At 56.5% G+C, this 71,524-nt stretch overlaps 3 protein-coding genes across 19 annotated transcripts in view; 1 reads left to right on the top strand and 2 right to left on the bottom strand.

Annotated features, from left to right (window-relative positions):
* Positions 1-8,134, bottom strand: part of EIF4G3 (eukaryotic translation initiation factor 4 gamma 3) — a 105,822-nt gene extending 97,688 nt beyond the window's left edge. For 8 of the 15 annotated variants that reach the window (XM_040326735.1, XM_040326736.1, XM_040326748.1 and 5 more), the window contains exon 1: positions 7,812-8,133. In XM_040326735.1, the coding sequence (XP_040182669.1) occupies positions 7,812-7,960 (149 nt within the window). In that variant the 5' untranslated portion in view covers positions 7,961-8,133. Of the gene's footprint in view, positions 1-7,192; positions 7,212-7,811 lie in introns of those variants that run through there. The other 7 variants (XM_040326731.1, XM_040326733.1, XM_040326734.1 and 4 more) reach the window with 2 other exon arrangements.
* A 4,187-nt stretch (positions 8,135-12,321) lies between these two features.
* Positions 12,322-15,485, top strand: LOC120916142 (mucin-2-like). The gene is made up of 2 exons (XM_040326960.1): positions 12,322-12,570; positions 14,295-15,485. Exons 1-2 carry the CDS (start codon positions 12,322-12,324, stop codon positions 15,483-15,485), a joined length of 1,440 nt encoding a protein of 479 aa, XP_040182894.1.
* A 920-nt stretch (positions 15,486-16,405) lies between these two features.
* Positions 16,406-58,593, bottom strand: ECE1 (endothelin converting enzyme 1). 3 transcript variants are annotated; one of them, XM_040326762.1, is made up of 19 exons: positions 58,497-58,593; positions 50,313-50,399; positions 40,627-40,768; positions 39,059-39,268; positions 31,373-31,497; positions 29,436-29,582; positions 29,246-29,311; positions 28,960-29,148; positions 26,883-27,025; positions 26,240-26,354; positions 24,177-24,287; positions 22,842-22,940; positions 22,669-22,746; positions 22,349-22,452; positions 22,008-22,118; positions 21,794-21,861; positions 21,284-21,474; positions 18,424-18,519; positions 16,406-17,475 (listed from the first exon to the last, which is right to left on the bottom strand). In XM_040326762.1, exons 2-19 carry the CDS (start codon positions 50,397-50,399, stop codon positions 17,299-17,301), a joined length of 2,259 nt encoding a protein of 752 aa, XP_040182696.1. In that variant the 5' UTR covers positions 58,497-58,593; the 3' UTR covers positions 16,406-17,298. The 3 variants fall into 3 exon arrangements, with proteins under 3 accessions (XP_040182696.1, XP_040182697.1, XP_040182694.1); XM_040326763.1 differs by lacking the exon at positions 58,497-58,593 and adding an exon at positions 58,364-58,446; XM_040326760.1 differs by lacking the exon at positions 58,497-58,593 and having other exon boundaries at positions 50,313-50,717.
* Between the last annotated feature and the right edge of the window lie 12,931 nt (positions 58,594-71,524).

The following is a 71,524-nucleotide window of genomic DNA, read 5'->3' as shown; positions in this document are numbered from 1 at the left end:
GGAGGTGCAGGAACTGGGGTGACCCGAGGAGAGGGGGGGGGAGGTGCAGGAACTGGGGTGACCCGAGGAGAGGGGGGGATGGTGCAGGAACTGGGGGGACCTGAGGAGAGGGGGGGTTCAGGAACTGGGGTGACCCGAGAGGGGAGGTTCAGGAACTGGGGTGACCCGAGGAGAGGGGGGGAGGTGCAGGAACTGGGGTGACCGAGGAGAGGGGGGGAGGTGCAGGAACTGGGGTGACCGAGGAGAGGGGGGGGGGAGGTGCAGGAACTGGGGTGACCGAGGAGAGGGGGGGGGAGGTGCAGGAACTGGGGTGACCCGAGGAGAGGGGGGGAGGTGCAGGAACCCCGGACTAAGTTCTGTGTGTGGGGACACCGGTATGTGCCCAGGCCCCCCCCCCCCGGTAGGTAAGTAGACACAGGAGGGAGGCGGATGGGGGAACACAGACTGAGAAGATAAACTTCCTGCTGCTCGGGGGGAAAGGTCAGGCAGAGGAAAAGAAAACAGAAAGTAACCGGCGGCGTGACTCAGGGATTGGGTGAGGAGAGCGCCAGAGGAAAACATGAGTGTCTGCCCTATATATAGACATTGCACAACAACAACACGCCACCCACATGAGGCTCCCGAGCCACTGGAGGACAACACTGCGCTCTACATACAGGTGATCGGCAATACAACTCCATGGAAGGATCGACCCCTCGCAGGACAACCGCTGTCACCTCCAACTCCGCCCCCGCAACCGCTGTCACCTCCAACTCCGCCCCCGCAACCGCTGTCACCTCCAACTCCGCCCCCGCAACCGCTGTCACCTCCAACTCCGCCCCCGCAACCACTGTCACCTCCAACTCCGCCCCCCCCAACCGCTGTCACCTCCAACTCCGCCCCCGCAACCGCTGTCACCTCCAACTCCCCCCCCCCCCCCCAACCGCTGTCACCTCCATCAACTCCACCCCCCCAACCATCAACCCCGCCCCCCCCAACCATCAACTCCGCCCCCCCCAACCGCTGTCACCTCCATCAACTCCCCCCCCCCCCAACCGCCGCCACCTCCATCAACTCCGCCCCCCCAACCGCCGCCACCTCCATCAACTCCGCCCCCCCAACCGCTGTCACCTCCAACTCCGCCCCCCCCAACCGCTGTCACCTCCATCAACTCCGCCCCCCCAACCGCTGTCACCTCCAACTCCGCCCCCGCAACCGCTGTCACCTCCAACTCCGCCCCCCCCCCCCAACCGCCGTCACCTCCATCAACTCCACCCCCCCCAACCATCAACCCCGCCCCCCCAACCATCAACTCCGCCCCCCAACCGCTGTCACCTCCATCAACTCCGCCCCCCCCCCAACCGCCGCCACCTCCATCAACTCCGCCCCCCCAACCGCCGCCACCTCCATCAACTCCGCCCCCCAACCGCTGTCACCTCCAACTCCGCCCCCCCCAACCGCTGTCACCTCCATCAACTCCGCCCCCCCAACCGCTGTCACCTCCATCAACTCCCCCCCCCCAACCATCAACTCCGCCCCCCCCCAACCGCTGTCACCTCCATCAACTCCGCCCCCCCCCCAACCGCTGTCACCTCCATCAACTCCGCCCCCCCAACCGCTGTCACCTCCATCAACTCCACCCCCCCAACCATCAACTCCGCCCCCCCAACCGCTGTCACCTCCATCAACTCCGCCCCCCCCCCAACCGCTGTCACCTCCATCAACTCCGCCCCCCCCCAACCGCTGTCACCTCCATCAACTCCGCCCCCCCAACCGCTGTCACCTCCTTCATCTCCGCCCCCCCAACCGCTGTCACCTCCATCAACTCCGCCCCCTCAACCGCCGTCACCTCCATCAACTCCGCCCCCCCAACCGCCGTCACCTCCATCAACTCCGCCCCCCAACCGCTGTCACCTCCAACTCCGCCCCCCCAACTGCTGTCACCTCCATCAGCTCCGCCCCCCCAACCGCTGTCACCTCCATCAACTCCGCCCCCCCAACCGCTGTCACCTCCATCAACTCCGCCCCCCCAACCGCTGTCACCTCCATCAACTCCGCCCCCCCCAACCGCTGTCACCTCCATCAACTCCGCCCCCCAACCGCTGTCACCTCCATCAACTCCGCCCCCCAACCGCCGTCACCTCCATCAACTCCGCCCCCCAACCGCTGTCACCTCCATCAACTCCGCCCCCCCCAACCGCTGTCACCTCCTTCATCGCCCCCCCCCCCAACCATCAACTCCGCCCCCCCAAACCGCTGTCACCTCCATCAACTCCGCCCCCTCAACCGCCGTCACCTCCATCAACTCCGCCCCCCCAACCGCCGTCACCTCCATCAACTCCGCCCCCCCAACCGCTGTCACCTCCATCAGCTCCGCCCCCCCAACCGCCGTCACCTCCATCAACTCCGCCCCCCAATCGCTGTCACCTCCATCAGCTCCGCCCCCCCAAGCGCTGTCACCTCCATCAACTCCGCCCCCCAACCGCTGTCACCTCCATCAACTCCGCCCCCCCAACCGCTGTCACCGCCATCAACTCCGCCCCCCCAACCGCTGTCACCTCAATGAACTCCGCCCCTCAACCGCTGTCACCTCAATGAACTCCGCCCCCCCAACCGCCGTCACCTCCATCAACTCCGCCCCCCCAACCGCCGTCACCTCCATCAACTCCGCCCCCCCAACCGCTGTCACCTCCATCAGCTCCGCCCCCCCAAGCGCTGTCACCTCCATCAACTCCGCCCCCCCAAGCGCTGTCACCTCCATCAACTCCGCCCCCCCAACCGCTGTCACCTCCATCAACTCCGCCCCCCCAACCGCTGTCACCTCCATCAGCTCCGCCCCCCAATCGCTGTCACCTCCATCAGCTCCGCCCCCCCAACCGCTGTCACCTCCATCAACTCCGCCCCCCAACCGCTGTCACCTCCATCAACTCCGCCCCCCCAACCGCTGTCACCTCCATCAACTCCGCCCCCCCCAACCGCTGTCACCTCCATCAACTCCGCCCCCCCAACCGCTGTCACCTCCATCAGCTCCGCCCCCCCAAGCGCTGTCACCTCCATCAACTCCCCCCCCCCCCAACCGCTGTCACCTCCATCAACTCCGCCCCCCCAACCGCTGTCACCGCCATCAACTCCGCCCCCCCCAACTGCTGTCACCTCCATCATCTCCGCCCCCCCAACCACTGTCACCGCCATAAACTCCGCCCCCCCAACCACTGTCACCGCCATCAACTCCGCCCCCTCATCCTCCAGGACACCTCCCCCTTCCTGCAGAATACCCCGCTCTCTATGTGGTGTGATCAGGGGTCCCACACACGGGGAGGGCGGAGCCTGCATGGAGAGAAGCACAGCCCCACCCACATGGGGCGGAGCACATTGTGTACACGGAATCTAAAGATTAAAAGGAACGCAGAAATACATTGTAACAAAACATTGCCCCGCCCCCAAAACATTCCGTGACCCGCCTCTTCCTGTACATTGTAACTTTGTAGAAGGGGGAGGAGTCATTTCCTCAGTCTCCCCTCCCCCAGTGATCAGACTGTACATTGTAACTTTGTAGAAGGAGGAGGAGTCATTTCCTCAGTCTCCCCTCCCCCAGGGGGCTGATCTGTGTCAGACATTTGCACCGCGGGGCCCCGTGTGGTCACATGACACGGATGCCACAATGGGCCTGGAGCTCCTCCCACACAACACAGAGAGACGATCACTTTCATTCATTGGATTCACTCCTCCAATCACGGAAGGCTCAGAACAAGTGGGCGTTACCGATGCAAATACAGCCCCCGCCTAGGAACGTCCCCTCCTCCAGACTGACACCCGCCCATAACTCCTCCCTCTGCTTACATCAGGGCCCTGGAGAGGAGAAATGGGGCGGGATGTTCTCAAGAAGCCCCTCCCACCAGCCATAGAGAAGCACAGAGACCCAGTGATGACATCACAGTCCATAATAAGGGTAGGGGATCAGTGCCCCGCCCCCCCCGGCAGATCCTCATACTGGACCCCATGACATGTTACCTTATCCTTAAGCTCCACCCACAATCACTCCAGGTGAGATCTCAGCACACCACACAGGGACACTTACCTGCTTCTGCGCTGGAGATCTTCTCATTGTCCCGGAAGGATCAGCGACCCGCCGCCATCAGACGGGACCCCCCAGATCCGGGGAGGCAATTCCAGGGTACCGTTGCCATGGTTGCCGGAGGACTCCCACACACAAACCTTACTGGAGGTGTCCTCTGACGACAGAACAACCGGGGAGGCGGGACCCGTTCCAACACTCAGCCAATCACAGAGCTACAATGCATGAAGGGGGGGAGGGGTCAACATGGAAACAACTCCTCCCACTGCAGCCTGGAGAATGAAAGGGGAGGAGCCAGCAACAAAAACACTTTGTACAGCGGGCCCCCTGAGTGAGGTAGGTACACGGGGTGTGTATACAGAGTGAGGTAGGTACACGGGGTGTGCATAGAGTGAGGTAGGTACACGGGGTGTGCATAGAGTGAGGTAGGTACACGGGGTGTGCATAGGGTGAGGTAGGTACATGGGGTGTGCATAGAGTGAGGTAGGTACATGGGGTGTGCATAGAGTGAGGTAGGTACATGGGGTGTGCATAGAGTGAGGTAGGTACACGGGGTGTGCATAGAGTGAGGTAGGTACATGGGGTGTGCAGGTATGTGTATAATGTATATGAAGGTAGGTGGGCGAGTCCCTGGTTCCCTATAGATTTCTGGATATGTCCATGTAGGTAGGTGTCTGTAGAGGCAAGTCCCCCTGGTAGATGATGGGCCGGATAGGTAGGTATCCCTGGTAGATGATAGGAGGAAGGGCACGGAAAGGTAGGTGTCTGCAGAGGTAAGTCCCCCTGGTAGATGATAGGAGGGGCCCGGATAGGTAGGTGTTTGTAGAGGTAGGTCCCCCTGGTAGATGATAGGAGAAAGGGCCCGTATTGGTAGGTGTCTGTAGAGGTAGGTGCCCCTGGTAGATGGGAGGAGGGGCCCGGATAGGTAGGTGTCTGTAGACCTGGTAGATAATGGGAGGAGCTGAATTCCAGACCTGGCGAGGTTCTCCAGTGGGAATCGGATTCTAGGATGACAGAAGTGGCCCCCGGTGGGGTCTTCTGCTGCTGTAGCCCATCTGCCTCAAGGTTGGCTGCATTGTGTGATCCACCCCTCCGGAACCAACAAGGCATTTTCCTCCACACAACTGCCGCTCACTGGATATTTTCTCCTTTTCCCGCCATCCTCTGTAATCCTGAGAGACGGTTGTGAGTGACAATCTCCAGAAATCCTCGGAGCGGCTCGTCTGCCCCCAACAACCAATCCCCATCCAGAGTCACGAGACCCCCTCCCTGATGCAGCAAGTCGTCTTCACCGCGTCTAGAGGAATCAAGGCACCGAGTGTCTGCCGTGTGATTGGCTGACTCAACAGGCCGGTGAGTCCTCGACCCCACCCCCATCAGGTAGGTACCCCCCCAATCATCTACACAGGTACCCCCCATCTACACAGGTAGGTACCCTCCTCCCCCAATCATCTACACAGGTAAGTACCCTCCCCCATCATCTACACAAGTAGGTACCCTCCCATCTACACAGGTAGGTACCCTCCCATCTACACAGGTAGGTACCCCCCAATCATCTACACAGGTAGGTACCCCCAATCATCTACACAGGTAGGTACCCCCACCATCTACACAGGTAGGTACCCCCCAATCATCTACACAGGTAGGTACCCCCCAATCATCTACACAGGTAGGTACCCCCCAATCATCTACACAGGTAGGTACCCCCCAATCATCTACACAGGTAGGTACCCTCCCAATCATCTATACAGGTAAGTACCCTCTACCAGCAGCAGGGGGCAGATATGTGAGGTAGGTCCCCTGGTGGTCAGGTTATATATATGGAGGCAGGTAGGTGTAGATTAGATATATGGAGGTAGGTGTCCGTTGTATATAGAGGTAAGTCCCCCCCCTCTGATCATAGGACACCCAGTGGTCGTTGTATATAGAGGGGGGAGGGGTAGGTGGGTGTATATTCTATGTATGAAAGTAGATGCAGGTTAATACCCCCCATTCTATAGGTAGGTGTTCAGTGTACATATAGAGGTAGGTACCCTCCCCCTGGTAGATGATAGAAGGAAGGGCCTGGATATGTAGGTAGGTGTCTCATATATATGGAGGTAGGTACGGGTCTGTAGTGGTATATGATGTGTCTATGGAGAGAGGTAGGTGTATAGAGGTAAGTTCCCGGCTCTCCCCTTCCCCGGTAAATCAGAGAAGGGGGGGGTCAGGGCCCAGATAGGTAGGTGTGTGTGTATATATATATTGGGGTAGGTAGGTGTCCCCGGTTCTTCCCTCACAGGATAGGTGGGGGCAGGGCCCGGGAGGTAGGTGTCCCCGGTGTGTGTATAGAGGTAGGTGGGGGCAGGGCCCAGTAGGTGTCCCCGGTGTCAGTAGGTAGGTGTGTGTATACGTAGGTGGGTGCCCCCGGTGTATTTATATATTGGGGTAGGTAGGTGTCCCCGGTGTGTGTATAGAGGTAGGTGGGTGTATATACGGAGGTAGGTGTCCCCGGTTCTCACAGAAGGACAGGTGGGGTGCAGGGCCCGGTAGGTAGGTGTCCCCGGTGTGTGTGTGTATACAGGTAGGTGGGGGCAGGGCCCGGTAGGTGTGTATAGAGGTAGGTAGGTGTATATACGGAGGTAGGTGCCCCCGGTTCTCACAGAAGGATAGGTGGGGGCAGGGCCCGGTAGGTAGGTGTCCCCGGTGTGTGTGTGTATACAGGTAGGTGGGGGCAGGGCCCGGTAGGTGGGTGTATATACGGAGGTAGGTGCCCCCGGTGTGTATATAGAGGTAGGTGTGTAGGTAGGTGTCCGGTGTATATACGGAGGTAGGTGTCCCCGGTGTGTATATAGAGGTAGGTGTGTAGGTAGGTGTCCGGTGTATATACGGAGGTAGGTGTCCCCGGTGTGTATATAGAGGTAGGTGTGTAGGTAGGTGTCCGGTGTATATACGGAGGTAGGTGCCCCCGGTTCTCACAGAAGGATACTTGGCGTTGGGTGGGGGGCAGGGCCCGGTAGGTGTGTAGGTAGGTGGGTGTATATACGGAGGTAGGTCTCCCCGGTTCTCCCCTCCCCCCTCACAGGATAGGTGGGGGCAGGGCCCGGTAGGTAGGTGTATATACGGAGGTAGGTGCCCCCGGTTCTCACAGAAGGATACTTGGCGTTGGGTGGGGGCAGGGCCCGGTAGGTGTGTATGTAGGTAGGTGTCCCCGGTGTGTGTATACAGGTAGGTGGGGGCAGGGCCCGGTAGGTGTGTATGTAGGTAGGTGTCCCCGGTGTGTGTATACAGGTAGGTGGGGGCAGGGCCCGGTAGGTGTGTGTATATACAGAGGTAGGTCTCCCCTCACAGAAGGATAGGTGGGGGGCAGGGCCCGGTAGGTAGGTGTCCCCGGTGTGTGTATATAGAGGTAGGTGGGGGCAGGGCCCGGTAGGTGGGTGTATATACGGAGGTAGGTCTCCCCGGTTCTCCCCTCACAGAAGGATAGGTGGGGGCAGGGCCCGGTAGGTAGGTGTGTGTATATGCGGAGGTAGGTGTCCCCGGTGTGTGTGTATAGAGGTAGGTGGGGGCAGGGCCCGGTAGGTAGGTGTCCCCGGGGGCAGTAGGTAGGTGGGTGTATATACGGAGGTAGGTGCCCCCAGTTCTCACAGAAGGATAGGTGGGGGGCAGGGCCCGGTAGGTAGGTGTCCCCGGTGTGTATAGAGGTAGGTGGGGGGCAGGGCCCGGTAGGTAGGTGTATATACGGAGGTAGGTGCCCCCGGTTCTCACAGAAGGATACTTGGCGTTGGGTGGGGGCAGGGCCCGGATCCCGGTGGCGGTGGGCGGAGCTGGCGGTCCGGTTGGGGGAGGGGGAGGCCCGAGGGCCCCGGTGGCGGCTCCGGTGGGGGGGTTGGCGGATTTGAGGACCGCTTTGTGCGGGAGACTCATGGCCGCGGCGGGCTCAGGTTCTGCTCGTCATGGGGCGCCGCTCGGTGGGGGGGGAGGGGGTCTGCCGGTAGGTTCTCCTCACTCACAGACCGGAGCATCCAACATGGCGCTGCGTCCGCCTCCAGCAGTCCGGCAGGACGGACACTCGGCGATCTCCGGACGGCTTCGGCTCCGCTCGGAGCGACGGCAAGAGCGTTCGGCGATCTCCGGAAAACCCTCGGCCGCGTCGGCGCAAGGCTTCGGCTTCTTCCGTGCGGACTCGGAAACCTTCGGCTCGGCCTCCGATTCAGCCCGACGGAGCTTCGGACGGCATTCCTGTGAAAGAACTCCGCCAGCCGTGGGGGCGGGGCCAGAGCCGGCATCATCAGCGCTCGGAGCTCGGCAATTTTCGGAAAGAGGCGTGGCCACGTCAGGCTGATCTGACAGGTGGGCGGTCCAGCCGGCAGAAATCGGGTGAGGGAATGAAGCAAAGCTTTGTCTCCCCCTGCAGGGCGACTCCGGACACTGCGCCGGAAGTGATCCCCAGTCACTGGAAGCAGATCCGACAGCCCCGCCCCTTGTAGGAGGAGCCAGACCCCCCTGTACTGTACTTTCTTCTGGGCAGGTCTGCCTCCAGCAGGAGAGTCTGGTGCCGCACATTTTAATGTAACTCTTTTATAAATCCTTTTTTTTTTTAAGTTTTAGAATATTAATTATTAAAAACTTATATTTTTTATAAAAGCACTAAAATAAAAATATAATATTTTACTTTAATACCTTAACAATGAATACAAAAAATAAAAGTAAAACAAAAAATATTTATAACTTGTGTTTGTTTCATTTTAAGAGTTTTTAAAAATATTTATTTAAAATAGAAAAAAAAATATAAAGCAAATAAAAGTTTTTATTGTAAAGTATTAAAATATGAATTATTATATTTTAAACCTATAATATTATAGTATGTTTCGTTTATTATTAAAGTATTCAAAAATATATATATATAATAATTCTTCTAACTTTTTTTTTCAAATTATTATTAAACCCTTTAAAATATAATTTTATTTTAATACTTTATTACATAAAAAAAATAAAGCATTAAAATAAAATATATAAAAATATAATATTTTACTTTAATACCTTAACAATGAATACAAAAAAAGTAAAAAAAATATATAACTTGTATTTGTTTTATTTTAAGAGTTTTTAAAAAATATTTATTTAAAATAGAATAAAAAAAATTATAAAGTAAATAAAAGTTTTTATTGTAAGTATTAAAATATAAATAATTATTATATTTTAAACCTATAATATTATAGTATGTTTCGTTTATTATTAAAGTATTAAAAATATATATATATATAATAATTCTTCTAACTGTTTGTTTTTTTTTTTCTTTTCAAATTATTATTAATAAACCCTTTAAAATGTAATTTTATTTTAATACTTTATTACATAAGAAAATAAAGGTTCTGGCTATAGAGAACACAGGATGAGAAATAACGATAACGTGGTGTAAAAGTACTTTATTGAATAATGTATGCAAATATTTCCTATGTTCAATAAAACCTTCTTTGTTTGAGAAAAAAATAAATAAAGGTTTAAAATAAATTTTAAAACAAATAATATTTAAAGAGCTTTTATTTTTTTAAAAAGTCTTAAAATAAAAATTAAAATAAATTATATTCTAACTTTTTAAATGTAATATTAAGTATTAAAATAACATTATATGTTTTATATATATTTTTTTAAACTTGTTTATTGTAATCTCTCATTTATTATTAAATGGTATATATGTCATATTTTCATTATTTTTTTATCTTTTAATTTATTTAAAATGTTATTTATTTTTATTATAATATTAATAATAATAATAAAAATAAAAATAATAAAAATAATAATAATAATAAAAAAAAAAAGATGGTGTGGGGGAGGTTACCATCATTCAGTGTGCCATTTATTATGCATCTGCAATAAGATCACAAATTCTCTTCAATGGACGACATCTATCTTTAGCACCGCCCAGGAGGAACATCCAAGCGTCACATGACTCGCATCCCACCCTTGCTCCTGAATGTTGCCCTCCAGTGGGGTGAAGAGGAATGACAGTCGGTAGGTCTGCGATATCAGCCCTGCTCATGGCGCGCCGCCCCCCCCCTCCCCCCCCGATCCAGAAGGGGGGAGGGTATTATTAGTCCATGGGAAGCTTTGTGTCCCCCTCCTGCCACCAGCACTGCGATGATTACCTGCCGAGGCATCAGAGGTTCAGGTGACTCCTCCGGGTCCCCGGGTTTAATCACAATATAGAATTATACATGTGTGGGTGGAGGTGGGTTAGGCAGAAGCTTGGGGGGGGGGGGGTCATCTAGGAATGGAGGAGAGTGGGGGATGGGAGTACATCAGCCAATAGGAGAGCTGGAGGCAGACACAGGAGCCAATGTGAGGCAGAGCAATGGTCAGGAGCCAGAAAGGCAGTCACGTGGAGCCAATAGGAGACAGGCAGACTAAGCAGGGGCGGGGTGCTTGTGCAGACAGGCGCAGCCTAGGGCAAATCTGCCCTCCGATTTTTATACAGGCCGCCTGATGTGTCAGAGCCCCCTCCTGGTATTTATTACCTCTCATATCACAGGACTGCCCCCGGGCGATGCCTTGCTTTGCTTTTCAGGTCAGAGAATGGCATAAAACTGCGTAAAGGTTGAGTCCTGCTCGGTCTCGGGGGCGCAGGAGGAGAGTCCAGCTCGCTCTCGGGGGCGCAGGAGGAGAGTCCAGCTCGCTCTCGGGGGCGCAGGAGGAGAGTCCAGCTCGCTCTCGGGGGCGCAGGAGGAGAGTCCAGCTCGCTCTCGGGGGCGCAGGAGGAGAGTCCAGCTCGCTCTCGGGGGCGCAGGAGGAGAGTCCAGCTCGCTCTCGGGGGCGCAGGAGGAGAGTCCAGCTCGGTCTCGGGGGCGCAGGAGGAGAGTCCAGCTCGGTCTCGGGGGCGCAGGAGGAGAGTCCAGCTCGCTCTCGGGGGCGCAGGAGGAGAGTCCTGCTCGGTCTCGGGGGGGGGCAGGAGGAGAGTCCAGCTCGCTCTCGGGGGCGCAGGAGGAGAGTCCTGCTCGCTCTCGGGGGCGCAGGAGGAGAGTCCTACACTGGCCACCAATACAGGTGAGGGGGGGCACCTCTACACTGGCCACCAATACAGGTGAGGGGCAGGCACCTCTACACTGGCCACCAATACAGGTGAGGGGGGGCACCTCTACACTGGCCACCAATACAGGTGAGGGGGGGCACCTCTACACTGGCCACCAATACAGGTGAGGGGGGGGGGGGGGTCACCTCTACACTGGCCACCAATACAGGTGAGGGGCAGGCACCTCTACACTGGCCACCAATACAGGCGAGGGGCAGGCACCTCTACACTGTAAAAAGGGGGGAACTAATGCGCAAAACCAATCTACCCAGGGCAACTAAGTAAAATACAATAAAATATAAATAAATCTATAAAGGCAGCAGCCACTACTAAAACAGTGATCACGCACCAACAAGCATATGTAAAACAGGGAGTGTAATGGCGCTTGCCAAAGGGAAACTATAATAAGATAAAATATATTACACACACAACGACGTATAAAAACGTATAAGTAATGATCAGTAGTGTTCAATCAATCTGTGTTCCACTCCTAATTTCCTTGAAGACCCTTCATAACATCCATAATTCAGGTGTAAAGGGTAGGAGTAGTGGATATAATAGATAGAATAGATTTACAATGATACTATGGAGATCATTGATTGAAGTGAATGTACCAATATAATGTAAACAAAGGCTTCCAGTGTTACCACCAAAATAAAGTGCTCAAGTGTTAACGTGAATACAAAATCCCAAATAGGAAGTGGTTTGTATATCAATAGTTATAGCAAATAAGCCAGTGTGCACAAAGATAAAAAGTGCAAAGTGAATAAATAATGGTATAAATAGATTCCATGAAAAATATATAAATAAAATTATATATATAAAAGAAAAATATCAAAAATATATATATAACAAATCCAGTTGATATAATGTTCAAGTTGACTTCCAAAATTTCATACAAAAAATGTTCAAACGTTGTGTTCCAAACGTGCAAATAAATGAAAAATTAAATAAAGTGAAAAAGAATAGAGATATTCAAAGTGCATAAATTTCAAAGATTTCCCAGCGGTGAAAAAGTTGTTCAAACCAATGCTCCAATCCACCACACGATCCTCCAGGGTGACTGTGCAGATAGGATAGATAATGCTAGCCTCTCACCTCAATTGCGATCATACAAGCCTGTTGGATAGGGGATGAAACCCAGCAGTACACACTCTGCATATAGGAAGGTTCAGATGACTCCGGTCCTCCACCTCCAAATTCCTCCAGACACTCATAGATGGACTCCAATGGGAGAGCACATGTCAAACGAAGGAGACAGGAGAGAAGATACACGAAGGAGGAAAGAGTAACCACCACCTGCTGTTCATCATCGTTCGATGCACTACTAGACCCATTGGAGTCCATCTATGAGTGTCTGGAGGAATTTGGAGGTGGAGGACCGGAGTCATCTGAACCTTCCTATATGCAGAGTGTGTACTGCTGGGTTTCATCCCCTATCCAACAGGCTTGTATGATCGCAATTGAGGTGAGAGGCTAGCATTATCTATCCTATCTGCACAGTCACCCTGGAGGATCGTGTGGTGGATTGGAGCATTGGTTTGAACAACTTTTTCACCGCTGGGAAATCTTTGAAATTTATGCACTTTGAATATCTCTATTCTTTTTCACTTTATTTAATTTTTCATTTATTTGCACGTTTGGAACACAACGTTTGAACATTTTTTGTATGAAATTTTGGAAGTCAACTTGAACATTATATCAACTGGATTTGTTATATATATATTTTTGATATTTTTCTTTTATATATATAATTTTATTTATATATTTTTCATGGAATCTATTTATACCATTATTTATTCACTTTGCACTTTTTATCTTTGTGCACACTGGCTTATTTGCTATAACTATTGATATACAAACCACTTCCTATTTGGGATTTTGTATTCACGTTAACACTTGAGCACTTTATTTTGGTGGTAACACTGGAAGCCTTTGTTTACATTATATTGGTACATTCACTTCAATCAATGATCTCCATAGTATCATTGTAAATCTATTCTATCTATTATATCCACTACTCCTACCCTTTACACCTGAATTATGGATGTTATGAAGGGTCTTCAAGGAAATTAGGAGTGGAACACAGATTGATTGAACACTACTGATCAATACTCATACGTTTTTATACGTTGTTGTGTGTGTAATATATTTTATCTTATTATAGTTTCCCTTTGGCAAGCACCTCTACACTGGCCACCAATACAGGCGAGGGGCAGGCACCTCTACACTGGCCACCAATACAGGCGAGGGGCAGGCACCTCTACACTGGCCACCAATACAGGTGAGGGGGGGGGGGGGTCACCTCTACACTGGCCACCAATACAGGTGAGGGGGGCGGCAACTCTACACTGGTCACCAATACAGGTGGGGGGTCACGTCTACAGGTTGGTGGGGAGTCGGACCCTTTACACTGGCCACCAATACAGGTTGGGGGGCACCTCCAACACTGGCCACCAATGAAGGGAGACGCCTCTACGCTGACCATTAATACTGGGGGATGGCAGAACCTCTACACTTTTAGCTGGGTTTCCAGAATAATGAAGGGTCCCCGGGGGTAGAATGTGTCTGGATGGGGTCCCAGTGACAATGCTAGTTGGGTGACCTATCGTTGAAGGGTTGTCACCCACAATGTGATTGGCTGGAGATGAGGAAACACATTGGAGGATGTTTGTTCTTCGGGTCTCTTGTAGTCTCCGCCAAAGAAGCCGCAGATGTTCAGCGCCTTTCCGAAAAATAAAACACGGCTCAACCTAATGAAGTCCGCCCCCCCAATCCGGCCCCCGATCCCATGTGTGTTCAATCAGAATGACCCCCCTTCCCCCACCCCCATACATTCCTTCCTCAGATCAGAAACAGATGGAAGTGAATGCTAATCCCGGCCCTAACAGCCTTCATAGAGCGGCCGATGAGTTCCGGGGCCCCATCTGCAAGCAGCCTGCTTTATAGGGCCCGATTAGTCTGCATATACTATCCAAGGGGACCTCGGGGGAAAGTTCTGCAGAAAGAAACTACCGCCATGGAGCCGGCCCTTTAAGGGGATCTTTACACCGGAGGAACTTTCTTCCAACCATAAAATATATTTAGGGGAATAAACCTTCCGATTCGTGGAAGGTCCGTGGAAGGCTCGTGGAAGGTCCGTGGAAGGTCCGTGGAAGGCTACCGCTCCTCATTCTTTGTGGTGTCAAAAAGAAAATAGAAAACCTGGAGGTCCTGAATGCCACCTCCTTATCCACCTCACCACTTAGCCTCCAACTACCTCCCCACCCTACCACCAACTCAGCCTCCAACCACCTCCCTACCACCACCCACCACACCAACTCAGCCTCCAACCACCTCCCCACCCTATCACCACCTCAGCCTCCAACCACCTCCCTACCACCCACCACACCAATTCAGCCTCCAACCACCTCCCCACTGTATTACCACCCAGCCTCCAACTACCCCCCTACCCTACCACCAACTCAGCCTCCAACCACCGCCCTTACCCTACCACCACCTCCCCACCCTACTGCAACCCAGCCTCCAACCACCTCACTACCCTACCACCACCTCACCACTCAGCCTCCAACCACCTCCCCCCACCCTACTGCCACTGAGCCTGCTACCACCTTTCTTTACTATCCCAACCACCTCACCACTCAGCCTCCAACCACCTCCCCACCCTACCACCACCTCAGCCTCCAACCACCTCCCTACCACCATCCACCACACCAACTCAGCCTCCAACCACCTCCCCACTGTATTACCACCCAGTCTCCAACCACCTCCCCACCCTACCACCACCTCCCTACCACCACCCACCACACTAACTCAGCCTCCAACCACCTCCCCACTGTATTACCACCCAGCCTCCAACCACCTCCCTACCCTACCACCAACTCAGCCTCCAACCACCGCCATACCCTACCACCACCTCCCCACCCTACTGCAACCCAGCCTCCAATCACCTCACTACCCTACCACCACCTCACCACTCAGCCTCCAACCACCTCCCCCCACCCTACTGCCACCGAGCCTGCTACCACCTTTCTTTACTATCCCAACCACCTCTCTACCCAGTCTCCAACCACCTCCCCACCTTTATTGCCACCACCCCACTCACCACTCAGCCTCCAACAACGACCCTACCGCCACCCAGCCTCCAACCACCTACACTACCCCAACCACCTCCCCACCCTATTGCCACCCAAGCCTCCAACCACCTCCCTACCCTACCACCCCACCACTCAGCCGCCAACAACCTCCCCACCCCATTGCCACCCAGCATTCAACCACCTCACTACTCAGCCTCCAACCACCTCCCCACCCTACCGCCAGCCAGCCTCCAACCACCTTCCTACACTACCCCAACTACTTCTCCACCCAGCCTCCAACCACTAACCACCTCCATACCCTACTACCACCCACCTCTCCACTTACCCTCCAACCACCTCACCAACTACCTGCCCTGAATCCAACCTCCTCCCCACCCCCAACCACCTCACCATTCAGCCTCCAACCACATCCCTATCCTACCACCACCCAGATTCCAACATTGTCACCAACTACCTGCCCTGCAACCAAAGACCCCCCCATCTCAACACCCAGCATCCAACCACCTCCCTACCTTGAAACCAATCTCCTTCCCACCATATTTGCCAACCACCACCACCACCACCTCCCTGTAACCAACCTCCTCCCCCACCAAACCACCTCCCCTGCCTTGCAACCGATCTCTTCTCCACCCTATAGCCAACCTTTTCCCCATGCTGCCTCTAACCACCTTCCAACCTACCTGACATGCAACCAATCTCCGCCCCACCTTTCTGCCAACCTCCTACCACCAGACACCTCCCCACCGTCCAGCAAAACTATCTCCCTGTTTTTTTACCGAACTACCTCTCCACCCTGATACCAACCAGCTTCCCCACCCTACAAGCCAGCCAACTTCCCAACACCAAGCCACCTCCCTGGTCAACCACCAACAACCTCCCTGCTTGGGCTCCAACCACCTGCCCCACTCTGCCGCCAACCACCACCATCTCCCTGCCCTGGCACTCGCCCTACAGCCAATCACCTTCACACTCTACAGCCACCTCCCCTCCCTGCCACCAACCACCCATCTCTTTATCAAAACTTCCAAACGCCTTCTCCTGGATTGGGACCATCCAATGGACACCAAAATGGTTCAATGAGATTTCCATTGTGAGTGGTGGCGGTGAACACGACAACATCAGCCGATTCAGGGCATTAGCCGATGACCCCTCTATGGGTGGGATTGGGTAGACCGGGGGTGGCCCAAAGTACAGCCGCAGACATAATAAAGCAGAATTGTGTTTATTAGGCACCAGGTTAAGTACAGGATGGTTTCAGATTTGGGTTTTCCATATAAAAAAAAAAAAAAAAAGGACAGAGGGGTAGAAAAATATCACGCCATTCCCGGTGGGACGCGGCTGCTCTCCGGTTGTGGTTTTAGGCTTGGTTCTGCCGGAAGGTGCAGCGCAGGTCCTACGGGGAATGTCTACATCGTGTGTGTCTGGGTTTTCAGCTTATAAATCCTCTGAGCAGTGTGAAGAATAGGCACATCGTGGTTCTGATCCGACCGCTAAAAACGGAAAAATAGAACGCCATCTCCAATACGGTGATCGTGAAAAAAAAAAACATCAAAAATAAAAAGCCTCTAATCTGGGACACACAGACATCGTATAAATATGTACAAAAGTCACAATTATATACACACACACACACACCTATAGAATATGTACATTCATACACAGGGCAGTCTCCATGCTATAGTAAAAAAAAGGTCTGCGCAGAGTGGGCGGAGCTACGCCGCTCTCCCAGAAAGGGCAGCGGCGCGACTCCCAGTGTTGTGTCCCTTTAAATTACAAAAAACAGGTGTACACGGCCCATTCCTACTAAGTCAGTGCTAGACAATGAGACCACTCTGGGTGCAGAACCACAGGGGGGAAGAGAGGGGGCGATAGACACTTGGTGAGACTAGTGCAACCAGCCACCAACGGCTGAAAAAACGGGAGAAAAAAATTGCCACGGGGTGCAAGAGATAAACTTCAGACATGAGTCGTAAACGGTGTCCTCTATAGCGGAGGGATGACCGCGCTCACGCCCCCCCCCCCCCTGTCCTGTCAGTGGTTTCACAAATACGTGTTCCTGCGTCGTCACGCAATCCCCTCCCCCTCCCCCAGCGTCTTCATCACCAGACTTCACATTTCTTGACCGGGTTCATCGGAGTGCCCTCCGGACACTGGAAATGTCTGGCAAATTCTCCGGAGTTGGAAACTGAGCCGATGACCCGATAGCGGGACGGGCTGTGGGGGTCAGTGATGATACCTTCATGGGAGCTCTCTGGAGTGCGCACCGAGCACCACACCTACACGCCGGAAAAGAAATATGGAAGAGGGTTAGAGCCACTCCTGGGAGAGGAGACACCAAAGCCAACACACGCGCAGTGTCCCAGCTACTAACACGCTCACACCACAGCTGCCAGAATTCTACCAACACCCTCCTACCAGACACCCCTCTTCCAAACCCCCTGCCCACCCTGGCCTGCCACCAACCCCATGCCCACAACCAATTCCTTTCCCATCGGCCACCACCTTCCCAACCACCTCCTCATCCAATCACCACCGCCCCCCAAACCCCCTCCCTGCCAACAATTCCTTTCCCATCAGCCACCACCTCCCCATCCTATCAACACCGCCCCCCGACCACCTCCCCAGCCTGCCAACAACCAATTCCTTTCCCAACAGCCACCACTCCTCCACCACAACCATCTACTCGCCCTATCCCCAAAACCTCCCCACCAAAACCCTGCCAACAACCAATCCCTTTCCCAACGGCCACCACCCCCCCACCACAACCACCTACTCACCCCCTATCATCACCTCCCCACCAAACCCCTGCCAACAACTAATTCATTTCCCAACGGCCACCACAATTGCCTCCTCATCCTATCACCACCACCTCCCCACTAAACCCCCTCCCCTTCCTGTTAACAACCAATTTCTTTCCCAACAGCCACCACCCCCCACCACCCCTCCAACAACCAATTCCTTTTCCAACGGCCACCACCTTCTTCTTCTATCATCATTTCGCATAGCGGATATACCAGATCCAGCCCTGACCCTACTTATCCAGCTTGGGGGGCCCCTCACCCCGACATGTCAGCCGTTATGTAGTTATCAGATACTGTGCTTTAAGGAGGAAGCTGCGCTGGGCTGGCGGTCTATGCAGAATTCACACAAACACACAGCAGGGTTTATATTCAAGACTTCAGCCGTAAAAACACAATACAAGCTACGAGAGCGATCGTCCTCACCTGGGCGAACCCCACAAAGAAGAGCTGGTTGTTGGAGAGCCCCAGTGATGGCAGCTCCTTCTCCTCTCCGTTCTCCTTCACCCAATTCTGGTATGCCTGCAAAACAGAAAACCCCACCGTGTCACCAGATCACCGTCACCACATCACCCAAGGTCACCCTGTGGAATCACCGTCACCACATCACCCAAGGTCACCCTGTGGAATCACAGTCACCACATCACCCAAGGTCACCCCGTGGAATCACAGTCACCACATCACCCAAGGTCACCCCGTGGAATCACAGTCACCACATCACCCAAGGTCACCCCGTGGGATGACCGTCACCACATCACCCAAGGTCACCCCGTGGAATGACCGTCACCACATCACCCAAGGTCACCCCGTGGAATCACAGTCACCACATCACCCAAGGTCACCCTGTGGAATCACTGTCACCACATCACCCAAGGTCACCCCGTGGAATCACCGTCACCACCCAAGGTCACCCCGTGGGATCACCATCACCCAAGGTCACCCCGTGGGATCACCGGCACCACACCACCCAAGGTCACCCCGTGGGATCGCCGTCATCACATCACCCAAGGTCACCCCGTGGAATCACAGTCACCACATCACCCAAGGTCACCCCGTGGAATCACAGTCACCACATCACCCAAGGTCACCCCGTGGAATCACAGTCACCACATCACCCAAGGTCACCCCGTGGAATCACAGTCACCACATCACCCAAGGTCACCCCGTGGAATCACAGTCACCACATCACCCAAGGTCACCCCGTGGAATGACCGTCACCACATCACCCAAGGTCACCCCGTGGAATCACAGTCACCACATCACCCAAGGTCACCCCGTGGAATCACAGTCACCACATCACCCAAGGTCACCCCGTGGGATGACCGTCACCACATCACCCAAGGTCACCCCGTGGAATCACAGTCACCACATCACCCAAGGTCACCCCGTGGGATCGCCGTCACCACATCACCCAAGGTCACCCCGTGGGATCGCCGTCATCACATCACCCAAGGTCACCCCGTGGGATCACAGTCACCACATCACCCCGTGGAATCACCGTCGCCACATCACCCAAGCTCACCCTGTTCAATCACCGTCGCCACATCACCCAAGGTCACCCCGTGGAATCACAGTCACCACATCACCCAAGGTCACCCCGTGGAATCACAGTCACCACATCACCCAAGGTCACCCCGTGGGATCACCGTCACCACATCACCCCATGGAATCACCGTCACCACATCACCCAAGGTCACCCCATGGGATCACCGTCACCACATCACCCCATGGAATCACCGTCACCACATCACCCAAGGTCACCCCGTGGGATCACCGTCACCACATCACCCCATGGAATCACCGTCACCACATCACCCAAGGTCACCCCATGGAATCACAGTCACCACATCACCCAAGGTCACCCCGTGGAAACCCTGTCATCACATCACCCAAGGTCACCCCATGGAATCACAGTCACCAAATCACCCAAGGTCACCCCGTGGAATCACAGTCACCACATCACCCAAGGTCACCCCGTGGAATCACAGTTACCACATCACTCAAGGTCACCCCGTGGAATCACAGTCACCACATCACCCAAGGTCACCCCGTGGAATCACAGTCACCACATCACCCAAGGTCACCCCGTGGAATCACAGTTACCACATCACTCAAGGTGATGTTATGGAATGGGATGTGGAATCACAGTTACCACATCACTCAACACCCCGTGGAATCACAGTCACCACATCACCCAAGGTCACCCCGTGGAAACCCTGTCATCACATCACCCAAGGTCACCCCATGGAATCACAGTCACCACATCACCCAAGGTCACCCCGTGGAATCACAGTCACCACATCACCCAAGGTCACCCCGTGGAATCACAGTCACCACATCACCCAAGGTCACCCCGTGGAATCACAGTCACCACATCACCCAAGGTCACCCCGTGGGATCACCGTCACCACATCACGCCATGGAATCACCGTCACCACATCACCCCATGGGAACACCGTCACCACATCACCCCATGGAATCACCGTCACCACATCACCCAAGGTCACCCCGTGGGATCACCGTCACCACATCACCCCATGGAATCACCGTCACCACATCACCCAAGGTCACCCCGTGGAATCACAGTTACCACATCACTCAAGGTCACCCCGTGGAATCACAGTCACCACATCACCCAAGGTCACCCCGTGGAATCACAGTCACCACATCACCCAAGGTCACCCCGTGGAAACCCTGTCATCACATCACCCAAGGTCACCCCATGGAATCAGTCACCACATCACCCAAGGTCACCCCGTGGAATCACAGTTACCACATCACTCAAGGTCACCCCGTGGAATCACAGTCACCACATCACCCAAGGTCACCCCGTGGAATCACAGTCACCACATCACCCAAGGTCACCCCGTGGAATCACAGTCACCACATCACCCAAGGTCACCCCATGGAATCACCGTCACCACATCACCCCAAGGTCACCCCATCACCCAGGCCAGAGACTGGAGCCACCTAGACTGAGGCTGTCTTCACACATATGAAGGTCCAGGTTCGGAGCAGAGTCCGGTGCGGTTTCCATTCAGTGGTTCAGATGCGAATTTGACACTGAAATTTCACCTGAACCAGAATAAAACGCACAGGATCCTTTTTTTTAATTCACACCACATCCGGCTCCATTAAAAGCCGGCCTGGTTCACATGTTATGCAAATTGGATGCGGTTCAAATTGCTTTTGCATACATGCGAACCAAGGCTAAGAATATGGTTTTATCCGTTCATTAAGATGGTAATCAGAGTTGTGTCCGCCTGACAATGAATAAATGGCTCACCCGATAAGCAGCTTTGAGTCCGCCGTTATCTGCGATGTTCTCGCCCAGCGTGTGATTCCCATTGATGGCCTCGCCGTTCACCTTGTAGCTGCTGTATTGATTGGTAATGCACTCCGTCTGCTTCTTGAAGGCCTCAACCGAAGAGTTCTTCCACCAGGGACGCAGGTTCCCGTCCTTGTCATACTCTCTGCCTACACAGGAAGAACCGGGGGGCCATTATAAAGTGGTAGAGTCAGGGAAATGGGGGGGGGGGTCATCAGAGTGGTAGCATCGGGGGGAGAGCATCAGAGTGGTAGAGTCGTGGGGGGGGGGGGCATCAGAGTGGTAGAGTCAAGGGGGGGGGGGCATCAGAGTAGTAGAGTCAAGGGGGGGGGGGGCATCAGAGTGGTAGAGTCAGGCGCGGCCCCATAATAAAGTGGTAGAGGCAGAGGGAAGGACCATGGGCATTACAGGGTTGCAGAGTCGGGAAGGGGTATTACAGGGTGGCAGAGTCAGGGGGGGTGTATGTACCTTGGTCATCAAACGCATGAGTCAGCTCGTGTCCCATCACCACTCCAATCCCACCGAAATTTAGAGCCCTGCAGAGGAGAGATCCAGATCAATACCGGGGGAAGGGGGGGGGGGGGGAGTAATCGAGAACCCATCAACAGAGCTGATCGGACTCCAGGCGGGGGGGGGGGTGTAATATTAAACACCATAAGGGGGAGCCCCGCTCATAGCTTACGTTGGAGAGGAGCTGGTGTAGAACGGAGCCTGCAGGATCCCGGCTGGGAAGACAATCTCATTCTTGGTGGGGGAATAATAAGCGTTGACCGTCGGCGGGGTCATACTCCACCTGTGAGGAGGGAGATCACAGTGAGTGAAACATGTCAGCACCACAGACATACCCATCAACCAAGATTCAGACAGAAGACTGGGGCCCCTAAGGGGGAAGTAGACACATAGGAGTCCCGATACTCTGCATGAGCAGATTGCTGGGAAATGGCAGCCAGGAACCCCAAAGAGGCGACCACGACCCCCCCCAAGATACTAAAGCATGAATGCCTCCCCCTTAGTACCACTTACTGGTCCTTGTTGGGTGGTTTGCGGAGCTGATCGGCGGTCACTCTGGCTGAGAAGTTATAGAACAACATGACGTTCTGGAAGTAGAGATCCGGAGTCACTTCATACTGCGGGAGAGAGAACAGGGTGCGAGTCACTATGACATCATCACAGAAAACAACCAATAGGACTGCCTGGCTCCTCCCCTCCAACTGATGTAACTAATTAGAGAACTAGCACAGACCAGCAAACGTTTTGTTTCCCCAGGCGGTGATCAATGTCTCCGTTTTCAGGTACTGTCTCTCCCCAGTGATCAATGTCAGCCCTGCCCTGCCCCCACTTACATCATTGAACACTTTATCCAGCTCCTTGGGGTCCATGATGAAGTTTGGATAACCAATCATATCGTAGATTGCTTCAGCCTAAGAAAAAAAAGTAAACTCATTATGAAAACCCACCAATCAGGTTGATCAGCGGTTTGATGACGTCATAGGAGAGAGATCTGTGGGGGTCTCACCTTCTCTTTGGCGGCTTTCCTCGTATCTTCATCCATCCAGCTCAGCGTCTGCAGACTCTCTTCAAAGGCCTTCTTTATACCTTTTATCATCTGCATAGCCTGCGCCAAACACATAAAATATACATTACCGCAAAACCTCACCGGGGGGGGGGGGGGGGGGGGGTACTAAGAACCCAATCCTCACCGGAGCCACTCCAAGAACCACATCTTTACCAGGGGATGGAGCCACTCCAAGAACCACAGAATGGACCAAATCCTCACCAGGGGATGGAGCCACTCCGAGAACCACAGAGGACCAAATCCTCACCAGGGGATGGAGCCACTCCGAGAACCTCAGAAAGGACCTAATCCTCACCGGGGGATGGAGCCACTCCGAGAACCTCAGAAAGGACCTAATTCTCACCGGGGGATGGAGCCACTCCGAGAACCACAGAAAGGACCTAATCCTCACCGGGGGATGGAGCCACTCCGAGAACCACAGAGGACCAAATCCTCACCAGGGGATGGAGCCACTCCGACAACCTCAGAAAGGACCCAATCCTCACTGGGGGATGGAGCCACTCCGAGAACCTCAGAAAGGACCAAATCCTCACCAGGGGATGGAGCCACTCCAAGAACCACAGAGGACCAAATCCTCACCAGGGGATGGAGCCACTCCGAGAACCTCAGAAAGGACCAAATCCTCACCAGGGGATGGAGCCACTCCAAGAACCACAGAGGACCAAATCCTCACCGAGGGGGTGGAGCCACTCCGAGAACCTCAGAAAGGACCAAATCCTCACCAGGGGATGGAGCCACTCCGAGAACCTCAGAAAGGACCAAATCCTCACCAGGGGATGGAGCCACTCCAAGAACCACAGAGGACCAAATCCTCACCAGGGGATGGAGGCACTCCGAAAACCACAGAGGACCAAATCCTCACCAGGGGATGGAGCCACTCCGAGAACCACAGAGGACCCAATCCTCAACGGGGGATGGAGCCACTTTAAGATGTAGACCTAAAAATATGTCATATGTCTAAAAATAGGACTCCACTCCTAGTGTTCCAACCTAGCCTGACCCAACTCCCCAGCTCTCCCACAGGTCACCCCCTGATCTTCCACCAGACAGATTATCCTACCTAGTCCTCCAGTTCCCAACTCTCACCCTGGTCCCCACTGCCCTGGTCATCTCCATTGCCCCCAGTCCTCAGCTCTACTACCCCTTGTCCCCCCCCCCTCCCCAACTCTACCCTATCCCCCACTCTCCAGATATCCTCACTTTTGTCCCCCACTTTCTAAGCTCACCCCCCTTCACCCAGTCCCCCTTGCCCACCCCCCACACTCTTTAGCTTACCCGGGGTTTGCTGGTTTCCGCAAACACACTCTTCACAAACATGGCACCCAAAGCGAAGCCGAGATTGATATCCGTGTCACCAACACAGAACTTCCAGCGTGGGGTGCAAGTCTGTAAGAGAAGCAGAGAAGGTTCTGATGGAGATCCGAGAGAACAATTGGAGGAGGATAGACGTCATTACTGGAACACAAACCTCAGAACTGTTCTGTAGAACTGCTACAAAGATTCTCATGCACAATCAGCCACCATTAAATCCTACATCACCCACCACATCTGATGATCCTCTACACCGGTGGTGGTCAACTGAGCTAAAAGGGGGGCCTCAAAATGGGGCCCCTGACACCAAAGGGCCGCACTATGCTCAATATATGTAATGCTGGAGAGGACTGCAGAAGAGAATACCAAACTGGGAAGATGTTACATGAGGCTGGTAGAGATCAATGTTCCTGGTACAGACTGTGGAGGGCCACACATCATATATACCAAAAGGGCCACAGGTTGGGCACCAGGGTTGTACATAGGGTTGCCATCTGTTCGGGATTCACACTGACAGTCCGGGTTTTGAATCATGGGTGCGGGTTTCAGGCAGACTGAAACCCGGACACATTATTCAGACCAGGCTGTGGCTCCCCAAGTAACCAAGATAGTCACACACAAATCTGTTGCCGTCCATGAGCTGCGGGCAGCTGTCTGGGGGCAGGTTTGGCATCGCTGAGGGGGGCAGGAGATGATGTCAGAAAGAGCAACTTGGCCACACCTACTGCGGCGCGCTTCTACAAAAGGTGTCCAAGGCCGCTAATGTGTTCAGGTTTGGCTTGAAGAAAAAGGTGGCAATTAAGGATGAGCTCCGGCGTGTTCGCATTGAACACGTGTGGAGCCCGCCAGGAAGTCGGCACCCGCGGTGCGCTAATCACTGCCAGGCATACATTTCCCGATCTCTTCACCCGAGCATCGGGAAATGTATGCCTGGCTGTGATTAGCGCGGGTGCCGACTTCCTGGCGGGCTCCACACGTGTTCAATGCGAACACGCCGGAGCTCATCCTTAGTGGCAATTTTAGTTGTACATTGGACGTAATCTGAAGGAACAGCAGGGGGCGCTGTTCTACCCACAAACTAAAGGAGGAATGTTATGTAACCAGCGATGTGCGGCGCCATTACAAGAACATAAAACACAATAACCAAAATATGAAACATCAAATACAAAGCACTGCTGGAAAACCCGGGGGACCCCTTTTTCCTTCCTCTATTGGAACTTGTTTTTTGTGCTGCAACATAGGGGTGGGCCGGTAGAGAGGCCGCCGTGGATGGGCCAGCATTTCCTAAAGTGGTAGAACTGGGACCAGCGTCTGCAGGGAGTTGGAGGAACTCCGGGATGCCGTCCACATTACATCACATTGTGCTACTTTCTAAGGGACCGAGAGTTCCTGCCTGTAAGGGGCTGTTGCTGATCTAACTGATCTGTTAGCTGCACAGAGGAACCAAAGCGGCACAGAGGAACCAGAGCGGCACAGAGGAACCAGAGCGGCACAGAGGAACCAGAGCGGCACAGAGGAACCAGAGCGGCACAGAGGAACCAGAGCTGTACATGGGGAGAAAGTTGTCCCTGGTTTTGTCACTTTCAAGTTGGGCATCTCATAATTCCTATCTCCCCCCCCCCCCCCCCCCCCCAAGTTAAATTACATGGCAGGTGTAGAGTAGGGTGCCCCCTGTAGATAAGTGGGGGGTCCCCTGAGGAATAGACGTGCTCGCCAAGGTTGCACCGTTGCAGTTCAGGCGGCGCACACTTCCTGCCAGATGTTGGTTTCCATCTCTATGAAGTGAAAGCCGGGCGACTTCCTGGACACGCCGGCTTGTGTGACTCGTCAATGTGTGACCACCGAGCAAAACCGAAACCGGCCACTTCCTGCACGGGAGCCGCAACTTCCTGCCATGGCAGAGATCTGAGCCCAGAGCAAGAGGCTGCCTGATCACGACATCAGAATATATTTACTCCCCAATACATCTGCATGACATGCCAGGATTCCCGGATCTCCCAGAGATGTGACTGGCCAGCATCTCTCACCTTCTTGGTTCCATACATGACTTCCAGGAACTTCTCTTCAACGTCCTGGAACCTCTGATCCAACAAGGCGCTCGTCTTACGCACCACGTTCCAGATCATGTAGTTATTCAGGATTCTGAGGGGAGAGAAGATCAGTCATTGGTTACTTGGAACTCCTTCACAAATTGGAGTGTGGATTACTTTACTAGGGGCCCCAGGGGAATACAAGGGAGAGCCCACCTGGTTGGGACCACAGAAGGAAGCCCACCCCGGGAGGGGGGACCATAGAGGGAAGCGTGCCCCTTGGGGGACCACAGAGGGAAGCCTGCCCCTGGGGGGACCACAGAGGGAAGTCCGCCCCGGGAGGGGGGACCATAGAGGGAAGCGTGCCCCTTGGGGGACCACAGAGGGAAGCCCGCCCCTTGGGGGACCACAGAGGGAAGCCCGCCCCTTGGGGGACCACAGAGGGAAGCCCGCCCCTTGGGGGGTGAGATACAGATGGGAGCCACAATAATTGAGGAACTGATCTTTTATACAAATGCCAACACTGCACCCTCTCTGCCCCCACCCATTACACCTAGACTCATCTCCATCCACCACATAGAAAAATCAGCGTACACCCGTGCAGAGGAGCCGCGATGGAAGCTGGCAGACCCGTACCTACCTCTTGTCAGTGTTATTGATGAGACTGGACACCTCCATCAAGTATTCTTTAGCGTAGACCACCACAGGCTCCGTCTCATTGATCTCCACGGGGCGAAAGGCAGTTTGGAGAAGGGGCATCCAATCCACAATGGGTACCAGATCCTGGATGGGGAGGGAACACAATCATATTACATCTAGGATGGCGCCCTGTCCTGGGGAGACTCTGGGTGTACGGCCGCGGCCTGCACGCCTAGGGGAGACTCTGGGTGTACGGCCGCGGCCTGCACGCCTAGGGGAGACTCTGGGTGTACGACCGCGGCCTGCACGCCTAGGGGAGACTCTGGGTGTACGGCCGCGGCCTGCACGCCTAGGGGAGACTCTGGGTGTACGGCCGCGGCCTGCACGCCTAGGGGAGACTCTGGGTGTACGGCCGCGGCCTGCACGCCTAGGGGAGACTCTGGGTGTACGGCCGCGGCCTGCACGCCTAGGGGAGACTCTGGGTGTACGGCCGCGGCCTGCACGCCTAGGGGAGACTCTGGGTGTACGGCCGCGGCCTGCACGCCTAGGGGAGACTCTGGGTGTACGGCCGCGGCCTGCACGCCTAGGGGAGACTCTGGGTGTACGGCCGCGGCCTGCACGCCTAGGGGAGACTCTGGGTGTACGGCCGCGGCCTGCACGCCTAGGGGAGACTCTGGGTGTACGGCCGCGGCCTGCACGCCTAGGGGAGACTCTGGGTGTACGGCCGCGGCCTGCACGCCTAGGGGAGACTCTGGGTGTACGGCCGCGGCCTGCACGCCTAGGGGAGACTCTGGGTGTACGGCCGCGGCCTGCACGCCTAGGGGAGACTCGGTGTACGGCCGCGGCCTGCACGCCTAGGGGAGACTCTGGGTGTACGGCCGCGGCCTGCACGCCTAGGGGAGACTCTGGGTGTACGGCCGCGGCCTGCACGCCTAGGGGAGACTCTGGGTGTACGGCCGCGGCCTGCACGCCTAGGGGAGACTCTGGGTGTACGGCCGCGGCCTGCACGCCTAGGGGAGACTCTGGGTGTACGGCCGCGGCCTGCACGCCTAGGGGAGACTCTGGGTGTACGGCCGCGGCCTGCACGCCTAGGGGAGACTCTGGGTGTACGGCCGCGGCCTGCACGCCTAGGGGAGACTCTGGGTGTACGGCCGCGGCCTGCACGCCTAGGGGAGACTCTGGGTGTACGGCCGCGGCCTGCACGCCTAGGGGAGACTCTGGGTGTACGGCCGCGGCCTGCACGCCTAGGGGAGACTCTGGGTGTACGGCCGCGGCCTGCACGCCTAGGGGAGACTCTGGGTGTACGGCCGCGGCCTGCACGCCTAGGGGAGACTCTGGGTGTACGGCCGCGGCCTGCACGCCTAGGGGAGACTCTGGGTGTACGGCCGCGGCCTGCACGCCTAGGGGAGACTCTGGGTGTACGGCCGCGGCCTGCACGTCTAGGGGAGACTCTGGGTGTACGGCCGCGGCCTGCACGTCTAGGGGAGACTCTGGGTGTACGGCCGCGGCCTGCACGTCTAGGGGAGACTCTGGGTGTACGGCCACTTCCTGCACGTCTAGGGGAGACTCTGGGTGTACGGCCACTTCCTGCACGTCTAGGGGAGACTCTGGGTGTACGGCCACTTCCTGCACGTCTAGGGGAGACTCTGGGTGTACGGCCACTTCCTGCACGTCTAGGGGAGACTCTGGGTGTACGGCCACTTCCTGCACGTCTAGGGGAGACTCTGGGTGTACGGCCACTTCCTGCACGTCTAGGGGAGACTCTGGGTGTACGGCCACTTCCTGCACGTCTAGGGGAGACTCTGGGTGTACGGCCACTTCCTGCACGTCTAGGGGAGACTCTGGGTGTACGGCCACTTCCTGCACGTCTAGGGGAGACTCTGGGTGTACGGCCACTTCCTGCACGTCTAGGGGAGACTCTGGGTGTACGGCCACTTCCTGCACGTCTAGGGGAGACTCTGGGTGTACGGCCGCGGCCTGCACGTCTAGGGGAGTCTCAAGGTGTACGGCCACTTCCTGCACGTCTAGGGGTTTCCATACAATGAATGGGGACTGAAAGGAATTGGTAAAAGTCTCACCTGCAGCTCTTTGGCGGTGATTTTGTGGTAGATGAGCTCCTCATCTCGCCTCTTCTCCTGCGGGATGGTGATATTGGCCAGGGCTGTCTCGAAGTCCAGGATCTCCTGCATCTGTTGGCGTGTGGTGTTCTCCTCCCCACCCAGGAGGACCCCCAGCTGCACCATGAAGTTGAGGTATCCGGTGAGAACCTACAGGATGAAGAGCATCGGGAGTCAGAAGTGGGACCAGGAAATGGGGTTGGGGTATTTGGGGCAGAGACATCAGCCATGGCCTGGTGGCATTCACCTTCTCATTGGCAGTTTTGTTCAGGTAGTATTCTCGAGACGGTAAACCTAAACCAGATTGGTCTATCTGGGGGGAGAGGAGGAGAGAGACGAGTCAGAACTGTACATGGAGAAGCAGAGAGCCACCCAATAAGAACCTTGAAGGGCAACCTAGACACCCCCCCCGTACTATGAAGTCCCCTGCGCCTCACCTGGATGATGTTGCTGTTGGAGTTCTTGGAGTCTGCGCTGACAAACACAGAGAAGAAGGGAGAGACTCTGTAGTACGCAGTGATGGCCTGCAGGATCTCCTGGAAGTTGTCCTTGTCCCATGGACCAGTGATATTCCACCCACCGAGCTGGAAGACACCCCAATATTAGACACTCCCAATACTAGAGGGACTAAACTGGACTAGCCAGCAACTTTACAAGCCGGCATGAACCTCTGACAAGTCACATTATACAGGATCATTGATCACACAAGCTCCACCCTTCATCAATAAATAGCCAGAGACTTTACCTAGGCTGAGATTCGGTCATCGGTCTGCTGCAGGCAGGAGAAAACATGTCTTCAGTCTCCCCTTCCCCAGCGATCAGACTGTACAATGTAACTTTGTAGAAGGAGGAGGAAGCCACCACTGATCTCTGTATGTGTAGCACCCTCTAGTGCCAGAGCAAGTAAAAGCATATTCTGACTCATGTTTAAACCCTGTGAGTCTTCGAATCTAGGTCAGGGTAACTGGAGTTTAGGGCAGCACAACTCATGCAGGCCGCCCTCTGGTTCTGGAAAGTTCGAAAATGTTCTGGAAGCTAGAGGGCTGAGGCAAGGAGGGTTGTCCTGCATATTTACGGGGCCTTAGCCAATCCCCAGGAGGTGGGCCTGGCAGGGGACTAAATGAGCCCTTAAAATGATATGAGTCAAGCTGGGCAGGGGCATCAAGTGGAAGGTGAGGATGCAGTGTTATGGAAGCCCTCAAGTCTGGGGGGAGGGGGTGGGTGCTCTGCCACGGGCCAGGGCTCAGATTCCGATAACAGGAGAAGCTTGGAGGGAGCCCTTCCTGAGAGGCAGCGGGAGCAAGGAGGACAGCGTGAGTACTACAGCATGGTGCCGGGATTTACAAGGGGAGAGATTGCCACACATGTAGCAGGTGAAAGAGGCCGGTAAAGAGGCCGCCGGGGGTGGACCGGCAGAGAGACTGCCGGGGGTGGGCCGGTATAGAGGCCGCCGGGGGTGGGCCGCCAGAGAGACCGCCGGGGGTGGGCAGGTAGAGAGACCGCCGGGGGTGGGCAGGTAGAGAGACCGCTGGGGGTGGGCAGGCAGAGAGACCGCTGGGGGTGGGCAGGCAGAGAGACCGCCGGGGGTGGGCAGGCAGAGAGACCGCCGGGGGTGGGCAGGCAGAGAGACCGCCGGGGGTGGGCAGGCAGAGAGACCGTCGGGGGTGGGCAGGCAGAGAGACCGCCGGGGGTGGGCAGGTAGAGAAGTACTTTCCTGAAGTACTAGAGCTGGAACCAGCGTCTGCAGGGAGTTGGAGGAACTCCGGGATGCCGTCCACATCACATTGTGCTACTTTTTAAGGGACCGAGAGTTCCTGCCTGTAAGGGGCCGAGAGTTCCTGCCTGTAAGGGGCCGAGAGTTCCTGCCTGTAAGGGGCCGAGAGTTCCTGCCTGTAAGGGGCCGAGAGTTCCTGCCTGTAAGGGGCTGAGAGTTCCTGCCTGTAAGGGGCTGAGTGTTCCTGCCTGTAAGGGGCTGAGTGTTCCTGCCTGTAAGGGGCTGAGAGTTCCTGCCTGTAAGGGGCTGAGAGTTCCTGCCTGTAAGGGGCTGTTGCTGATCTAACAGTCTGTTATCGTGTACAGAGGGATCAGAGCTGCACATGGGGAGAAAGTTGTCCCTGGCTTTGTCACTTTTCCCAGTTGGGCATCCCATAATTCATATTCCCCAAGTTATTACCCCCCCCCCTACTAATACAAAGCTCAAGGACTGTTCACTGAAAATGTTGTGTGCCTGGCTGTGCAGTAGTGGGGAACCCCCATCACTTGTTACATGAGGAACCCATTATGTACCCGTCCAGCACCCACACATCCCAGTCCTGGGTGGAGTGACCCTTTAATGACTTGTTATTCTTGGACCGGACGCGTTTCGTCCCCTCACCTTCTCTACGAGGTCTTGCAGCGGTTTGGCGCCGAGATCTGCGATTTTGGACTCGTTCATACAGGCCTGATAGTAACTCTGAGCTTTGTGCTCGGCAGCACTGCTGAAATTCATAGTCTTGTTTTCTGTGGGGAAGGAAGAGACCAATCACGTCAGCCGAGCCGGACACAATGATGAAGTTAACATTTAATTATATATACACACACACACACACACACACATTATATATATATATTTTATTTTAAAACTTTATTACATACATTTTAGACCCAGTGGCCCGGATTCAGAGAGCAATTGCGCCTGTGTAACCATAGTTACGCAGCGCAATTGCTTACTTGCGCCGGCGTAACGAATGCTCCTGATTCAGGAACCTCGTTACGCCGACTGCAGCCTAAGATATGCGTGGCATAAGGCTCTTATGCCCGCAAATCTTAGGCTGCATTCTTGCGATGGCCGCTACGTGGCGTTCCCGTTGTGCTCAGCGTATAGTATGCAAATTACATACCAACGCCGATTCACAACGTTACGCGAGCCCTGCGTACGCAGTTTGCGTACGGCGGTTTTCGCGTAAGGCTGCCCCTGCTATTAGCAGGGGCAGCCAATGTTACGTATACCCGTCGTTCCCGCGTCGCGAAATTTGAACTTTACGTAGTTTCTGTAAGTGAATCGTGAATGGTGCTGGACGCCATTCACGTTCACTTTGAAGCAAATGACGTCCTTGCGACGTCATTTGCCTCAATGCACGTCGGGAAAGTTTCCCGACGGAGCATGCGCTCTACGATCGGCGCGGGAACCCGCCCCCTACGGGATCATTTAAATTGCGCACGCTTACGCCGGGCATTTTGCCGGAGCGCCCATGCAATTTACGGAGCTACTGCTCCGTGAATCGCGGGTAGCGCAGAAAATTTGCGCAAAGGTACCTGCGCAAAGGTACCTGAATCCAGCCCAGTGTTTATACCAGGTTTCTGTGCTTCTTTATGCAATGGAGGCAGAATTTGGCTGGTGGGAGGCGCCAACTGGGGGGCTTCCTGAAACCATCACAGCCCCCCTGACCTCCATACGGTGAAATCAGAGGAAGCCGTTTCAGCGGAGGCCGTAGAAGGCGTGAGGGATGATGTTTAGGATGTCACACAGATGGGATGATGAGAATTGTAGTTTGAGGGTGACCCCGCCTCTCCTGTGATCAGCGCAGAGCTGGGAGTGTACGTGTGATGGAAACATAGGCTGGAGTACAATGTTATGTCCGAGGTGAGGAATGTTGTGTGGTCGGTGATCGCGCCGTCTCATTCCCTCATCGGAGCAGAGCTGCTTGTGGCAAGATGGACACCCGGTGAGGGCTCCCCGCCCCCAAGCTTTGGGCCACAGAGGCACCCAACCAGGAGGGCCCCCACAAGCTGCGGACCACAGGCACCCATCGAGGGGGGCCCCCGGCTGCGGATCCTAAAAGGCACCCAAAGAGGCAGGCCCCCTGTGGCGGATCCTAAAAAGCACCCAACGAGGGGGGGGCCAGGCTGCAGGCCACAAAGGGCACCCAACTAGGGGCGCCCCCGGCTGAAAACCCCAAAGGGCACCCAACTAGGGGGGCCCCGGATGCGGATCATAAAATGCACCCAACTAGGGGTGGCCCAGGCTGCGGGTCACAAAGGGCGTCCAACTAGCGGGGCCCCCGGCTGCGGGCCCCAAAGGGCACCCAACTAGGTGGGCCCCCAACCAGGGAGGCACTCAAAAAGGCACCCAATGAGAGGGCCCCCCGGTTGGGGCCCCCGGCTGCGAGACCCCAAAAGGCAGCCAACAAGAGGGGCCCCCGGCTGCGAGCCCCCAAAAGGCAGCCAACGAGAGGGGCCCCCGGCTGCAGGTTGGAGGGAAGAACCATAGCAGGTCCCCTAGCAGCAATAAAAGCTGCAGCTCAGCAACTCCCGTCCAATACAAACAGATGACTATCTGCGCCGCTGACAAGGAGGGGGGGAGGGGAGCCGCACTCAGTGCTGAAGGTCACAGACAGGCCCAACCCCTCCCCATCTGCCATCAGTGACACCATCTCACCGTACGAGTCCTGGGAACACCAACTGCCGAATAATACAAAATCTGCTTCCTCCTCGGGGTCTGACCTACAGAGAGCAGACATGGCGGTGACCGCGCAGCACGGGAAACAGGTGGAGAAACGTCGCCCGCCTGATACGAGCCGGCCCGTGGAGGAACGTCACCCGCCTGACATGAGCCGGGCCGCGGAGGAACGTCACTCCCCTGACACAGAGCCGGCCCGTGGAGGAACGTCACCCGCCTGACACGAAGCCGGGCCACGGATGAACGTCACCCGCCTGACGCGAAGCCGGGCCGCGGAGGAACGTCACCCGCCTGACACGAGACGGCCCGTGGAGGAACGTCACCCGCCTGACACGAGACGGCCCGTGGAGGAACGTCACCCGCCTGGCACGAGACGGCCCGTGGAGGAACGTCACCCGCCTGACACGAAGCCGGCCCGCGGAGGAACGTCACCCGCCTGACACGAGCCGGCCCGCGGAGGAACGTCACCCGCCTGACACGAGCCGGCCCGCGGAGGAACGTCACCCGCCTGACACGAAGCCGGCCCATGGAGGAACGTCACCGCCTGGCACGAGCCAGGCCACAAAGGAACGTCACCCGCCTGGCACGAGCCGGGCCACAAAGGAACGTCACCCGCCTGACACGAGCCAGGCTGCGGAGAAACGTCACCCGCTTGACACGAGCCGGGCCGCGGAGGAACGTCACCAGCCTGGCACGAAGCCGGGCCATGGAGGAACATCACCCGTCTGACACGAAGTCGGCCCGTGGAGGAACGTCACCCGCCTGACACGAGCCGGGCCGCGGAGGAACGTCACCCGCCTGACACGAGCCAGGCTGCGAAGGAACGTCACCCACCTGACACGAGCCAGGCTGCGGAGGAACGTCACCCGCCTGACACGAGCCGGGCCGCGGAGGAACGTCACCAGCCTGGCACGAAGCCGGGCCATGGAGGAACATCACCCGTCTGACACGAAGTCGGCCCGTGGAGGAACGTCACCCGCCTGACACGAGCCGGGCCGCGGAGGAACGTCACCCGCCTGACACGAGCCGGCCCGTGGAGGAACGTCACCCGCCTGACACGAGCCAGGCTGCGGAGGAACGTCACCCGCCTGACACGAGCCGGGCCGCGGAGGAACGTCACCAGCCTGGCACGAAGCCGGGCCATGGAGGAACATCACCCGTCTGACACGAAGTCGGCCCGTGGAGGAACGTCACCCGCCTGACACGAGCCAGGCTGCGGAGGAACGTCACCCGCTTGACACGAGCCGGGCCGCGGAGGAACGTCACCAGCCTGGCACGAAGCCGGGCCATGGAGGAACATCACCCGTCTGACACGAAGTCGGCCCGTGGAGGAACGTCACCCGCCTGGCACGAGCCGGGCCACAAAGGAACGTCACCCGCCTGACACGAGCTGGGCCGCGGAGGAACGTCACCCGCCTGACACGAGCCAGGCCGCGGAGGAACGTCACCCGCCTGACACGAGCCAGGCTGCGGAGGAACGTCACCCGCTTGACACGAGCCGGGCCGCGGAGGAACGTCACCAGCCTGGCACGAAGCCGGGCCATGGAGGAACATCACCCGTCTGACACGAAGTCGGCCCGTGGAGGAACGTCACCCGCCTGACACGAGCCAGGCCCGTGGAGGAACGTCACCCGCCTGACACAGAGCCGGCCCGTGGAGGAACGTCAACCGCCTGACACAGAGCCGGCCCGTGGAGGAACGTCAACCGCCTGACACGGAGCTGGGCCGCGGAGGAACGTCACCCGCCTGACACGAGCCGGGCCGCGGAGGAACGTCACCCGTCTGACACGGAGCTGGGCCGCGGAGGAACGTCACCCGTCTGACACGGAGCTGGGCCGCGGAGGAACGTCACCCGTCTGACACGGAGCTGGGCCGCGGAGGAACGTCACCCGTCTGACACGGAGCCGGGCCGTGGAGGAACGTCACCCGCCTGACACGGAGCCGGCCCGTGGAGGAACGTCACCCGCCTGACACGAAGCCGGCCCGTGGAGGAACGTCACCCGCCTGACACGAAGCCGGGCCGCGGAGGAACGTCACCCGCTTGACACGAAGCCGGGCCGCGGAGGAACGTCACCCGCCTGACACGAAGCCGGCCCATGGAGGAACGTCACCGCCTGGCACGAGCCAGGCCACAAAGGAACGTCACCCGCCTGGCACGAGCCGGGCCACAAAGGAACGTCACCCGCCTGGCACGAGCCAGGCTGCGGAGAAACGTCACCCGCTTGACACGAGCCGGGCCGCGGAGGAACGTCACCAGCCTGGCACGAAGCCGGGCCATGGAGGAACATCACCCGTCTGACACGAAGTCGGCCCGTGGAGGAACGTCACCCGCCTGACACGAGCCGGGCCGCGGAGGAACGTCACCCGCCTGACACGAGCCAGGCTGCGAAGGAACGTCACCCACCTGACACGAGCCAGGCTGCGGAGGAACGTCACCCGCCTGACACGAGCCGGGCCGCGGAGGAACGTCACCAGCCTGGCACGAAGCCGGGCCATGGAGGAACATCACCCGTCTGACACGAAGTCGGCCCGTGGAGGAACGTCACCCGCCTGACACGAGCCGGGCCGCGGAGGAACGTCACCCGCCTGACACGAGCCGGCCCGTGGAGGAACGTCACCCGCCTGACACGAGCCGGGCCGCGGAGGAACGTCACCCGCCTGACACGAGCCGGGCCGCGGAGGAACGTCACCAGCCTGGCACGAAGCCGGGCCATGGAGGAACATCACCCGTCTGACACGAAGTCGGCCCGTGGAGGAACGTCACCCGCCTGACACGAGCCAGGCTGCGGAGGAACGTCACCCGCTTGACACGAGCCGGGCCGCGGAGGAACGTCACCAGCCTGGCACGAAGCCGGGCCATGGAGGAACATCACCCGTCTGACACGAAGTCGGCCCGTGGAGGAACGTCACCCGCCTGGCACGAGCCGGGCCACAAAGGAACGTCACCCGCCTGACACGAGCTGGGCCGCGGAGGAACGTCACCCGCCTGACACGAGCCAGGCCGCGGAGGAACGTCACCCGCCTGACACGAGCCAGGCTGCGGAGGAACGTCACCCGCTTGACACGAGCCGGGCCGCGGAGGAACGTCACCAGCCTGGCACGAAGCCGGGCCATGGAGGAACATCACCCGTCTGACACGAAGTCGGCCCGTGGAGGAACGTCACCCGCCTGACACGAGCCAGGCCCGTGGAGGAACGTCACCCGCCTGACACAGAGCCGGCCCGTGGAGGAACGTCAACCGCCTGACACAGAGCCGGCCCGTGGAGGAACGTCAACCGCCTGACACGGAGCTGGGCCGCGGAGGAACGTCACCCGTCTGACACGAGCCGGGCCGCGGAGGAACGTCACCCGTCTGACACGGAGCCGGGCCGCGGAGGAACGTCACCCGTCTGACACGGAGCTGGGCCGCGGAGGAACGTCACCCGTCTGACACGGAGCTGGGCCGCGGAGGAACGTCACCCGTCTGACACGGAGCCGGGCCGTGGAGGAACGTCACCCGCCTGACACGGAGCCGGCCCGTGGAGGAACGTCACCCGCCTGACACGAAGCCGGCCCGTGGAGGAACGTCACCCGCCTGACACGAAGCCGGGCCGCGGAGGAACGTCACCCGCTTGACACGAAGCCGGGCCGCGGAGGAACGTCACCCGCCTGACACGAAGCCGGGCCGCGGAGGAACGTCACCCGCTTGACACGAGCCGGACCGTGGAGGAACGTCACATGCCTGACACGAGCCCGGAGGAATGTCACCCGCCTGACACGAGCCGGGCCGCGGAGGAACGTCACCCGCCTGACACGAAGCCGGGCCGCGGCGGAACGTCACCCGCCTGACACGAGACGGCCCGTGGAGGAACGTCACCCGCCTGACACGAGACGGCCCGTGGAGGAACGTCACCCGCCTGGCACGAGACGGCCCGTGGAGGAACGTCACCCGCCTGGCACGAGACGGCCCGTGGAGGAACGTGACCCGCCTGACACGAGCCGGCCCGCGGAGGAACGTCACCCGCCTGACACGAGCCGGCCCGCGGAGGAACGTCACCCGCCTGACACAAAGCCGGCCTGCGGAGGAACGTCACCCGCCTGACACAAAGCCGGCCCGCGGAGGAACGTCACCCGCCTGACATGAAGCCGGGCCGCGGAGGAACGTCACCCGCCTGACACGAAGCCGGCCCATGGAGGAACGTCACCGCCTGGCACGAGCCAGGCCGTGGCCCTGGTGAGGGCGCTCTGGTCAGACATCATCCTAATTGGGACACTCAGGATCAGAATCCAGAAAAAAAAAAACACAGAAGTCCAAGTAAACCCTGATCAGGTAATTGAACACCAACATGTTTTGGGGTCTGGCCCCCCTTCATCAGGGCCCGGATGTTATATATGGAAGCACACAGATATAACAATTGGTAAACTGAATGTGTATACAGTAATGAAGACTAATCGGCCACAAAACACTCTTCCAGGATCCATTTCAGACCTCCTATCCCTCACACACTCTCCATTTAAATTCCATTATTTATTTCAGCCCTTATAAACCTATACAACTTCAAGCCCTGATGAAGGGGGAGTGCGCCCCGATACATGTTGGCTCTTTTCCTTGGCCTTATCCGTGGTCCGCCTCTCTTCATTCTCGCTCTCCATCCAGAATGAGGCAGCCACAGGGTTAATTCCAGGATGCGGATCGCTAGAATTTGCCATCTGGAGATCACAGAACTCACAATGGGAGATCGCAGATTCTCTGCCAAGTTCAGAGACTGGAGGGATCAGCAGACACCGCCCCCTCCCCCCTCCCCCCCTGAACTAACAATCTGACTGTCCTATTACTGGGGAGGGAAGGACTATGCGCCAGCTGCGGAGTGCCTCCAACCCTGTACCCCACTTCTAGAAACTGGAGGAGTCACAAGCAGAGAACCCCCCCCTACAGACCACAAGCTAGACCGGACCCCCCCCCCCCCCCCCATCACTGAACCCTTCCATGGCTAGATCTATGAAATTCAGACAGTCCCTTAGAGTCTGCAGTGTTGGGGGTCTGGGATATTTGGGGGGTGGTCCCTGGATAAAAGGTAACATTGGGGGGGATTAGTCTGATTGGAGCTGAATGTTGGGGGGGGGGGTCCCTTTGCCTGGAGCTGAATGTTGGGGGGGGGGGGTCCCTTTGCCTGGAGCTGAATGTTGGGAGGTTTTGGTCTCTGCCTGGAGCTGAATGTTGGGGGGGGGGGTTTCTTTGCCTGGAGCTGAATGTTGGGGGGGTTTGATCTCTGCCTGGAGCGGAATGTTGGGGGGGTTTGATCTCTGCCTGGAGCGGAATGTTGGGGGGGGTCCCTTTGCCTGGAGCTGAAAGTTGGGGGGGTTGTTAATATGGTACAGGATCGGGGGACCCCTCCATACGCCACAGGAGCGGGGGGACCCCTCCATACGGCACAGGAGCGGGGGGACCCCTCCATACGGCACAGGAGCAGGGGGACCCCTCCATACGGCACAGGATCGGGGGGATCCCTCCATACGGCACAGGATCGGGGGACCCCTCCATACGACACAGGAGCGGGGCCTCCAGGCCGATGAAGGACATGACTGACCATACAAGGCAGAACACACGTCGTCAATCATTGGGGATTCCGATCTCACACTCACCCAGCAGTTGCTTCATGACGGCCTGGTTGTGCTCCCACAGCTCATTGAAGGTCCCCCAGCGGGAATGGCCGTCGGGGACCGGGTTGGCTTTGATCCACCCGCCACAGGCATAACTGTAGAAGTCCTGACACGGATCTACGCTGGGATCCAGAGAGCGCAGGATGGAGCTGGTGACCGAGATGCAAGATTCCGACAGGCAGGTGCGATTTTCTGGAAGCAAAAAAAAACATAACAAAGGGTTAATTTTTCAGTTACGCGCAAATCTACAAAACGCCCCAATTTCTGTCCCAATTTGGAGATTTCACTTCCTGTTCCAGAGACCAGGAATTTCCCTTTGACTTCCCTTTTAGTGTCCCCACTAGAGGACTTCCTCTCTGTTCTTGTTCTGGTGACCAGACAATGATCAGCGGGGGGTCTGTACAGAGTGCCAACCACCGCTCACCCAGTCCAACCACCAGGGTACAGAGTCCCAACCACCGCTCTCCCAGTCCAACCACCAGGGTACAGAGTCCCAACCACCGCTCTCCCAGTCCAACCACCAGGGTACAGAGTCCCAACCACCGCTCACCCAGTCCAACCGCCAGGGTACAGAGTCCCAACCACCGCTCACCCAGTCCAACCACCAGGGTACAGAGTCCCAACCACCGCTCACCCAGTCCAACCGCCAGGGTACAGAGTCCCAACCACCGCTCTCCCAGTCCAACCACCAGGGTACAGAGTCCCAACCACCGCTCTCCCAGTCCAACCACCAGGGTACAGAGTCCCAACCACCGCTCACCCAGTCCAACCACCAGGGTACAGAGTCCCAACCACCGCTCACCCAGTCCAACCACCAGGGTACAGAGTCCCAACCACCGCTCTCCCAGTCCAACCACCAGGGTACAGAGTGCCAACCACCGCTCACCCAGTCCAACCACCAGGGTACAGAGTCCCAACCACCGCTCACCCAGTCCAACCACTGCTCTCCCAGTCTAATTGCCAGGATAGAGTCCACAACGCCCTCCCAGTCCTACCGCCAGGGGACAGAGTCCCAGACCGCTCTCCCAGACTGCTCTCCCAGTCCCGCAATCAGAGTCCAGAGCCTAACAGCACTCTTCCAGTCCCACCATCAGCAAACCAGGTTACAGAGTCTTACAGCCCCCCTCAAGCCTGTTATTGGGGTACAGAGTCTTACAGCCCCCCTCAGGCCTGTCATCAGGGTACAGAGTCTTACAGCTCCCCTCAGTCCTGTCATGGGGGTACAAAGTCTTACAGCCCCCCTCAGGCCTGTTATTGGGGTACAGAGTCTTACAGCCCCCCTCAGGCCTGTCATCAGGGTACAGAGTCTTACAGCTCCCCTCAGTCCTGTCATGGGGGTACAGAGTCTTACAGCCCCCCCAGTCCTGCTATTAGGGTACAGTATCTCACAGCGCTCCCCCAGCCCCACAGTCACACTCCTCCATCACCCCCCCCCCCCCAGTTCTGCCATTATGGTGCAGAGTCTTACAGCCCCCCCTTGGTATTGCCATTAGAGTCCAGTGTCAGTCCCCCCAGAACTTTGGAACCCCAGAACCCCAAGGGGCACCTACTGCTTCTATACTGCAGAGCCAGAGACAGCAGACACGCCAGGAGCCCGATGCACAGGATAGCGACCAGGACCAGAAGCCTCTTCTCCACATGCGTCCTTTGCGTCCAGCAGCTGTTCCGGTTGCGGGTTCCTCGCAGGTTGACCTGTGAACGAGAATTTCCCACCAGTTAGTGCCATCCGTGGGGGTGCGGCCAGGATAAGCGGCATTGGTCTGCGAGGTGACGTCACGTCGAAAAACGCTTCCTGGAGCACAATGTGAGGAAATGGCAGAGAACCTGAACCACCTAACCGTACATTACATCGCGCATTCCTCGCATTCCACCGCCAGCCGACCGTCACTCACCTTATATTAACCCCGTCGCCACCACCAGCCCGCAGACAGACCTATACCTATCTCAGCAGATTGTGGGGGGGGGCTAAACTCATTTTAGGAAAATGGTAGATGTGTAAGTTTTGGCAATGTTATAATAAGTGCCCTCTAGTGGTCACATGTATGTCAGAAAAAAACAAAAAATGTCAGAAAAAACAAAAAAAAAACTGCTTCATTTCACCAAAATTTAAAAATTTCATCAACCTTTACACAAATTTTTGCCAAAATTTCGGGGAAATAAAAATGTGTTTTTTTCTCCTCCGGTACGCAGCTTCCCCCTTTCCTCCCTCCTCCGGTACGCAGCTCCCCCCTTTCCTCCCTCCTCCAGTACGCAGCTCCCCCCTTTCCTCCCTCCTCCAGTACACAGCTCCCCCCTTTCCTCCCTCCTCCAGTACACAGCTCCCCCCTTTCCTCCCTCCTCCAGACGCAGTTGGTGTCGGCAGCTCTCCGCTGAGCGCCAACTTGTGTGTAAGCGGAGATGGCAGAATTGTCTATATCTGTTTGGATAAAGGATTAGAAGAGGCTGGAGGAGGGCCAGACAAAATCTACTTAGGGGCTTGTTAAGAAAATTCTCCGGAAAGGAAAATCTCAGAGAATCAAAAACTGATTCCGCGAGTCTCTGGCGCCACTTATTCCGAGAACCGTCCCCGTCATTTATAGTCATTGGGTGGATGAACCTTCAAAGCAACCTATCCACTGCCCCCCCCATCTACAATGCCCCCAGATATTCCCCCCACCTACAATACCCCCAGATATTCCCCCCACCTACAATACCCCCAGATATTCCCCCCACCTACAATACCCCCAGATATTACCCCCACCTACAATAGCCCCCCAGATATTACCCCCACCTAGTCTTGGGTGGAAAGGTTAGAAATATTCCAATGGGGCACCAGATGCGGTGACAAGAGTTTTTCTCTGTTTCTATAGAACAGGAAGTGAAGGGAAATCTTCCCAAAGAAAGGGGGCGCTACCACTGCACCCATCGCCCCAACAAAAGAGCCCCGCCACTGCACCCAGCGCCCCAACAAAGAGCCCCGCCACCCCAACAGAGCCCCGCCACTGCACCCACCGCCCCAACAAAGGGCCCCGCCACTTCACCCACCGCCCCAACCCAAAGAGCCCCGCCACTGCACCCACCGCCCCAACAAAGAGCCCCGCCACTGCACCCACCGCCCCAACAAAGAGCCCCGCCACTGCACCCACCGCCCCAACAAAGAGCCCCGCCACTGCACCCACCGCCCCAACAAAGAGCCCCGCCACTGCACCCACCGCCCCAACAAAGAGCCCCGCCACTGCACCCACCGCCCCAACAAAGAGCCCCGCCACTGCACCCACCGCCCCAACAAAGGGCCCCGCCACTTCACCCACCGCCCCAACCCAAATAGCCCCGCCACTGCACCCACAGCCCCAACAAAGAGTCCCGCCACTGCACCCACCGCCCCAACAAAGAGCCCCGCCACTGCACCCACCTCCCCAACAAAGAGCCCTTTACTGCAACCATCTCCTCAACAAAGATCTCCACTGCGCCCACCTCCCCAACAGAAATTGTCACTGCACCCACCTCCCCTCCAACATGCCAGCTACTGCTTCCACTTCCTCAACAACCCCCACCCCAGCTACCACTTCTACCTCCTCTATCAAAAACCCCAGTTGTTGCTTCCACCTCCCATCTGACAATTGTATCATTGCACCAGCCTCCCCAAAAGGAACCTCCACTTACCCCCAGAACAAAATACGGTAAATAAAAATAAACTGTGGATGAATTATTTTCAGGGTATGAATGGCATCTCATCCCGACCTCAAATCAGAATTCATCCTTCTAAGCCATAGGGCAGGTGGTAACTGGAGACCTGTAAGTGACCCTGTCACCCAACAAAAGATGCATGTGAAGGGTTAATGTAAGCAGAGAGGATTATGTGGCTGCTTTACCTGTACGTTGCCGGGTGAGCCGGCTCCGGTTACCCATGATATGGTGAGTGACATTTCTGGAATGGAAACAATTCCCCGCACACTCGTCATAGTCTGCAATGTGCGTTTGAGGATAACACCCCCCACCCAATCTGTGTCTGAGCCTGCCCCCCCCCCCCCACCAATGTGTGTCTGAGGCTGCCCCCCACCAATGTGTGTGAGGCTACCACCCCCCCTCCAATGTGTGTCTGAGGCTACCACCCCCCTCCCCCCACCCAATGTGTCTGAGGCTGCCCCCCACCAATGTGTGTGAGGCTACCACCCCCCCTCCAATGTGTGTCTGAGGCTACCACCCCCCTCCCCCCACCCAATGTGTCTGAGCCTGCCCGCCCCCCCCCCCCAATCTGTGTCTGGGCCTGCCCCCCCCCCCCCACCAATGTGTGTCTGAGGCTACCCGCCACCAATGTGTGTCTGGGCCTGCCCCCCCCCCCACCAATGTGTGTCTGAGGATAACACCCCCACCCAATCTGTGTCTGGGCCTGCCCCCCCCCCCCACCAATGTGTGTGAGGCTACCACCCCCCCCTCCAATGTGTGTCTGAGGCTCCCACCCAATGTGTCTGAGCCTGCCCCCCCCCCCCACCAATGTGTGTCTGAGGCTACCCCCCACCAATGTGTGTGAGGCTACCACCCCCCACCAATGTGTGTCTGAGGCTGCCCCCCACCAATGTGTGTCTGAGGCTACCACCCCCCTCCCCCCACCCAATGTGTCTGAGCCTGCCCGCCCCCACACCCAATGTGTGTCTGAGGCTGCCCGCCCCCACACCCAATGTCTGTCCGAGACTGCCACTGTCAACCTCCCCACCACCAATGTGTGTCTGAGGCCACCGCCAACCCCCCCAACACCAATGTGTGTCTGAGGCCACCGCCAACCTTTCCACCACCAATGTGTGTCTGAGGCCACCGCCAACCTTTCCACCACCAATGTGTGTCTGAGGCCACCGCCAACCCCCCCCCCACCACCAATGTGTGTCTGAGGCCACCGCCAACCTTTCCACCACCAATGTGTGTCTGAGGCCACCGCCAACCTTTCCACCACCAATGTGTGTCTGAGGCCACCGCCAACCCCCCCCCCCACCACCAATGTGTGTCTGAGAACCACCGCCAAAACCAATGTGTGTCTAAGGCCACCGCCATCCTTTCCACCACCAATGTGTGTCTGAGGCCACCGCCATCCCCCCCACCACCAATGTGTGTCTGAGGCCACCGCCATCCCCCCCACCACCAATGTGTGTCTGAGGCCACCGCCAACCCCCCCACCACCAATGTGTGTCTGAGGCCACCGCCAACCCCCCCACCACCAATGTGTGTCTGAGAACCACCGCCAAAACCAATGTGTGTCTGAGGCCACCGCCAACCTTTCCACCACCAATGTGTGTCTGAGGCTGCCCCCTCACCAATGTGTGTCTGAGAACCACCGCCAAAACAAATGTGTGTCTGAGGCCACCGCCAACCTTTCCACCACCAATGTGTGTCTGAGGCTGCCCCCTCACCAATGTGTGTCTGAGAACCACCGCCAAAACCAATGTGTGTCTGAGGCCACCGCCAACCCCCCCCCCCCCCACCAATGTGTGTCTGAGGCCACCGCCAACCCCCCCCCCCCACCAATGTGTGTCTGAGGCCACCGCCAACCCCCCCACCACCAATGTGTGTCTGAGGCCACCGCCAACCTTTCCACCACCAATGTGTGTCTGAGGCCACCGCCAACCCCCCCCCCACCACCAATGTGTGTCTGAGGCTGTCACCCTCCAACCATTGTGTGTGTGTCTGATGCTGCCGCAGCCAACCGCCCCTCTACCACCAATTGGTGTCTGAGGTTGGGCCACCCCCAATATATCTATGTTGTATGTCCCAAGAGCTGACAATCAGGGCAGCACTTCAGCTTTACTCTCATGAGCAGCTGGATGTGACTCACTGAGCAAGACGAAGGCGCCACTCCCCATCACGTAAATAGGATTTGGAAGAGATCAAATGTGTTTAGAGATTGTATAACATGCCGAGTGATGGGGGGGCTGGACTGCACCGTTCCCACACCACCCAGAAAAACACGGAGTATTAGTTACTGTGCAACACCCCCAAGACTACCTCATACTCCTTCCCCACCCCCCACCTTTCCCCAACAATCCCAAGACTACCTCATACTCCTTCCCCACCCCCCACCTTTCCCCAACAATCCCAAGACTACCTCATACTCCTTCCCCACCTTTCCCCAACAATCCCAAGACTACCTCATACTCCTTCCCCACCCCCCACCTTTCCCCAACAATCCCAAGACTACCTCAAACTCCTTCCCCACCCCCCCACCTTTCCACAACACCCCCAAGACTACCTCATACTCCTTCCCCACCCCCACCTTCCCCCAACAATCCCAAGACCACCTCACACTCCTTCCCCCAACAATCCCAAGACCACCTCACACTCCTTCCCCCGACAATCCCAAGACCACCTCACACTCCTTCCCCACCCCCCACCTTTCCCCAACAATCCCAAGACTATCTCATACTCCTTCCCCACCCCCCACCTTTCCCCAACAATCCCAAGACTACCTCATACTCCTTCCCCACCCCCCACCTTTCCCCAACAATCCCAAGACTATCTCATACTCCTTCCCCACCCCCCACCTTTCCCCAACAATCCCAAGACTACCTCATACTCCTTCCCTACCCCCCACCTTTCCCCAACAATCCCAAGACTACCTCATACTCCTTCCCCTCCCCCCACCTTTCCCCAACAATCCCAAGACTACCTCATACTCCTTCCCCACCCCCCACCTTTCCCCAACAATCCCAAGGACTACCTCATACTCCTTCCCCACCCCCCACCTTTCCCCAACAATCCCAAGACCACCTCATACTCCTTCCCCACCCCCCACCTTTCCCCAACAACCCCAAGACCACCTCACACTCCTTCCCCCAACAATCCCAAGACCACCTCACACTCCTTCCCCCAACAATCCCAAGACCACCTCACACTCCTTCCCCCAACAATCCCAAGACCACCTCACACTCCTTCCCCCAACAATCCCAAGATCACCTCACACTCCTTCCCCCAACAATCCCAAGATCACCTCACACTCCTTCCCCCAACAATCCCAAGACCACCTCACACTCCTTCCCCCAACAATCCCAAGACCACCTCACACTCCTTCCCCCAACAATCCCAAGACCACCTCACACTCCTTCCCCCAACAATCCCAAGACCACCTCACACGCCTTCCCCCAACAATCCCAAGACCACCTCACACTCCTTCCAACAATCCCAAGACCACCTCACACTCCTTCCCCCAACAATCCCAAGACCACCTCACACTCCTTCCCCCAACAATCCCAAGACCACCTCACATGCCTTCCCCCAACAATCCCAAGACCACCTCACACTCCTTCCCCCAACAATCCCAAGACCACCTCACACTCCTTCCCCCAACAATCCCAAGACCACCTCACACTCCTTCCCCCAACAATCCCAAGACTACCTCACACGCCTCCTCCCAAAAATCACCCTCCCAGCATACTCCTTCCCCCAACACCCCCAACAACCCCCCATACTCGTTCTCCCTACATGCAAGACTACCTCATACTCCTTCCTCCAACATCCACCCAAAGCTACCATGTACGCCTTCCCCAAACATCCCCAAGTCTACCACATCCTTCTAGACTACCACATAGGTCTACCCCTAACACCCTAAACCTGACTAACAGCAACAAAACATGGAACATGTCATATCTGGACCTTGGATGTGTGTCACAAGCCTGCCCTAACCACCCCCGGGCCCCCACATACAGGTTTGTGTTCCTGGACAGAAGGGGCCCCACATACAGGTTTGTGTTCCTGGACAGAAGGGGCCCCACATACAGGTTTGTGTTCCTGGACAGAAGGGCCCCACATACAGGTCGGTGTTCCTGGACAGAAGGGGCACCACATACAGGTCGGTGTTCCTGGACAGAAGGGGCCCCACATACAGGTTTGTGTTCCTGGACAGAAGGGCCCACACATACAGGTTTGTGTTCCTGGACAGAAGGGGCCCCACATACAGGTTTGTGTTCCTGGACAGAAGGGGCCCCACATACAGGTTTGTGTTCCTGGACAGAAGGGGCCCCACATACAGGTTTGTGTTCCTGGACAGAAGGGGCCCCACATACAGGTTTGTGTTCCTGGACAGAAGGGGCCCCACATACAGGTCGGTGTTCCTGGACAGAAGGGGCCCCACATACAGGTCGGTGTTCCTGGACAGAAGGGGCCCCACATACAGGTCGGTGTTCCTGGACAGAAGGGGCCCCACATACAGGTTTGTGTTCCTGGACAGAAGGGCCCCCACATACAGGTTTGTGTTCCTGGACAGAAGGGGCCCCACATACAGGTTTGTGTTCCTGGACAGAAGGGGCCCCACATACAGGTTTGTGTTCCTGGACAGAAGGGGCCCCCACATACAGGTTTGTGTTCCTGGACAGAAGGGGCCCCACATACAGGTTTGTGTTCCTGGACAGACGGGGCGCCACATACAGGTTTGTGTTCCTGGACAGAAGGGGCCCCACTTCCAATGATCTGGATGAGGGCCACCATAGAGCTGCAACACAGAACTCCATCACCAGGGCAGCCTCCATCCGCGGCCGTCTGTCCTGCCAGGCGTGTTGCTGCGTCTTCTGTGACTTGGCAGACTAGGGCAGAGCACCCATCAAAGATCTTCCAACATGCTGGAAAGTAAAAATGAGCGCCTCCAATAGGCCAACTGCACCTCCCGTCCCTGGAATCCCCAACAGCAGGAAGGACAGACATTACATCACACCGCTGGAAGAACAGAGCCCGGGGCTGAAAACAATTATCTATAAATGGGCAACACTCAGCGCAAAATAAATCCCGAGACACATGGTGGAAACATGGGACCCGCGTGTCTGAGCAACCACCGAGAGGACATGTGTCAGTGTGAGCGTGGAGGAAACAATGTAACAGAACACAGATCAGATCATGTAGGAGGGTCGGGGGACACAGACTAGTGCTGGGGGGGGGGGGGGGTCAGGACACCCCAATCCGGGGTCACATACACAAGTAGACCTACAGGGATGGGAAACCAAACCATCTGGGGTCAGGGGACACAAACACAGGTAGATCCACACATTGGGGGGGTGGTGTTTAGAACACTGAAGGGGGGAACACACAGACACCATCTGGGGTCACATACACAGGAATTGGGGGTGGTCAGGACACAGAGGCACCATCTGGGGTCACATACACAGGAATTGGGGGTGGTCAGGACACAAAGGCACCATCTGGGGTCACATACACAGGAATTGGGGGTGGTCAGGACACAGAGGCACCATCTGGGGTCACATACACAGGAATTGGGGGTGGTCAGGACACAGAGGCACCATCTGGGGTCACATACACAGGAATTGGGGGTGGTCAGGACACAGAGGCACCATCTGGGGTCACATACACAGGAATTGGGGGTGGTCAGGACACAAAGGCACCATCTGGGGTCACATACACAGGAATTGGGGGTGGTCAGGACACAGAGGCACCATCTGGGGTCACATACACAGGAATTGGGGGTGGTCAGGACACAGAGGCACCATCTGGGGTCACATACACAGGAATTGGGGGTGGTCAGGACACAGAGGCACCATCTGGGGGTCACAAACACAGGAATTGGGGGTGGTCAGGACACAGAGGCACCATCTGGGGGTCACATACACAGGAATTGGGGGTGGTCAGGACACAGAGGCACCATCTGGGGTCACATACACAGGAATTGGGGGTGGTCAGGACACAGAGGCACCATCTGGGGGTCACATACACAGGAATTGGGGGTGGTCAGGACACAGAGGCACCATCTGGGGTCACATACACAGGAATTGGGGGTGGTCAGGACACAGAGGCACCATCTGGGGGTCACATACACAGGAATTGGGGGTGGTCAGGACACAGAGGCACCATCTGGGGGTCACATACACAGGAATTGGGGGTGGTCAGGACACAGAGGCACCATCTGGGGGTCACATACACAGGAATTGGGGGTGGTCAGGACACAGAGGCACCATCTGGGGGTCACATACACAGGAATTGGGGGTGGTCAGGACACAGAGGCACCATCTGGGGTCACATACACAGGAATTGGGGGTGGTCAGGACACAGAGGCACCATCTGGGGTCACATACACAGGAATTGGGGGTGGTCAGGACACAGAGGCACCATCTGGGGGTCACATACACAGGAATTGGGGGTGGTCAGGACACAGAGGCACCATCTGGGGTCACATACACAGGAATTGGGGGTGGTCAGGACACAGAGGCACCATCTGGGGTCACATACACAGGAATTGGGGGTGGTCAGGACACAGAGGCACCATCTGGGGTCAGGACACTTTCATGGGTCACATACACAGGTAGATCCAGACATTCAGAGGTTCAGGATACCTGCAGGGATTTTGGGGGGGGGGGCTGGTCAGGGGAGACAGACACCACCCGGGGGTCGGGACACTCAGGGGTCACATGCAAAGGTAGACCCACACATTGGGGGTAGGGGGGGGTTCAGGAAAGCTTTCAGGTTTGGGGACAACACAGACCATCTGGGGTCACACACAAGAGACCTGCATTAAAAGGCGGTGGGTTGGTCAGGAAACAGAAGAACCATCAAAGGTTGGGGGACACAGACACCACCCGGACGTCGGGACACTAAGGGGTCATATGCACAGGTAGACTCACACATGGTGGGGGTTCAGGACACCTTTCAGGTTTGGGGGGGGGGGGGGGGAGGGGAGGACAGACTATCTTGGGTCACACACGGAGACCTGTAGGAATGGGGAAGGGTTGGTCAGGAGACAGAAGAACCATCCAGGGTTGGAGGACACAGATACCACCTGGGGGTCGGGACACGAAGGGGTCATATGCACAGGTAGACTCACACATAGTGGGGGTTCAGGACACCTTTCAGGTTTGGGGGGGGGAAGGGGAGGACAGAGCATCTTGGATCACACACAGAGACCTGCAGGAAATGCGGTGGGTTGGTCAGGAGACATTAGAACCATCTAGGGTTGGGGGACACAGACACCACCCGGACGTCGGGACACTAAGGGGTCATATGCACAGGTAGACCCACACATGGTGGGGGTTCAGGACACCTTTCAGGTTTGGGGGGGGGGGAGGGGAGGACAGATCATCTTGGGTCACACACAGAGACCTGCAGGAATGGGGAAGGGTTGGTCAGGAGACAGAAGAACCATCCAGGGTTGGGGGACACAGACACCACCCGGGGTCGGGACACTCTGGGGTCACAGACAGGTAAGACCCACACATTGGGGTTCAGGACACGTACATGGGGGGGTTGTTCAGGACAGACACGGGGGGGTCCTCACCTGCACTCCATTGGGGTAGACCTCGCCCTCACCGATGGAGTCCACCAGCTCCTCCTCGTCCAGCGTCGCCCTCTTGTACGAAGACATCTGAAAAGTAAAATGTACAACAGAGTCTCTTAGAAGTTCCATTGACAGACATCCACACCGTCTCCAGCTGTCAGTCCGGGGGAAGGGGGGGTCTCCCAGCCTCCCTTATAAGAGGCCTCCCCTACCAGCCATGTCCTCTTACACAAGGGGGCCCGGGGGGCCACAGATCCCAATCACAGCGGAGCACAGGGGGCCGGGCCAGGGGTCATTGCATGTTATTGGGGGGGGGTGCAAAGTCCTGAGCCGGCCTCCCCAGACCCTCACCGTCCCCCGGAGCTCCCCAGCCTCATGTCTGCCACTGTTTTGTAGTTTTATCTCGGCACCTCCTCCCTTCCTCCCATTCTTCAAAGGGGGGAGGGGCCCCCAGATTAACCCCGCGTGTTCCGGGTGGGGGAAGAGAGTGAGGACCGCTCCGCCCCCCCCTCTGGGCCTGGGAAGAGAGGAAGAATAATATTTACAAACTTTCTTTTCCTCTGCAGAAGAGATACAAAAACTTTACTGAGACGTTTATCTAAGGCAGAGGGGCCTTCCCGACTCCCCGATTGGACGACACCGACCCCCACACACCCCAATCTCATCCAATACAAAACTTTATATAAACAGAGGGGCCTTCCCGACTCCCCGATTGGACGACACCGACCCCCACACACCCCAATCTCATCCAATACAAAACTTTATATAAACAGAGGGGCCTTCCCGACTCCCCGATTGGACGACACCGACCCCCACACACCCCAATCTCATCCAATACAAAACTTTACTGAGACGTTTATATAAACAGAGGGGCCTTCCCGACTCCCCGATTGGGGGGTGTGTGGTTGGTGTCGTCCAATCAGGGAGTCGGGAATGGCCCCCCCGTGTTTATATGAATGTCTCTACGGCCACACGAGCAGAGCCCACTCTACGGGCCTCACGAGCCGAGCCCACTCTACGGGCCTCACGAGCCGAGCCCACTCTACGGGCCTCACGAGCAGAGCCAACTCTACGGGCCTCACGAGCAGAGCCAACTCTACGGGCCTCACGAGCAGAGCCCACTCTACGGGCCTCACGAGCAGAGCCCACTCTACGGCCTCACGGGCAGAGCCCACTCTACGGGCCTCACGAGCAGAGCCCACTCTACGGCCTCACGAGCTGAGCCCACTCTACGGCCTCACGAGCAGAGCCCACTCTACGGCCTCACGAGCAGAGCCCACTCTACGGCCTCACGAGCAGAGCCCACTCTACGGGCCTCACGAGCAGAGCCCACTCTACGGGCCTCACGAGCAGAGCCCACTCTACGGGCCTCACGAGCAGAGCCAACTCTACGGGCCTCACGAGCAGAGCCAACTCTACGGGCCTCACGAGCAGAGCCCACTCTACGGGCCTCACGAGCAGAGCCCACTCTACGGCCTCACGGGCAGAGCCCACTCTACGGGCCTCACGAGCAGAACCCACTCTACGGCCTCACGAGCAGAGCCCACTCTACGGCCTCACGAGCTGAGCCCACTCTACGGCCTCACGAGCTGAGCCGCACGGCGGTCTCTTCGCCAGCTCCGGCCCAGCAGGTGGTCGGGGATCAGGCCCGTCTAGAGGTGGATTAGAAGTGAAGCAATTAGCACGGCTCTCCGCCGCCTCTAATCCATCCAATATGAATGAACTGTCGATAGTTGGCTTTCCAACCACCCAGAATTCCCACAACTGCCGGGGGTTCCCCACAATATCGGGGGGGTGCTGCACGCCGCTGGGTGCGCTGGTCTCACCACGCCCGGACCAGGGCTAGGGAGTCCAACTGACCTCCGCACCAATCCACCTTATGCCACAGCGACTTATGGGTGGAGGTGGGCGCAGGGGGGGTTCTGCAGACTCCAGCTGGTCCTTACATCTCCCCCCCCTTCAGATTAAACTGCCCCCCCCCCCAAATAAAAATTATCTCCAAAAACCTGGTTTTCTATGGAAGGGGGGGGGGGTTAGATCCTCTGGGTTGGTTTTGCCCTCATGTGGACATTTCACCTCCTGTCCTTGGTGTCACAGAAGGGAGAGAGATCGGGAAAGGTTGGAGGAGTTCTAGTGGGGGGGGGGGGGTTGGGTCCTCTGCCAGGTTTTTGTTCCTTCCGGTGTTCCCATCGAATATTTTATTACCTGAGAATTTCCCGATACAGAAGATCACATTGTGTATTGTCTATAGAAGCTGGAACATTTCCCATAATCCCTCACTTCCCACGGCACTGACGCAGATGGACCATTCCGTCCTCCGGAGTTCCGCCACAACGCCGGCTAATCCAATGATGGAATTTACTACTTCTGGTAATTATAGATCCGGAGTCAATTAGGTTAATGGAAGTCTATGCGTCATAGACCGAGGAGGGGAGGGGGTCGGGGTTACATGTGAACACCAGGCAGAGGATAGAATGAGAAGACAGGTCAGGGGCCCAAGAGAAGACCACCTGTGGCCCCTACAGATACGATAGATCAGGGAGTCAATGAAATTGTTACAGAGCTCACAGTCTGCCATAGAACGGATTTAGATCTATTCTGGGGTCCCCTAGGCACCCCCGCCTCTGGAACATAGGCACACAAGGAGCCAAGGCTTAGGGGTCTCAAAAAGAGACATGGACCACAGACAAGGCGGGTGTATACAGTCCAGGGAGCGCCCCACCCCCACAACCTCAACACCACCACAGCCGAGCACAGCCCTACAGGTGGTCACCAGAGTCACCCCAGAGATCCTACAGAGTCCAGATACTTCTTCCTGGAAAGACACGCCTTCTCGTCCCATTCATCACCGCTCTACCGCCTTCCAACCGCCATTTCTTGTCATGTGTCCCATTCATCACCGCTCTACCGCCTTCCAACCGCCATTTCTTGTCATGTGTCCCATTCATCACCGCTCTACCGCCTTCCAACCGCCATTTCTTGTCATGTGTCCCATTCATCACCGCTCTACCGCCTTCCAACAGCCATTTCTTGTCATGGGTCCCATTCATCACCGCTCTACCGCCTTCCAACTGCCATTTCTTGTCATGTGTCCCATTCATCACCGCTCTACCGCCTTCCATTTCCTGTATAGAGCCGTCCAACCGCCATTTCTTGTCATGTGTCCCATTCATCACCGCTCTACCGCCTTCCAACCGCCATTTCTTGTCATGTGTACCATTCATCACCGCTCTACCGCCCTCCATTTCCTGTATAGAGCCGTCCAACCGCCATTTCTTGTCATGTGTCCCATTCATCACCGCTCTACCGCCTTCCAACCGCCATTTCTTGTCATGTGTACCATTCATCACCGCTCTACCGCCTTCCAACCGCCATTTCTTGTCATGTGTACCATTCATCACCGCTCTACCGCCCTCCATTTCCTGTATAGAGCCGTCCAACCGCCTTTTCTTGTCATGTGTCCCATTCATCACCGTTCTACCGCCTTCCAACCGCCATTTCTTGTCATACGTCTATATTATACTTCTCACCGCCATTAAACATCGTTCTACCGCCCACCATATCTGTAGAGAGTGGTATTCCAACCGCCATTTCTTGTTACGTGTCCCATTCTGATATCTCCTCCTCCTCCCCCCCTCCAATATACTTCTCCTCCCCGCCATCACCTCTTCTCCTCCTCTTCCCCGCCCTCACCTCTACTCCTCCAATATACTTCTCCTCTCCACCATTACCTCTACATTATACCACTCCTCCCCACCATCACCTCTACTCTTCTATATTCTACTTCTCCTCCCCGCCATCACCTCTACTCCTCTATATTCTACTTCTCCTCCCCGCCATCACCTCTACTCCTCTATATTCTACTTCTCCTCCCCGCCATCACCTCTACTCCTCTATATTCTACTTCTCCTCCCCGCCATCACCTCTACTCCTCTATATTCTACTTCTCCTCCCCGCCATCACCTCTACTCCTCTATATTCGACTTCTCCACCCCACCATCACCTTTACTCCTCTATATTCTACTTCTAATCCCCAACATCACCTCTACTTCTCTGTATTCTACTTCTCCTCCCCGCCATCACCTCTACTCCTCCTCCCCACCATCACCTCTACTCCTCTATATTCTACTCCTCCTCCCCACCATCACCTCTACTCCTCTATATTCTACTCCTCCTCCCCACCATCACCTCTACTCCTCTATATTCTACTTCTCCTCCCCACCATCACCTCTACTCCTCTATATTCTACTTCTCCTCCCCGCCATCACCTCTACTCCTCTATATTCTACTTCTCTCCACCATCACCTCTACTCCTCTATATTCTACTCCTCCTCCCCGCCATCACCTCTACTCCTCTATATTCTACTTCTCCTCCCCGCCATCACCTCTACTCCTCTATATTCTATTTCTCCTCCCCGCCATCACCTCTACTCCTCTATATTCTACTTCTCCTCCCCGCCATCACCTCTATTCCTCTATATTCTACTTCTCCTCCCCGCCATCACCTCTACATTCTACTTCTCCTCCCCGCCATCACCTCTACTCCTCTATATTCTACTCCTCCTCCCCGCCATCACCTCTACTCCTCTATATTCTACTTCTCCTCCCCACCATCACCTCTACTCCTCTATATTCTACTCCTCCTTCCCACCATCACCTCTACTCCTCTATATTCTACTTCTCCTCCCCGCCATCACCTCTACTCCTCTATATTCTACTCCTCCTCCCCACCATCACCTCTACTCCTCTATATTCTACTTCTCCTCCCCGCCATCACCTCTACTCCTCTATATTCTACTTCTCCTCCCCGCCATCACCTCTACTCCTCTATATTCTACTTCTCCTCCCCACCATCACCTCTACTCCTCCTCCCCACCATCACCTCTACTCCTCTATATTCTACTTCTCCTCCCCACCATCACCTCTACTCCTCTATATTCTACTCCTCCTCCCCACCATCACCTCTACTCCTCTATATTCTACTTCTCCTCCCCGCCATCACCTCTACTCCTCTATATTCTACTTCTCCTCCCCGCCATCACCTCTACTCCTCTATATTCTACTTCTCCTCCCCGCCATCACCTCTACTCCTCTATATTCTTCTCCTCCCCACCATCACCTCTACTCCTCTATTTTCTACTTCTCCTCTCCGCCATCACCTCTACATTCTACTTCTCCTCCCCGCCATCACCTCTACTCCTCTATATTCTACTTCTCCTCCCCGCCATCACCTCTACTCCTCTATATTCTACTTCTCCTCCCCACCATCACCTCTACTCCTCCTCCCCACCATCACCTCTACTCCTCTATATTCTACTTCTCCTCCCCACCATCACCTCTACTCCTCTATATTCTACTTCTCCTCCCCACCATCACCTCTACTCCTCTATATTCTACTTGTATATAGTCCGATCTCCCCGGCCTCAGTCCTTGTATATAGTCTGATCTCTCCGGCCTCAGTCCTTGTATATAGTCTGATCTCCCCAGTCCTTGTATATAGTCTGATCTCCCCGGCCTCAGCTCTCATGTAGTTATATATCAGTTGTCACTTTCATGGCCAATATATATTTTACACACACATTCTCAGATCTCACAGAAGATATCCGACATACATACTGTTTGTTATGGATCTGGCCAGGCGCGGTTCCCCCCCCCCCACCCCCATCTGATATCTGGCACTGTGTACACAGACCTGGGGCCATAACAGGACGTGGGTGTACAGAGAACATTAACCCTCCGCTGACCACCCATCCCGCTACACGGCAACTTACTAAAGACTTGGCACACGCCCGCCTCCCCCCTCCCCCACTGTGCCATCCGCTGCGCCTGGCTGACTAATTAGTGCCGGGGGTGACAGGGGACTGGCAGCGAGAGAGAGCGCGCGTTCCCAGCAAACATCAACCGTGACGTCGCTCTCCCATCATCGCAGACTAGAGGGACTACAACCCCCAGCACGTTCCCCAGGAAGGTTCTGTACTGCCCCCCCCCCCCAGCACGTTCCCCGGGAAGTTTCCCTACTGCCCCCGGCACGTTCCCAGGGAAGGTTCCCTACTGCCCCCCGGCACGTTCCCATGCAAGGTTCCCTACTGCCCCCCGGCACGTTCCCAGGCAAGGTTCCCTACTGCCCCCCGGCACGTTCCCAGGCAAGGTTCCCTACTGCCCCCCGGCACGTTCCCAGGCAAGGTTCCCTACTGCCCCCCGGCACGTTCCCAGGGAAGGTTCCCTACTGCCCCCCGGCACGTTCCCAGGGAAGGTTCCCTACTGCCCCCCCGGCACGTTCCCAGGGAAGGTTCCCTACTGCCCCCCGGCACGTTCCCAGGGAAGGTTCCCTACTGCCCCCCGGCACGTTCCCAGGGAAGGTTCCCTACTGCCCCCCGGCATGTTCCCAGGGAAGGTTCCCTACTGCCCCCCAAAACGTTCCCAGGGAAGGTTCCCTACTGCCCCCCAAAACGTTCCCAGGGAAGGTTCCCTACTGCCCCCCAAAACGTTCCCAGGGAAGGTTTCCTACTGCCCCCCGACACGTTCCCAGGGAAGGTTTCCTACTGCCCCCCGACACGTTCCCAGGGAAGGTTTCCTACTGCCCCCCGACACGTTCCCAGGGAAGGTTTACTACTGCCCCCCGACACGTTCCCAGGGAAGGTTCCCTACTGCCCCCCGGCACGTTCCCAGGGAAGGTTCCCAGGGAAGGTTCCCTACTGCCCCCCGGCACGTTCCCAGGGAAGGTTCCCTACTGCCCCCCGGCACGTTTCCAGGGAAGGTTCCCTACTGCCCCCCCGACACGTTCCCAGGGAAGGTTCCCTACTGCCCCCGGAACGTTCCCAGGCAAGGTTCCCTACTGCCCCCCAAAACGTTCCCAGGCAAGGTTCCCTACTGCCCCCCCGACACGTTCCCAGGCAAGGTTCCCTACTGCCCCCCGACACGTTCCCAGGGAAGGTTCCCTACTGCCCCCCGACACGTTCCCAGGGAAGGTTCCCTACTGCCCCCCGACACGTTCCCAGGGAAGGTTCCTTACTGCCCCCTGACACGTTCCCAGGGAAGGTTCCCTACTGCCCCCCGACACGGTCCCAGGGAAGGTTCCCTACTGCCCCCCGACACGTTCCCAGGGAAGGTTCCCTACTGCCCCCCGGCACGTTCCCAGGGAAGGTTCCCTACTGCCCCCCCGGCACGTTCCCAGGGAAGGTTCCCTACTGCCCCCCGGCACGTTCCCAGGGAAGGTTCCCTACTGCCCCCCGACACGTTCCCAGGGAAGGTTCCCTACTGCCCCCCGGAACGTTCCCAGGGAAGGTTCCCTACTGCCCCCCGGAACGTTCCCAGGGAAGGTTCCCTACTGCCCCCCGACACGTTCCCAGGGAAGGTTCCCTACTGCCCCCCGACACGTTCCCAGGGAAGGTTCCCTACTGCCCCCCGGAACGTTCCCAGGGAAGGTTCCCTACTGCCCCCCGGAACGTTCCCAGGGAAGGTTCCCTACTTCCCCCCCGGAACGTTCCCAGGGAAGGTTCCCTACTTCCCCCCCGGAACGTTCCCAGGGAAGGTTCCCTACTTCCCCCCCGGAACGTTCCCAGGGAAGGTTCCCTACTTCCCCCCCGGAATGTTCCCAGGGAAGGTTACCTACTGCCCCCAGCATGTACCCAGGGAAGGTTCCCTACTGCCCCCAGCATGTACCCAGGGAAGGTTCCCTACTGCCCCCAGCATGTACCCAGGGAAGGGTCCCTACTGCCCCCAGCATGTACCCAGGGAAGGTTTCCTACTGCCCCCAGCATGTACCCAGGGAAGGTTCCCTACTGCCCCCAGCATGTACCCAGGGAGGGTTCCCTACTGCCCCCAGCATGTATCCAGGGAAGGTTCCCTACTGCCCCCAGCATGTATCCAGGGAGGGTTCCCTACTGCCCCCAGCATGTACCCAGGGAAGGTTCCCTACTGCCCCCCGGAACGTACCCAGGGAAGGTTCCCTACTGCCCCCAGCATGTACCCAGGGAGGGTTCCCTACTGCCCCCAGCATGTACCCAGGGAAAAGTGAAGTGACAGGTGGTGGGGGGTGGGCAGGAAATTACCTTCCGATCAGCAGCGCCCCCAGGGCACACAGGAAGAAAACAAGCGACTGAAGAAGAGACCGTCAGCTCCAAAGCCCAGCCCCAGTGTACAACACTACAGCCTAGGGCAGTGCTATAGAGGGAGAGCCCTTACCTTGTGTCAGCGCAGGGTGGAGCACACAGTGCTGGTCAGTGCTGGAGAGCAGACTGGAAGCAGGGGGGAGGGGAGGGGGGGGGCGCTCAGGACAGAGCAAGCAGGTACAAGCCCCTCCCCCACACCCACCCATTCCTTGGGACTGAGCAACACCCCACCCAATCAGCAGAGGCTGGAGGATTTAACCCTTCCCTCCCCAGCAGAGGAGCGAGTCCTCCCAGTACAGGGGGGGGCACATTCAGAAAACATGGACTACGAAGGGTTAATAAATCAGTTTCCGGGGGAAGCTCGGCGACCACATGATCCAATGGCAACAATGTAACGTCATTTCCTGCCAATCGGATCAATCGCCTCACCATACACCTTCCAATCCGATTGTACAATCGCCTCACCATACACCTTCCAATCTCATTGTACAATCGCCTCACCATACACCTTCCAATCTGATTGTACAATCGCCTCACCATACACCTTCCAATCTCATTGTACAATCGCCTCACCATACACCTTCCAATCCGATTGTACAATCGCCTCACCATACACCTTCCAATCTCATTGTACAATCGCCTCACCATACACCTTCCAATCTGATTGTACAATCGCCTCACCATACACCTTCCAATCTGATTGTACAATCGCCTCACCATACACCTTCCAATCCGATTGTACAATCGCCTCACCATACACCTTCCAATCGGATTGTACAATCGCCTCACCATACACCTTCCAATCGGATTGTACAATCGCCTCACCATACACCTTCCAATCGGATTGTACAATCGCCTCACCATACACCTTCCAATCTGATTGTACAATCGCCTCACCATACACCTTCCAATCCGATTGTACAATCGCCTCACCATACACCTTCCAATCTGATTGTACAATCGCCTCACCATACACCTTCCAATCTGATTGTACAATCGCCTCACCATACACCTTCCAATCTGATTGTACAATCGTCTTTATAAAGTAACAAATTCTGCTATTGGGACGGATTTTTCGCACATTACAACTCCAATCCCTTGCGTGATAAATGGACAAAACATTAATAGTACTTAATTTATTGTTTATCTTCTAAAAATTACTTGATATTGGTAAATAATAGAATAAATATAAAATAAATAGAATATAGAATATAAAATAAATAGAATATAAAATAAATAGAATATAAAATAATATAGAAATATAAAATAATATAGAAATATAAAATAATATAGAAATATAAAATAATATAGAAATATAAAATAATATAGAAATATAAAATAATATAGAAATATAAAATAATATAGAAATATAAAATAATACAGAATATAAAATAATACAGAAATATAAAATAATATAGAATATAAAATAATATAGAATATAAAATATAGAATATAAAATAATATAGAATATAAAATATAAAATAATATAAAATATAGAATATAAAATAATATAGAAATATAAAATATAGAATATAAAATAATACAGAAATATAAAATAATATAGAAATATAAAATAATATAGAAATATAAAATAATATAGAATATAAAATAATATAGAATATAAAATATAGAATATAAAATATAAAATAATATAAAATATTATAAAATATAGAATATAAAATAAAATAGAATATAAAATAAAATAGAATATAAAATAGAATATAAAATAAAATAGAATATAAAATAATATAAAATATAAAATAATATAGAATATAAAATAAATAGAATATAAAATAGAATAGAATATAAAATAGAATAGAATAGAATATAGAATATAGAATAGAAAATAATATAGAATAGAAAATAATAAAGAATAGAAAATAATATAGAATAGAAAATAATATAGAATAGAAAATAATATAGAATAGAAAATACAATATAAAATAGAAAATAAATAGAAAATACAATATAAACAAAAATAATATAGAATATTAAATAAATAGAAAATACAAAATAAACAAAAATAATATAGAATAGAAAATAAATAGAAAATACAATATAAACAAAAATAATATAGAATAGAAAATAAAATAAATAGAAAATAAAATAAATAGAAAATAATATCAAATATAATATAAAATAAAATATAATATAATATAACATATAATAAATATAATATAAAAAAAATTATTATAAAATATAATATAATATATAAAAATAAATAAAAATCTAAAATAAATTATATTATATATATATTTTATTTTATTATATTTACTCTTGGAAATCATTTTTTTTTAACTGCATGTATTGTTATTCCTATATCATCACCTTATGTAACTTAAATTATAATTGTACAATAAAAAGTTTGTAAACAAAAATAAAAACGTAACTAAAATGGCAAAAAAAAAAAAAAACACAGGAGGGGAGTGAGTACCCCTGCTGTTTTTTTTTTTGCTGTCTGCCCCCCCCCCCCACCCCCATTATGGAGATCAACCCCCTATGTGTTTCCCCAAATTGTGTGTTGTCACCGAAACAGGAATAGAGGGGAACTCCTCCAATGGAGACACAACCAGGGACTACCCCCCCCCCACTTCCTGTTGTGGATACAGGGCAGGAAGTGAAGGGACATCTCCTTAGTGGGACACCTGGCAGGGATTCTAACCCCCACCCCCCTCTCTTATTCCATCCAAGATTAAATGAAAAAAAAAGAAAGAAAGGAAAAATAAATAAAAAAAAGGCCTTTAGTTCTGTTTTAATACTTTTTTTATTTCAGATTTTTATTATTTTGGCGATTTGTTTTTCTTTATATTCCTTGTGGGAATGGGTGAGGGGCCGCCCTTGTACTTATCGCCCTGGGGGGGGGGGGGCGCAAGTATATGGGGGAGGGGAGGGACTTATCTCTCAGTATTTATAAAAGGGCCGTCTGCATGGGGAAGTGGGGGGCTTTTCCAACATTGCACCTCCCCCGCCCGTTTTTTTTTTTTTTTAAAGGAAATGTGAACTGTTACTTTCATCTTGAATCTGCTCTGACTCTGGGGATTGGAGGGGATCCCCGAATTTCATCTTGAATCTGCTCTGACTCTGGGGATTGGAGGGGATCCCCGACTTTCATCTTGAATCTGCTCTGACTCTGGGGATTGGAGGGGATCCCCGACTTTCATCTTTAATCTGCTCTGACTCTGGGGATTGGAGGGGATCCCCGACTTTCATCTTGAATCTGCTCTGACTCTGGGGATTGGAGGGGATCCCCGACTTTCATCTTTAATCTGCTCTGACTCTGGGGATTGGAGGGGATCCCCGGGTGACATCATCATCCCGATCATTTATGATCACTGAGGTCACCTCCAATCCCCGGAGTCGGAGCAAATCAACAATGAAAGTAACAAAAACAATTATAAGGAGGGGGGGGGGGCGTTTATGACTTCGGAGTACTGTGGCTTGGGACCTCATATATATTTGGGGTGCGTGGGGGGGGGGGGGGGGGGAGGGCATGTCATCATGACTGACCCCAATGGGGAGGTCACTTGGCCACTCTGTATGAAGGTCTGGTTGGACGATAAAGGAGAACCCTGCACACTTTATTACTTACACCCCATCCCGAGAGGTGCGCCAAGACAGGAAACGAGGGCGACGGAGAGGGGCGCCAAGACAGGAAACGAGGGCGACAGAGGGGCGCCAAGACAGGAAACGAGGGCGACGGAGAGGGGCGCCAAGACAGGAAACAAGGGTGACAGAGGGGCGCCAAGACAGGAAACGAGGGCGACGGAGAGGGGCGCCAAGACAGGAAACGAGGGCGACTGAGAGGGGCGCCAAGACAGGAAACGAGGGCGACTGAGAGGGGCGCCAAGACAGGAAACGAGGGCGACAGAGAGGGGCACCAAGACAGGAAATGAGGGCGACAGAGAGGGGCACCAAGACAGGAAACGAGGGCGACGGAGAGGGGCGCCAAGACAGGAAACAAGGGCGACTGAGGGGCGCCAAGACAGGAAACGAGGGCGACAGAGAGGGGCGCCAAGACAGGAAACGAGGGCGACAGAGAGGGGCGCCAAGACAGGAAACAAGGGCGACGGAGAGGGGCGCCAAGACAGGAAACGAGGGCGACGGAGAGGGGCACCAAGACAGGAAACAAGAGCGACGGAGAGGGGCGCCAAGACAGGAAACAAGAGCGACGGAGAGGGGCACCAAGACAGGAAACAAGAGCGACGGAGAGGGGCGCCAAGACAGGAAACGAGGGTGACAGAGAGGGGCGCCAAGACAGGAAACGAGGGCGACGGAGAGGGGCGCCAAGACAGGAAACGAGGGCGACTGAGAGGGGCGCCGAGACAGGAAACGAGGGCGACGGAGAGGGGTGCCAAGACAGGAAACGAGGGCGACAGAGGGGGGCGCCAAGACAGGAAACAAGGGCGACGGAGAGGGGCGCCAAGACAGGAAACGAGGGTGACAGAGAGGGGCGCCAAGACAGGAAACGAGGGTGACAGAGAGGGGCGCCAAGACAGGAAACGAGGGTGACAGAGAGGGGCGCCAAGACAGGAAACAAGGGCGACGGAGAGGGGCGCCAAGACAGGAAACAAGGGCGACGGAGGGGCGCCAAGACAGGAAACGAGGGCGACAGAGAGGGGCACCAAGACAGGAAACAAGAGCGACGGAGAGGGGCGCCAAGACAGGAAACGAGGGTGACAGAGAGGGGCGCCAAGACAGGAAACGAGGGTGACAGAGAGGGGCGCCAAGACAGGAAACAAGGGCGACGGAGAGGGGCGCCAAGACAGGAAACAAGGGCGACGGAGAGGGGCGCCAAGACAGGAAACGAGGGTGACAGAGAGGGGCGCCAAGACAGGAAACGAGGGTGACAGAGGGGCGCCAAGACAGGAAACGAGGGTGACAGAGAGGGGCGCCAAGACAGGAAACGAGGGCGACGGAGAGGGGCGCCAAGACAGGAAACGAGGGCGACGGAGAGGGGCGCCAAGACAGGAAACGAGGGCGACAGAGAGGGGCGCCGAGACAGGAAACGAGGGCGACGGAGAGGGGTGCCAAGACAGGAAACGAGGGTGACAGAGAGGGGCGCCAAGACAGGAAACAAGGGCGACGGAGAGGGGCGCCAAGACAGGAAACAAGGGCGACAGAGAGGGGCGCCAAGACAGGAAACGAGGGCGACAGAGGGGCGCCAAGACAGGAAACGAGGGTGACAGAGAGGGGCGCCAAGACAGGAAACGAGGGCGACGGAGAGGGGCGCCAAGACAGGAAACGAGGGCGACGGAGAGGGGCGCCAAGACAGGAAACGAGGGCGACGGAGAGGGGCGCCAAGACAGGAAACGAGGGCGACGGAGAGGGGCGCCAAGACAGGAAACGAGGGCGACAGAGAGGGGCGCCGAGACAGGAAACGAGGGCGACGGAGAGGGGCGCCAAGACAGGAAACGAGGGTGACAGAGAGGGGCGCCAAGACAGGAAACGAGGGTGACAGAGAGGGGCGCCAAGACAGGAAACAAGGGCGACGGAGAGGGGCGCCAAGACAGGAAACGAGGGAGACGGAGAGGGGCGCCAAGACAGGAAACGAGGGCGACGGAGAGGGGCGCCAAGACAGGAAACGAGGGCGACAGAGAGGGGCGCCAAGACAGGAAACAAGGGCGACGGAGAGGGGCGCCAAGACAGGAAACAAGGGCGACAGAGAGGGGCGCCAAGACAGGAAACGAGGGCGACAGAGGGGCGCCAAGACAGGAAACGAGGGCGACGGAGAGGGGCGCCAAGACAGGAAACGAGGGCGACGGAGAGGGGCGCCAAGACAGGAAACGAGGGCGACAGAGAGGGGCGCCGAGACAGGAAACGAGGGCGACGGAGAGGGGTGCCAAGACAGGAAATGAGGGCGACAGAGGGGGGCGCCAAGACAGGAAACAAGGGCGAAAGAGGGGCGCCAAGACAGGAAACAAGGGCGACGGAGAGGGGCACCAAGACAGGAAATGAGGGCGAAAGAGGGGCGCCAAGACAGGAAACAAGGGTGACAGAGAGGGGCGCCAAGACAGGAAATGAGGGCGAAAGAGAGGGGCGCCAAGACAGGAAACGAGGGAGACGGAGAGGGGCGCGCCAAGACAGGAAACGAGGGCGACGGAGAGGGGCGCCAAGACAGGAAACGAGGGTGACAGAGAGGGGCGCCAAGACAGGAAACGAGGGTGACAGAGAGGGGCGCCAAGACAGGAAACAAGGGCGACGGAGAGGGGCGCAAGACAGGAAACGAGGGAGACGGAGAGGGGCGCCAAGACAGGAAACGAGGGCGACGGAGAGGGGCGCCAAGACAGGAAACGAGGGCGACAGAGAGGGGCGCCAAGACAGGAAACAAGGGCGACGGATGAAGAGGGGGGGTCTCAAAGACAGGAAAAGAGGGCGACGGAGAGGGGCGCCAAGACAGGAAACGAGGGTGACAGAGAGGGGCGCCAAGACAGGAAACGAGGGCGACGGAGAGGGGCGCCAAGACAGGAAACGAGGGCGACGGAGAGGGGCGCCAAGACAGGAAACGAGGGCGACAGAGAGGGGCGCCGAGACAGGAAACGAGGGCGACGGAGAGGGGTGCCAAGACAGGAAACGAGGGCGACAGAGGGGGGCGCCAAGACAGGAAACAAGGGCGACGGAGAGGGGCGCCAAGACAGGAAACGAGGGTGACAGAGAGGGGCGCCAAGACAGGAAACGAGGGTGACAGAGAGGGGCGCCAAGACAGGAAACGAGGGTGACAGAGAGGGGCGCCAAGACAGGAAACAAGGGCGACGGAGAGGGGCGCCAAGACAGGAAACAAGGGCGACAGAGAGGGGCGCCAAAACAGGAAACGAGGGCGACAGAGGGGCGCCAAGACAGGAAACGAGGGCGACGGAGAGGGGCGCCAAGACAGGAAACGAGGGCGACGGAGAGGGGCGCCAAGACAGGAAACGAGGGCGACGGAGAGGGGCGCCAAGACAGGAAACGAGGGTGACAGAGAGGGGCGCCAAGACAGGAAACGAGGGTGACAGAGAGGGGCGCCAAGACAGGAAACGAGGGTGACAGAGAGGGGCGCCAAGACAGGAAACAAGAGCGACGGAGAGGGGCGCCAAGACAGGAAACGAGGGTGACAGAGAGGGGCGCCAAGACAGGAAACGAGGGTGACAGAGAGGGGCGCCAAGACAGGAAACAAGGGCGACGGAGAGGGGCGCCAAGACAGGAAACAAGGGCGACAGAGAGGGGCGCCAAGACAGGAAACGAGGGCGACAGAGGGGCGCCAAGACAGGAAACGAGGGCGACGGAGAGGGGCGCCAAGACAGGAAACGAGGGCGACGGAGAGGGGCGCCAAGACAGGAAACGAGGGCGACGGAGAGGGGCGCCAAGACAGGAAACGAGGGTGACAGAGAGGGGCGCCGAGACAGGAAACGAGGGCGACGGAGAGGGGCGCCAAGACAGGAAACGAGGGTGACAGAGAGGGGCGCCAAGACAGGAAACGAGGGTGACAGAGAGGGGCGCCAAGACAGGAAACGAGGGCGACGGAGAGGGGCGCCAAGACAGGAAACGAGGGCGACGGAGAGGGGCGCCAAGACAGGAAACGAGGGTGACAGAGAGGGGAGCCAAGACAGGAAACGAGGGCGACGGAGAGGGGCGCCAAGACAGGAAACGAGGGCGACAGAAAGGGGCGCCAAGACAGGAAACGAGGGCGACAGAGAGGAGCGCCAAGACAGGAAACGAGGGCGACAGGGGGGCACCAAGACAGGAAACGAGGGCGACGGAGAGGGGCGCCAAGACAGGAAACGAGGGCGACGGAGAGGGGCGCCAAGACAGGAAACGAGGGCGACGGAGAGGGGCGCCAAGACAGGAAACAAGGGCGATGGAGAGGGGCACCAAGATAGGAAGAGAGGGCAACGGAGAGGGGCGCCAAGACAGGAAACGAGGGCGACGGAGAGGGGCGCCAAGACAGGAAACAAGGGCGAAGGAGAGGGGCGCCAAGACAGGAAACGAGGGCGACGAAGAGGGGCGCCAAGACAGGAAACGAGGGCGACGGAGAGGGGCGCCAAGACAGGAAACGAGGGCGACGGAGAGGGGCGCCAAGACAGGAAACGAGGGCGACGGAGAGGGGCGCCAAGACAGGAAACAAGGGCGAAGGAGAGGGGCGCCAAGACAGGAAACGAGGGCGACGAAGAGGGGCGCCAAGACAGAAAACGAGGGAGACGGAGAGGGGCGCCAAGACAGGAAACGAGGGCGATGGAGAGGGGCGCCGAGACAGGAAACGAGGGCGACGGAGAGGGGAGCCAAGACAGGAAACGAGGGCGACGGAGAGGGGCGCCAAGACAGGAAACGAGGGCGACAGAGAGGGGCGCCAAGACAGGAAACGAGGGCGACAGAGAGGAGCGCCAAGACAGGAAACGAGGGCGACGGAGAGGGGCGCCAAGACAGGAAACGAGGGCGACAGGGGGGCACCAAGACAGGAAACGAGGGCGATGGAGAGGGGCGCCAAGACAGGAAACGAGGGCGACAGAGAGGAGCGCCAAGACAGGAAACGAGGGCGACAGGGGGGCACCAAGACAGGAAACAAGGGCGATGGAGAGGGGCGCCAAGACAGGAAACGAGGGCGACGGAGAGGGGCGCCAAGACAGGAAACGAGGGCGACGGAGAGGGGCGCCAAGACAGGAAACAAGGGCGAAAGAGGGGCGCCAAGACAGGAAACGAGGGCGACAGAGAGGAGCGCCAAGACAGGAAACGAGGGCGACGGAGAGGGGCGCCAAGACAGGAAACGAGGGCGACAGGGGGGCACCAAGACAGGAAACGAGGGCGATGGAGAGGGGCGCCAAGACAGGAAACGAGGGCGACAGAGAGGAGCGCCAAGACAGGAAACGAGGGCGACAGGGGGGCACCAAGACAGGAAACAAGGGCGATGGAGAGGGGCGCCAAGACAGGAAACGAGGGCGACGGAGAGGGGCGCCAAGACAGGAAACGAGGGCGACGGAGAGGGGCGCCAAGACAGGAAACAAGGGCGAAAGAGGGGCGCCAAGACAGGAAACGAGGGCGACAGAGAGGGGCGCCAAGACAGGAAACGAGGGCGACGGAGAGGGGCGCCAAGACAGGAAACAAGGGCGACGGAGAGGGGCGCCAAGACAGGAAACGAGGGTGACAGAGAGGGGCGCCGAGACAGGAAACATGGGCGACGGAGAGGGGCGCCAAGACAGGAAACGAGGGCGACGGAGAGGGGCGCCAAGACAGGAAACGAGGGCGACGGATGAAGAGGGGGGGGTCTCAAAGACAGGAAAAGAGGGCGACGGAGGGGTCCCCAGGACAAGACATAGGGGGGGGGGGGGGTTCCCAGGACAAGACAGAAAAAGTATTTTTTTTTCCATCAGAGAAATCCCATCACTTCCTGTTCTCTGTAACACTTGTCACCTGGACAGGAAGCCAGGAGGAATCTACCCAGCGGGGACAAGGACCGCAATAAATACCTGGCAGAAGAATTAACGGTCTCCCTTCCCCCCGTGATCAGACTGTACATTGTAACTTTGTAGAAGGAGGAGTCATTTCCTCAGTCTTTATATGGATTTGCTGAACAGCTGGAAACCCTCAGCCCCCCCTCTGTTGTTCCAGGGGGGGGTTATGCCCCCCCCCCCCCCCCAGACAGCAGCTGCACCCCCTGACTCCAGTTCTTTCCAGTGACGCAGCGCGGGCTCCGGAAGGTTCATGTCCGGCCAATCACAGAACATCTCAGAGGACAGAATCTCATCCAAGAATTCCTATCTGCGCAGGGGAAGGGGGAGGGGCCCCCGGCTGGGAGCGCTGCCTCCTATTGGCTCCCCGGGGCGGCTCTGACCTTTGCCCGGACTTGGCTGGTCAGAATTTTCCACTTCAGTTCCAGAAACTCGTCCAACGTTTACCCAGAAGACACCGGGGCTGTGCGGGAGGAGCCCCCCCCCCCCCCCCGACAGATTCAGCAGGATTTTCCCAGTGCTGAGAATTAGAGTGTGGGCGGGGCCGGAACCCCCGGAACACATTGGGGTTCATTTACAAAAGCTGGAGAGAAACCAAACCAATCCGCTTCCGGGTTTTATTGCCAAAGCTTAATAGAACAATCTGAAGATAGAAGCTGATTGGCCGTCATGCACCACATTCTGAGGGCACCAGTTTTAGTAAATATCCCCCATTGGCTGCATTTTTAAAGGATAACAGTCAGCCAATGAGGAGAGCGATGAAATGTATGAACCCATCCAAAGAGCAGCCCCCCCTCCCCCCAGTCCGAACTGAAGGGAGATCTGCGGTCCCAGCTCCGCCCCTTGGCATGTCACTGCGAGATCTGCGGTCCCAGCTCCGCCCCTTGGCACGTCACAGCGAGATCTGCGGTCCCAGCTCCACCCCCTGGCACATCAAAGCGAGATCTGCGGTCCCAGCTCCGCCCCCTGGCACGTCACTGCGAGATCTGCGGTCCCAGCTCCGCCCCTTGGCACGTCACAGGGAGATCTGCGGTCTCAGCTCCGCCCCTTGGCACGTCACAGCGAGATCTGCGGTCCCAGCTCCACCCCCTGGCACATCAAAGCGAGATCTGCGGTCCCAGCTCCACCCCCTGGCACATCACAGCGAGATCTGCGGTCCCAGCTCCGCCCCCTGGCACATCACAGCGAGATCTGCGGTCCCAGCTCCGCCCCTTGGCACGTCACAGCGAGATCTGCGGTCCCAGCACCACCCCCTGGCACGTCACAGCGAGATCTGCGGTCCCAGCTCCGCCCCCTGGCACGTCACAGCGAGATCTGCGGTCCCAGCTCCACCCCCTGGCACATCAAAGCGAGATCTGCGGTCCCAGCTCCGCCCCCTGGCACGTCACAGCGAGATCTGCGGTCCCAGCTCCGCCCCTTGGCACGTCACAGCGAGATCTGCGGTCCCAGCTCTGCCCCTTGGCACGTCACTGCGAGATCTGCGGTCCCAACTCCACCCCCTGGCACGTCACAGCAAGATCTGCGGTCCCAGCTCCACCCCCTGGCACGTCACAGCGAGATCTGCGGTCCCAACTCCACCCCCTGGCACGTCACAGCAAGATCTGCGGTCCCAGCTCCACCCCCTGGCACGTCACAGCGAGATCTGCGGTCCCAGCTCCGCCCCCTGGCACGTCACAGCGAGATCTGCGGTCCCAGGTCCGCCCCCTGGCACGTCACAGCGAGATCTGCGGTCCCAAGCTCCGCCCCCTGGCACGTCACAGCGAGATCTGCGGTCCCAGCACCACCCCCTGGCACGTCACAGCGAGATCTGCGGTCCCAGCTCCGCCCCTTGGCACGTCACAGCGAGATCTGCGGTCCCAGCTCCGCCCGCCCCTGGCACATCACAGCGAGATCTGCGGTCCCAGCTCCGCCCCCTGGCACGTCACAGCGAGATCTGCGGTCCCAGCTCCGCCCCCTGGCACGTCACAGCGAGATCTGCGGTCCCAGCTCCACCCCCTGGCACGTCACAGCGAGATCTGCGGTCCCAGCTCCGCCCGCTGGCACGTCACAGCAAGATCTGCGGTCCCAGCTCCACCCCCTGGCACGTCACAGCGAGATCTGCGGTCCCAGCTCCGCCCCCTGGCACGTCACAGCGAGATCTGCGGTCCCAGCTCCACCCCCTGGCACGTCACAGCGAGATCTGCGGTCCCAGCTCCACCCCCTGGCACGTCACAGCGAGATCTGCGGTCCCAGCTCCGCCCCCTGGCACGTCACAGCGAGATCTGCGGTCCCAGCTCCGCCCCTTGGCACGTCACAGCAAGATCTGCGGTCCCAGCTCCGCCCCTGGCACATCACAGCGAGATCTGCGGTCCCAGCTCCGCCCACTGGCACGTCACAGCGAGATCTGCGGTCCCAGCTCCGCCCCCTGGCACGTCACAGCGAGATCTGCGGTCCCAGCTCCGCCCCCTGGCACGTCACAGCGAGATCTGCGGTCCCAGCTCCACCCCCTGGCACGTCACAGCGAGATCTGCGGTCCCAGCTCCGCCCCCTGGCACGTCACAGCGAGATCTGCGGTCCCAGCTCCACCCCCTGGCACGTCACAGCGAGATCTGCGGTCCCAGCTCCACCCCCTGGCACGTCACAGCGAGATCTGCGGTCCCAGCTCCGCCCCTTGGCACGTCACAGCGAGATCTGCGGTCCCAGCTCCGCCCCCTGGCACGTCACAGCGAGATCTGCGGTCCCAGCTCCGCCCCTTGGCACGTCACAGCGAGATCTGCGGTCCCAGCACCACCCCCTGGCACGTCACAGCGAGATCCGCGGTCCCAGCTCCGCCCCTTGGCACGTCACAGCGAGATCTGCGGTCCCAGCTCCACCCCCTGGCACGTCACAGCGAGATCTGCGGTCCCAGCTCCGCCCACTGGCACGTCACAGCGAGATCTGCGGTCCCAGCTCCGCCCCTTGGCACGTCACAGCGAGATCTGCGGTCCCAGCACCACCCCCTGGCACGTCACAGCGAGATCCGCGGTCCCAGCTCCGCCCCTTGGCACGTCACAGCGAGATCTGCGGTCCCAGCTCTGCCCCCTGGCACGTCACAGCGAGATCTGCGGTCCCAGGTCCGCCCCTTGGCATGTCACTGCGAGATCTGTGGTCCCAGCTCCGCCCCTTGGCACGTCACAGCGAGATCTGCGGTCCCAGCTCCGCCCCTTGGCATGTCACTGCAAGATCTGTGGTCCCAGCTCCACCCCCTGGCACGTCACAGCGAGATCTGCGGTCCCAGGTCCGCCCCCTGGCACGTCACAGCGAGATCTGCGGTCCCTACTCCGCCCCCTGGCACGTCACAGCGAGATCTGCGGTCCCAGCTCCGCCTCTTGGCACGTCACAGCGAGATCTGCGGTCCCAGCTCCGCCCCCTGGCACGTCACAGCGAGATCTGCGGTCCCAGCACCACCCCCTGGCACGTCACAGCGAGATCTGCGGTCCCAGCTCCGCCCCCTGGCACGTCACAGCGAGATCTGCGGTCCCAGCTCCACCCCCTGGCACGTCACAGCGAAATCTGTGGTCCCAGCTCTGCCCCCTGGCACGTCACAGCGAGATCTGCGGTCCCAGCTCCGCCCCCTGGCACGTCACAGCGAGATCTGCGGTCCCAGCTCCGCCCCCTGGCACGTCACAGCGAGATCTGCGGTCCCAGCTCCGCCCCCTGGCACGTC

This window comes from Rana temporaria, chromosome 10 (genome assembly GCF_905171775.1).
Source record: "Rana temporaria chromosome 10, aRanTem1.1, whole genome shotgun sequence".
Lineage (NCBI taxonomy): Eukaryota > Metazoa > Chordata > Amphibia > Anura > Ranidae > Rana > Rana temporaria.
This window is presented reverse-complemented; position numbering and strand designations above follow the sequence as displayed.

Excerpts from the sequence above, each read along its gene's own strand:
- LOC120916142 (XM_040326960.1), top strand. The coding sequence starts at position 12,322 with ATGGACTCCAATGGGAGAGCACATGTCAAACGAAGGAGACAGGAGAGA. Across the intron at positions 12,571-14,294 it reads CTTGTATGATCGCAATTGAG|AAAATAGAAAACCTGGAGGT; the intron begins GTGAGAGGCTAG and ends GGTGTCAAAAAG.
- ECE1 (XM_040326760.1), bottom strand. The coding sequence starts at position 50,441 with ATGGAACTTCTAAGAGACTCTGTTGTACATTTTACTTTTCAGATGTCT. Across the intron at positions 26,355-26,882 it reads ATCAATAACACTGACAAGAG|AATCCTGAATAACTACATGA; the intron begins GTAGGTACGGGT and ends CTCTCCCCTCAG. Across the intron at positions 22,453-22,668 it reads TGGATAAAGTGTTCAATGAT|TATGAAGTGACTCCGGATCT; the intron begins GTAAGTGGGGGC and ends TCTCTCCCGCAG.